General features: G+C 43.5%; 2 protein-coding genes across 2 annotated transcripts; one reads left to right on the forward strand and one right to left on the reverse strand.

The window, feature by feature from the left end:
- The first annotated feature begins 20,692 nt into the window (after positions 1 to 20,692).
- VASH1 (vasohibin 1) lies at positions 20,693 to 35,720 on the forward strand. The gene is made up of 7 exons (XM_058807069.1): positions 20,693 to 20,969; positions 25,806 to 25,894; positions 26,992 to 27,048; positions 28,063 to 28,137; positions 29,108 to 29,489; positions 29,906 to 30,018; positions 30,609 to 35,720. Exons 1-7 carry the CDS (start codon positions 20,709 to 20,711, stop codon positions 30,679 to 30,681), a joined length of 1,050 nt encoding a protein of 349 aa, XP_058663052.1. The 5' UTR covers positions 20,693 to 20,708; the 3' UTR covers positions 30,682 to 35,720.
- A 332-nt stretch (positions 35,721 to 36,052) lies between these two features.
- On the reverse strand, positions 36,053 to 51,941 carry ANGEL1 (angel homolog 1). Its single transcript, XM_058807068.1, has 10 exons — positions 51,860 to 51,941; positions 49,575 to 50,174; positions 48,832 to 49,058; positions 48,194 to 48,263; positions 47,367 to 47,800; positions 46,568 to 46,694; positions 45,606 to 45,716; positions 44,392 to 44,461; positions 43,818 to 43,975; positions 36,053 to 42,980 (listed from the first exon to the last, which is right to left on the reverse strand). The coding sequence occupies exons 1-10, from the start codon at positions 51,921 to 51,923 to the stop codon at positions 42,811 to 42,813; spliced, it is 2,031 nt and encodes a 676-aa protein (XP_058663051.1). The 5' UTR covers positions 51,924 to 51,941; the 3' UTR covers positions 36,053 to 42,810.
- Between the last annotated feature and the right edge of the window lie 19,846 nt (positions 51,942 to 71,787).

Here is a 71,787-nt window from a genome sequence, read left to right on the forward strand (position 1 = left end):
GTTGGATTAATTCACATGACGGTGAAGTGAATAAGTGAGACACAGCTAATAGAAAAATTAGCTCTTTTTCTGTCTTACACAGCTTTGCAAATCATGAATATTTTCAGTAATTGTAAGGTGCTTAAATTAATGCTGTAATAGCAAAAGGAAAATTAAATCTTTAGCTAATAAAATAGTGTATTTTTTCTTTCAAATTTTAAATTTACCCATACATGGCTCTTCATAGGCCTCATTCTGAGAATTGCAGAGATATGTTCCGCTTTGCTAGATCACCTTTCAGCAAAACATAAACAAGTAATTACTGTAGCAACTGAATCAGTTAACAGTTTTATTACTGAGAAAAATCCTTGCCTCAAAGTCAATTGAAATTTCACTGTAAGGGTCTGGAGAACTAACAGGTTTTGCTTTTTCCATTAAAATTTAAGGTTAATGATTTTATGAGATTTTTTTTTTATTGGATACACAGTCACATCATTTGAATATTAAAAGCTGCTCTTTGATCTCCTGAAAGCCATCCTACCATCATTGCAAGCTTGTGCCATGTTTCATGCAGATTTAAAATTTTCAGAGGACTGCTAAAACTATGCCCTATTGTGAAGCACACAGTAAAAGCATGCCTAGGGTGAAATAGATATTCCCAGCAGTCTGAACACCTCTTTGAATGAACTGCCTTTGCAGGGAATAAAAGTCTTGAGTTTTTTTCTGCAACCAGCCTGTCTCTTGTGCACTGGTGTGCTCTACAGAACTCAGCCTTTCATAATCAAAGGTCTGTATGAACTGGCAGCAGAACTGGTGCTTAGTCTCCATTTTGCAGCTCTGACAAATATGAATTTACATAACAGTCTTTCATTTCTATAAACTATAGTTATTCGTGACAAGCATATTTCCAGTCTTCACCACAGAACACAACCTTGTGTTTTTATTGTTCCAGTACTTCCAGCTCTCATTGTGCAAAAAAATTATGCCTTAATTAGTTTTGCTATTGGTAGCTGGAAAGTGGAAAAAGACAATTTTCATCAGATGCATTAACCCAATGACAGTTGAAATTCACCTGGGAATTGAAAAAGAAAGAAACTAATATTCCTGTTTCCAGTCTAAGAACCAGAGAGAAGAGAGTGGCATCTACCACTACCAAAAAATATGGCAAACTAAGTCCTAGCCCTTCCAGTCTATTCCCCTATATATTCCAACACTATTTTCATCTGTTGATGTCCTTCCTTCTTTCATATAAAATTTTCTGTCCTCCACCATGTCACTGTTAATTCTGCTCTTCAGGATTTAGTTATCCAATAAGGAAATGTCCAAATACTAATAAAATGCCTATAAATAAAATTTAATTAAAGAAAAATTAAATTGAAAAATTAAATAAATAAATTAAAATTTAAAAATAAATAATTTTAAAGTTAATGGATGTGCCTAACATATTCCACACACTTTAATAAAATTTTAATGCTTTATTGCCAGCTTTTAATAAATTGCAGTTTTTATCCAAAATCCAGCTTGACAAATTAAAACAAAACAAAAAAAACCAAACCAAACAAACAAACAAACAAAAAACCCAAAAAACAACAAAAAAACAACACAGAAAAACCCCCACCAACCCACCCACATCTTAGTACCTAAGAAATGTGGCACCCAGAAAAATAACCTGACCAGTCCATATAAGTCTGTATAATTAATTTTACAAATGTGAACAGAATTACAGGAAGGCCCCATCCACGACATACAGACCCGCTATGTGTCAGCTGAAGTACCCTGAGTGGTCCTCCACGCCTGTTCTGATCCCATTACCTGTCAGAAATCATGAAGGAATTTAGGCAAATGTATCTGTGTGCCTTGATTACTCACTGCATATGTTGAAAATATCAAATTGAAGCAAGACAAACATCACAACCCATATTTACAAGGACACTTTTTTTTTCAATAAAGCTGTTGTTAATAATAAAATTGAGCTGTTAATTTCAATAACAGATAACTACATGCAATATATTCCCTTCAGAAAGCTCACAACAAAATATTAACTGGTAGTTCCCAGACTGGAGTAACAGCTGGGAGGCCAACATCAGCCATTCCATCAGAAACAGAAAATTGTACTGATACAACAAGGGCTGGCAGGGGTTCAGACAGTGTTTCAGCTGGTATGGAACCTGAAGTTGCTTTCTGCAGAGAACAGCCACCACTGCCTCAGTCACCATGTGAGTTTGGCATCCCACTGTTGATCCTGATGTTTGCTGGAGGCCTGGTGGCCTTCGACACATTTGTCTGCCTCACATGCTAATATATCCATGCTTATGGATGCAACAGCATTACTGACTCTAGAGCTAATCAGGTACTGAGAGACTTTCAGACATGACTCTTAGCATGCTCTTTTGCCCTCTCTGACTCACTCTCTTCGGGTGTCCCTCTCTACCCCCCATACATAAACACCGATGGAATCCATTCACACCCACACAGAAGAGGCCTTTCCAACATTCACACAGGACATCTGACACTTCTGGGAAACAGCAGAGCTGTTAGGTGGTACCATGAACTGTACTTCTATGTGCAGTGGTTCTAGAAGTGATGTCAACAGGCCTCTGAAAGTCAGAGTGAAAGCTACAAATTCACTTGTTTACAGTGAATATAATTTTTCTTTAAAAAAAAACACTAAGAACTATAAAGGTAAAACAAATGTGAAGTTACTCAAGTGGTTTTTTATTTAGCATATTGTTTAAAAAATAGATTAAAACCAAGTTCAAAATCATCTGCTTTGATCAATCATCAAGAGATCATAGTCTATTTTTTCATCAGAATCAGCTTTGTAGCAGCACTGGAAAAAATAATTGCCTGATTTTCTCCCATGGGAAAGAAATATAAAAGGAAACAGAAAAAATCACATAAATTTATGCAAAATCAGAAATGTCAGTGTTTGTGTCATGTGCTATGTCCTACAACCATTTAGCCAGCAGCTTGTTAGTCCTGCACCATGGTGAGCATCCAGCACCAAAGGACAGTAGTGCTGTGTTAGCCTGCACTTACTGGTACAGATCTCAAACCACTGCCCAATACCTTTATCCTCATTTTGCAAAGCAGAAACTGATACACAAAGAAAAATTGTTTGATATTGATGGCAGAATCAGGATACATCTGCTAATGCTTTTTTCTGGAAAAATACTTTTTTTCCTTTAGTATGGAGGGCTACAAAGTTGAGGCTGCTTATCTCTCAGCTCTTCTTTGACAACAAACCTATTAATCTTCCCAAATTCCCTTATTTTCTTCAGTATTGCCCTCTCTGTAACTTTTCACAAACAATTCCTGGTCACAAGTGGTTAGAAGTGATAGAAACCTTCAGTACCAGTAGTTTCAATGAACAATTCCCTCTTTGGCTTCAGACCTGTCATTATAATCTTACCATTTTCTCTTAATCCACTGTTTCCCGTAATGACAACAGTCACAACTCTAATGAAAATAGTTTAGAAAAGAAAATAGGTTTATAATGTAGTTCATAAAGGAATAAAAACATGCAGAAGTCAATTAATAGGCATCCCATCACCCTTATTCACAAGACTACACTAAATTTTTTTTACAGAAGAGAAAATAACTAAAATCAAGCAGACATGAAGATAAATTCCACCTTAGTGAACTATCTCCAAACATTTGATAGCTCACCCCTGTCCTTTGTTACCCAATTATATTCAAATAAAATAACCCACTGAATAATCCATATGAATAGTCTTGATCTGGAACCTATGTAAAATGACTTCCTTACCTGGGTTTTATAACACATAATGTTGCTTCCATTCTCCAGCCAAAAATAATGCAGTTTTGGCATAAATTTCTTGCCAAGAAGTTCCATTTTTGCTTTGTGGGACCATTCCACATTAAATTCACTATTTCTAATGAGATCTTTCAGTCAACCAATTCACAACCACACAGTTTCAGGAATCATAGAATGGTTTGGGTTGGAAGGGACCTTAAAGTCATCTAGTCCACCCTCCTTGCCATGGGCAGAGAATCTTCCACTAGAAAGTGGTTTCAAAGCCAACAAAAGTACACTGAAGAGGCAAGTAGGGTTCAGTTTTTATATTAGTAATCCAGAGCTACTCTCAGTATTTGCCTGCCTTTATGGAGGGGTGAGGTAATCACAAGAATAGATCAGCATCCACTCAAGCACTTCCAATAACTTTTTCATTGTCTTCTCCATTAGTAACAAGCATTGTGTACATAGGCAGGCCCTACATATCCATAGAGAAAGCTGAGATGTGTGGTAAAAGGGAAACTGGGTAGAGGTGCTTAAACCAGTGGATGCTAGAGGTGGTCAGGTCAGAGCCTACTGAAGGGTTGCCAGGCTGAGTTCTGCTTGGGGAGGAACACAGAATTATCCCTGGGAGCAATTGTACTGACTCACAAGACATGTGGAACGTGCTCTAAGCCCAAGCCCAGCCTTGAGTACTGCAAGCACCAGTCTCTAATTGCTGGCTCCTCTACCCAGCCTGGGTGGCAGGAAGAGAGCAAGAAAGGCTGCCTGCAGAGCAGCACCTGGTGGCAGCTGGAACAGCAGCACTGCTTCTGGATTCCTCCTGCCTGTGCACCTCAGCCTGTTGGCAGAGCTCACAATGCAGCTGCTCACTGCAGGTTTTCACAGATCAGGTCCACTAAGTTCTCACTGTATCTGACAGCAACTAATGCCTGAAATCAAATTGGTCTTAAAAACAAAGACTGTCCAGGGTTGCAATATTCAAGCACAGTCCTTTTCCAAAATCAGAATCTCTTAGCATAAGGCTTATCTCAGAGCCAACTGCACTGCATCAGCCTCCTGCAAGAAGTACTTTGAAAGGTTTTGACCTTTCTTTTCCATTTGGGGACAAAAGTGTTTCAATCATATCATCCAACACCTAAACAGGAACAGATTCTCACTCCCAAGTTTGAGAATCAGAAGTAACACTTTAAAATAGCAAGCAGCAATCTTCGTGACAGTGAAAAATTCACTTGGAAAGCACCAAAGTGTGTGGAGACCTCACACAGTTTGGAGGAGCTGGTTTCTTGAGATCTAGCTGTGGCTCAGTTGGATGGGTCCTAGAAACAGCTCTTGATTCCCCCCACACAAGAGATTAGGATATCAAACAAGTGCTCTCAGAAAGGGCACTAATTCTCTTTCTGCTATTATTCTGTACAGAGAGCTCATGCAAAACTCTCTGCCCTCCATGTGATACAGTAATATGAGTTCATTCACATCAGCTCACTCATGATCTGACCTGACAAAAGGACAATTATTGAAAATAAAACTATTTTTAAAGTTGAGGGAAATCCTCACACAGTTGATTTGATTAATATTGTTCACACAGCTTTCTACACGCAATACATATAACTAAATATTTATATAACTGAATTCACACTTTCCCTGAATCATCTATGCAGTGAATAGTGATAAATTCACTCTTTGTAACAAAATTAACCTGACACTGCTCGCAGCCATGAAAAAATAGCAAAGCAGGAGTTGTGAATTTCTCTGTTACTTGAAAATCAAATAAATTCAGCAGAAACACTTTGCTGCTGTCTAGACAATAAAAATGTTATAGATCTTTGAAGAACAGATTCAATTTCCTATTCATACTTGGCAATTGTTAGCTAACTCTGTGAAATTCCTCAGAAGGTGATGAAGCATGGGCTGGATAAATGGGGTGTAAGGTGGAGTGAAAACCTGCTGAACTGTCAAGGGGCTCAAAGGGTTGTGATCAATGGCTGGAGGCCAGTCACTAATAGTGTACATCAGGGGTTGATACTGGGGCCCGTAGTGTTTTACATCTTCATTAATGGCCTGGCTAATGGGACAGAGTGCACCCTCTGCAATTTTGCAGATGGTACAAAATTGGGAGGAGTGGTTGACACACCAGAGATAAGTGCTGCCATCAGAAGAACCCTGGTCAATAGGTCATGAAAATTAACAGAGCAAAATGCCAAATCCTGTATCAAGGGTGAAATAACCCCACACACCAGTGCAAGATGGGGCTGACTAGCTGGAAAGATGCTCTGAAGAAAGGGATCTAGAGATACTGAACATGAGCCAGCAATGTGCCCTTATGGCAAAGGCAAAGAGCCTCCAGGACTGGATAAGCATTGCCAGCAGATTGAGGAAGGTGTTCCTTCCATTCTGCTTAGCACTGCTGAGATCCTACCTGGAGTGCTGTGTCCAGGACTGAGCTTCCCAGAACAAGCGACATTAATATAGTGTAGCAAGCCCAGCATGAGAGCCACAAAGATGATTTAGGGTCTGAAACCCCTATCATACGAGGAGAGGCTGAGAGAGGTGAAATTGTTTAACCTGGAGAAAAGAAGATGCGAGGAGAATTTTAAAAATTTTTTAAAATGCCTATTCAGAAAGAGGAAAGAAGACAGAACCAGATTCTTCTCAGTGGCACCCAGTGACAGGACAGGAGGCAATGAGCACACAGTGAAACACAGGAAGCTCCATTTAAACATAAGAAAAGTTAAGTGTGATGGTGGGCAAACACTCAAACACACTATTTCAACATAACTTTGATCAATGGCTGTGGATTCCATGCATTTGTGTGCTTTGGCTGACACCTCCCCATATATTTTTACATGTATATAACCATTCAGCACTGTTCAGATTCAACTTTTTAAGCCATCACAACCTTGTACTCCCAGAGTGTCAGAATACGAAACATCCAAATAACATTGACATCTAGCTAAGTTTATGTCAGTTCTGAACTTACTGCACTCCTGAAGGTTATTCAGAAACAGAATAAGTAGATACAATAATAAAGGAATTTTTATATCAGACTGTAGTTTGCAAATTGGGTAGAAATATCTCTTCAGCTACTTTAACATTATTTTACCCCTTTAAATCTGAAAGAAAACAACATAGTTTTCACTACCTGATCTTTAAATTTTTCTTCATCTTCATTTTTTACATTTCCAGCAAACACAGCACTATACTAAGCAAAAATGCAGAAAACTCAAGCCACCTACAAGTTAAGTGTCTCCTTGGCCTGATATCACAGGTCTTCTTGCTAATCACTTATTCAAATACAGATATCCTCAGTGCCTGTCTTTGTGAGATAATTTTTTATTATCAGTGGACTCAATTCAGTATTTGTTTAATTTTCAGTCCATAGAATGTAAAAACCCCAGCAATACAACAGGGGAGGTGAATAAAAACAGAGAGTGGATCTTTATTTGTCACAGATACAACCTACCTCTGGGCAAACTTTTCATACCCGTAAAAGCCAGATGCAAAGGCTATGGCCATGTCAATGAAAATAAAGAAGAAAAATGTCTGGTGACTACTAAGAAAATGTTCATTGAGATGGGTCTTGAAATGAAACATTTCTCTTCTTTGGCTATACCTTTGGCTAGCCTTCAGCTGACCTACAAGGTATTTGGCAAAGTTCACCCAACAGAGAAAACAGAGATAGAAGATACAAGAACTGTTCTGGGTCAGACCAAAGGCCAGTCTAGCCTGATAACTTGTCTCCTACACTACCTCACAGTCCTGAATGTGCAATCCCAGAGCAGAATCAACTCTGGAACAGTCAGCCTGAATAGAGGCACGTGAAGAGTTCATCTTGCTGTCCGTGCTACCCTGAACAGAGACCAAAGATGGATACCAAGGGAAAGGCATAAGAATAAGGTTGTCCTACATCCTGTGCATATGAGAGGAGCCTGCTCTAAACCTTTCAAAGTAACCAGCTGTGGCTTGTGGAAGAAGATATTCCAGTGAGGCTGTATTACACTGTGATTTTTAAGGCATTAACTTCAAAGACAAGCATTGCTGTATTTAAAACAAATCAAAAAACAGCACCAATACCCTCTCCCATTCCAGATCCCATTATGATCATAAGCCAAGTAGAACATCATGATAAATATGCTGTGCCTATACAGCTGTGAGGAGTCCCCAGCCTGCAGTGGAAACTGGAAATCTGTCAACAAGAAGACACGTGAGCCCCAGTGGCCTTCTGTGATGAAGGGACAACATCAGTGGACAAGGGAAGAGCTATGGTTGTTATTGGGACATTTGTAAGGCCTTTGACACAGTCCCTCACAACACCCTTCTCTCTAAATTGGAGAGATACGGGTTTGATGGATGGACTGTTTGGCAGATGAAGAATTGGCTGAAGTGGACAATGGCTCAATGTCCAGACAGAGATCAGTGACAAGTGGTGTCCAGATGACTGGGATCAGCACAGTTTTTTATCTTCATCAGTGACACAGACAGTGGCATTGAGTGCACCTTCAGCAAGTTGGAGTGCAAGAACCACGTTTGGTGGTACAGGTGACACGCCAGGGGGACAGACTGCCATCCAGAGGGACCTGGACAAACTCAACAAGTAGGTCCATGGGAACCTCATGAAACCAAGTGCAAGGTGCTACACCTGAGCTGAGGCAACCCCCAGCATTAACACAGACTGGGGGATGAAGGAATTGAGAATGGTGAGAAAGAAAAGGAATTGAGGGTGCTGTGGCTGAGAGGCTGCACATGAACTGACAACACTCACTTGCAGTCCAGAGAGGCAAACACATCCCAGGCAGCATCAAAGGCAGTGTGGCCAGCAGGCTGAAGGGGTTTCTACTATGCACAAGGTACCAGCACCCAGCAACACAACTGTGTCACAGGAAAAGCAAAGTTGAATGACTATTGCAAGTGCAGAGCTTCTGGCAGGAGAATTGCACAGCAGAGGGAGCAATTGCCCTTCATCACAGAAGCAACTGAGTCACTTTTATTCCTTACAGCATTAGCATTGCTGTAGCTGCAAATTATTCTGAGTTTGTTCACCAACATAGTAGCTCTTATTAGATGAAACATGAGAACTGAAAAAAAAAAAACAAAAACAACCCTGCAAGATCAAAAATCCTCTGAGTACAGCTGAGTACAAGAACTCTGCATTGACTTTGACAGGCATTGGTAAAGCATCCAAGAGAAAAAGCAGCTGGTCTCTCTCTGTTCAGGAGAAGAGAGAGATAATTGCTAGTATGAAATAGTGAGAGTTTGTGAGAAGGGAAATTATCATTCATTATAATAACTATGCTGAGTCTACAGTTGATAGTGACAGTTTTATATTCTAAGATATTGAAGGTGTTTTGAGAACAAAAGACATGACATCAGGGGCAAACCAACTGTGAATGTGTTTATTCTTTGCTAGCTTTCTGTGAGAGTTTATTCTGGTATGTAGTCATTTCTTAGCTTGACCTACAAAGCTTCCAGGACACCATTTGGTGGAAAGGCTGAACAAGGTTACATTCTTGGCAGGGAGAATGTAGCGGCTAGAGACATGGGAGATGGACTCTGGGATGTATTATTCATATAAATAAACAGGAAAACACTCCAATTCAGAATACATCTAGAAAATGTGCTGCAGGTTGCACAGCACTGTGCTTACAGAACCTCACAGAGAGGATGTGTCTCATGCCTTACACAATTAGGGTCACTGCAATGCAAGACATTGTAGCTCACACTGTTCACACATGAATATGGCAAAATCAGTGATAACATGAGAGCAGGTGGACACATTCAGTGATTTATATTAAAACCTAAAAACAATACTTGCTCTCATTCCATTCTTTAAATCTTTGCTTTTCTAAAAGCGAAAAAATACAGCAAATTTCCATTTGCAGTTTTCTGTATACCAGACTAGTCACAGTTATACTATTACTAAGTGTTAGCCTTAGCTATCTTTTCTTTTGCACCCTTTGATTCCCACTGATATAATAAAATTTAACATTTTGGCCTTCACTTTGCTATTCAGTCAAATCAGTTACAGGATCTAAAACTGAGAAACCGACCTTTCCTCTGCATGGGTTCCCAAGAAGAGCAACTCAGGAAAGACCACAGAACGAAAGAAAGAACTCATCCATTTATTAAAACTGATGGATTAAAAAATATTTGTGTTGTTTTCAATAAACCAAGACATCTTAATATAAAACAAACTGCTAGAAGTCAAGAATGATAACATATAATAACCAGTTTTATCATAACCACACCACTGGAAGGTTACTTCCACCCTTTCCAGGGACCAGTGAACTGATAGATGCTGCCTGCAGCACCAACTTCCTCCAAAGGTCCACTTCTCAGGACAGGGGGCATCAATGTCCTGGATGAAATCAGTGCAAGTGCCTCCAAGTCTGGCTGCTACATGTATCTGCCCTGCAGCTGACAACATTCTCACTGTGGATATCCCATCACATACAGCAAGCGTACTAAGCACCAAGAAGCAGAAGTTACTTTACTTGTTCAGCACTGAGACCAGCAGGAATCACCACAAAAAGCACAAATGGGTGTCTGGCCAGCACCATAACCCAAATGACCAGAAACTCCACAAGCAACTAGTGAGGATCTGGCCCTTTGTAACAGTTGGTTTCAGGCCAAGGAAAAGCTGAACATCCATAGGGATGGCCGTGAATTGGCCAGGCTCCACTTACAAACAGAGAAAGCTGCTGCTATTAATCCCACAAGTGTTCTTGGAATTTGCTTGCTACAGCTTTAAAAAAGGTCAGATAGAAGGTGCTCAAAAAAGAGTTATGCTATGATCACTCTTGGGGCAGCCAGCTCTGCCTTGTGACAGACAGCTGGGACACGCAGCAACTGAGAGACTGAATTGTATCCACATTTAAGCACTCATGTTTCATCGAGCACATAAATTGTACAGCAGGAATTTAGGGGATGGAGCAACTGCATTATGAGGAGAGATTTCTCTCCCTAATTTGAAGACATGCAGGCTGAGGAGGATACAACTGAGAACTGCAAAATCATGAAGGTAATTGAGGATGTGAGAGCAGATTGTTAGCTATCAAACCTTGTAATACTACAAGTATGGGCACTCACTCAAACCGCATGCACGATAGGTTTCAGACAAGCAAAAAAAATTTATTTTGCACACACAACTGTAGTGAAATTTTGGTCATATGGGACTAGGAGACAAGCAGGCTACAAAAAGAGAATTTTTTATGGATAGCCATTCCAAAATAGGCAAGGGAATGGCCACAGGTGTACCTCCCAGAGATTTTAATCCAGTGACTGTGGATGCTGAGGGAGAACGAGACGAATGCACAAATTAATGGCCAGGATCATGACCTAGCTCCGTGTAGTATTGCCTGCTGGTACTGTCCAAGGCAAAGATACCTGTCTAGGTGGGCTTTAGGTTTGACAAAATAAGGTATTCCTTACACTTTAATGCATGAAGCCATGACTGGAGAAAGTCATTGCCACTTTAGGCCTAAGAGCCCAGACTCACAGCTGGCATGGCTTCCCCTGGAATCTCTGTCAGACCACATGTACTTTAGAAACCTGTGCAGAAGTTATAATGCAATGGGCATACACATTGAAGAACTGCTCCTGCCCAAAGAGCATTGAAGCTAAATTCAAAATTGTTTCTGTTATGTCCTGGTAGCTATAACTACTGAAGTTTTGCAAAAATTCCCTTGTTGTGTTTCCTTACATGCAGCTCCTGTCCATAATATTCCCTGCTCCAGAAGAACTCAGTGATGGCACCAGGCTTTGTCCCTGTTACAGTATGAATTTCTCCCCAAAACTTGCAACCAAACAAGTAAGCTCAAATTACAGCTTCATAAAGGTGGTATCTAATTATGGCATGCCTGTCCCACTCTCACAATATGAGAGCAGAGAATTTTAAAGAAAAAATCTGACGTTTGCTAGCACTCAAACACATGCTGGCTTCCTCTGAGCACAACAGATTTCACCTGCTTCCTTCCTTTTCCTTTCAGCTCCCACAGCTGTGACGGATATGTTACTAACACACACAGCACATGTGCCACGTGTCCTTTATCTTCCTCTCTCCATTTCTACACCCCTGAAGTACTGAGAGGAAATTGAGCTGGCCAGAGTTGTGTGGATGTATGCAAGGCCCAATCAAAGAGTCATGACACCAGATGGATTGGCAATAGCTACTGCTCCTCCTATGTATTAAATGCCACCTCTTTTCCCAGAATTTTCCATAACATATGCAGTGGGCACTAGTCTAAACTTGACTAAACAACTTACCCAGCCTCATACTATAGCAGATGGGTGGGTGGATTTCTGAATATGCTTGTGACTTCCCAGGAAGCCATAAGAAAGATGGATATAATTTTAGTGGAGCCCACTCCTTTCTCAAGTTTGAGGAAAAATCTGTTTCCATTTTCTCTGAAGCCTGCAAGGCAAGTAGGAAGGCACAACATTTTCATCGTTGAAATCTAAAAAATATGATCGTACACTAGCTCATTTCTCAGCATTCCAAATATAACTGGAAAGCATAGTGTTGTATAACACAAGAAGACAAGCACTGCCCTACAGTGATAGAGATTTTATCTAGTTCCCATTTCAACAGCAACTGGCCAGCTGGAATTTGTTCATAAGTATTTATTTGATAGCAAGATGAATTACACTGGTCCAGTTGCCTAGAAAAGAAATTGTTGGAAATTACAAGAGGAAATAAACTATTAAAATCATCCATTTCCTCCACCAGGCATCATAAAGGTATAACCCAATCTGTACCCTTAGACAGAATCAATTTGACAAGGCTGAGATAGCAGAGAACAGGACTAGAATCCTACCCACTGGAAGTGAACAGTGGACAGTGTTAACTCTTCTGAAACTGGGAGTAACAAATAAGACAATTGGGTTCTCAGCAGTACAAAACAGCAGATCTTTACCAAGATCAGCTTCTCACAACTGCACTATTAATGAGATCACTTTTCTCCAATGGCCTAAAAAAATTTAATAATCAGAAAACTGTATTATCCTAAAGTCATTCTGATTGTGGCAAAGGAGGGTCATGTAAAAATATTCCTAAAAGCAAACAAGCAATGAAATGGGAAGGAGACATGAGAAGACACTAGAATGGGTTGAAAGTAACAGGGCCCTGGCACCAGACATCAAAGCCACTCCTTAGCATCAGACAACATGCAGGAAAGTTACTGCTGACAGCGGCAGAAACAAGAAGCTGCATTTATTGGAAATGTTCTCTAAATTTCAGGTTTTCTAGATTCTAAATTAATCCCAATCCAGTTTTAGGAATTGCTTTACTTTTCATGGTCCTGCAGGAAAAACACTTGATGCTACACATTTTCATTCCTAACCACTAGATGTCACTCAACCCATTTCTCTCGCGTGCCTACCACCTCGGTAACTTACTCCCAAGGGAAATACAACGTCAAAAAAAAAAAATTTAAAAAAGGCAAACAAAAAAAAAAAAAAGCTAAAGAATCGCTTCGGAGAAAAACAGAACATGTCCCATAGCGCACAAAGTTTCCCAAACACAGTTTCTTTGTAAGCCTGAAGTAGCTTTCAAATACACATAGGTCAAGACGTTTTGAAGCCGAGACAGATTCAGCACCACTTTCAGGTGGAGAGGGTAAAAAGATCACCACAGTTACGGGCACAGACTTATTAACTGTTCAATTTATTTCCAATTCAAACAGCAACAAAGTGAACAACTTGGGTGGAAAGGATCACCTCTTAGGCTTCTGCAAAGTTCACTATATTCCCAAAGTGTGAGCCTTGACCCCTGCAGTATATTCCTAATGATAGACTCTTGAAATGGTTTGAGCACGAATAGACATTAGAGATCATCCAGTTCCAGCCTCCTGCCATGGGCAGGGACACCTTCCACCAGAACAGGCTGCTCAGAGCCCATTCCAGCCTGGCTTTCTTTAAACACTTTTGTGAAGGGGGCAGCCACAACTCATCATAAAGAATTTCTTCCTAGTGAAGCAGAGTAGAAATAGTATCTAAACCTACCTGCTGTCTCTCTCCACATACCTTATAAGATATTCCCTTGGAAAATATATCTTTTTAGTTTACAGCCAGTTTAAAAAATGAATTCAGCTCTTTGTACTATACCTTAACTTTCATGAAACCCCAGTCCTACCTGCAAAACCTGCAATGATAAATTCTCTCCCCTGGACAAACAGATGTCACTGTGGGCCATTAAGAACATTTCATATGACACCTAAAAAAATGTAATGCAAAACTGAATGTGAAAGTGCAATTATTAAATTAGCAAGTTTCAGCAAACCAGGGAACATAGGAGAAGACTGTGAAACAGGAAGAGGGAAGGAGGGGAAACCAAGAGTCAGGAGATTAACACTGATGAAAACCATGTGCCATTTGTTAATAGTGGCAGACCCTTTTTTTCATGAAACTTTTTATTCATACTCTTCTAATACATTCCTCAATGTATTAGAATATTAACAAATTGCTATCTTCTTTTCAGTTTATGACATAACAGAGCAGACCAGTATAGTTCTACTGATCTATGCATTTCTACTCTAAGATCAATAAAGCATTTCCAACAGTGAAAATAAACTATTTCTTTAGCATGGCTAATCCTTTTGTAATCAGTCCTCTCCAGTTCCCCAAACTTACCATGCTATAGGAATTAACCTACTTCCAAAAAAATATTGAAGTCTTTCCATACGCACAGAATTTTCATTCACTTACAATTTATGTAGCCTAGAAACCAAAATAAAGAAGGTTGGCTTGCTGCTTAGGAGAAAACTCACATTATGTCCCTGGTCTGCCACTGTCTTCCTGCAGGATCATGGACAAGCCATTCAGGACATGTTTACAGTTCACAGCAGAGAACAATGCAGAGTGCTCTGAGCTGCAGATTCCCAAGCCAGGAAACACACAGGAACAGCACTGCTGAACCTGTATGAACCAGTCAGCACTGGTACATTAAGGTGTCAGTGCATGGAGGTGCTTGCCTGGCTCATGACATCAGTGATCACACATCCTGCTCAGGTGTTTTTTCACCAACAATAAAAGCACTTGCTGCTTCTTTATCTCTTTTCTCCATTTGAAGAGTGAGAAGAGTAGCCCTTCCATGTTTTGCAAATATGCTGCAGGCATACAAACAAGAAAACTGGGGAAGTGCAGACAGAACTGAGTACCAGAGAGGAGGGAATGCATGCAGAACTCTAAAACCCATGCAGCACTTGAAAGTTGCTTTCCTGCAATGATTTTATCTTAGGCATCAGGGGGAAAAAAATTAAAAATCTATTACTACTAAATGATAAAGTTAGAACTGGAGACACTAAGGACCAAGCTGTGGAGAGAAAACTGATCAGGATCAATTTGATTTGGAAAATGATAAAAAATGTCAGCACCAATTCTACAATGTACTGGCAATCTGCAGCATTAATGATTAGACAGAAGTTCAAACTGCATGCACGGGACTTGGCATGGGGAATTAAACCTATGGCTCCACATAAGTTCCTGACCTGGCTAGTACAGAAGTGGTGTCTTTTTCATGTGCAACTGAATGGCCACTGTAACCCTTGAAGGAAAGGCTCACATGCTAGACCAAGCTCAGCACATTAGTTTGGAGCTGAGGAATGTTACATTTATATTTCTATTTCACACAAAGCATTGTTGGGATTTGAAAGCAGTTCTTTCAAAAATAAAAAAAAAAAAAAAATACCCTGTCTGTTGGTGTATTCATTATTCTGTTTCCAGTTAAATCTTTCAGAAGTGTCTGTTCTGTACAGTGTAGAGCTGGAAAAATATTTTGTGGGATAGGAGCCCATTTCCTGTCCATCTTTAGAAAATAATATCAGACAGACAAAAAGGAAATTAGGAATTTTATTATAAAATTCTACCTTTATTCAAAAGCTCACTGGAGAAGCTCACTGTACCTGTTTTAATGAACTTTAAAACAGGTACAATTTTTTGTAATTCCACAGTCCCTTCAGAAAAAAAACCCTTTTCCTTCCCAGCTAAGTACAGTACTTTATACCTGTTATATTTATAGCCATATTCCTTTCAGTAAAGTTTAAGGTGCAATCATATCGGTCTGTGGTCTTTCCTGTAGACCCACTTTCAGTATGCAAAGCTGGGGTGACTACAAGAGATCTGGAGAAGACTTTTTTACAAATGCTTGTAGTGACAGGATAAGGGGAATGGTTTCAAACTGATAGGGGGTAGATTTAGATCAGATATTGGGAAAAAACTCTTTCCTGTGAGAGTGGTGAGCCACTGAACAGATTGCCCAGAGAAGTTGTGGACGCCCCATCCGTGTTCAAGGCCAGGCTGGATGGGTCTCTGAACAACCTGATCCAGTGGAAGGTGCCCTGTCCATGGCAGGGAAATTGAACTAAATTATCTTTATGGTCCCTTCCAACCCAAACCATTCTATGATTCTACGACAAATACAGAAGTCTCATAAATATTTGCTGGCATTTTAAAGCTTGACTGGATCTAAGTCTCCTCTTAGGTGTGATCTACGCATGAAAAGAAATCAGAATGACTGCACCTGAAGAGAAAAATGTGTGGAGTCACTATATCAGTCTCTGTTGAAGTCATTCCTAGCTGCCAACAAAACAGGGCTATTCTGGCACTGCTATGCCAGTTGATCTCCCAGACTAAATATTACATGTGCTGTAATCAAAAAACAAAAGCTTTGCTGTTATCTGCATAGGTAGTCCTGATTGGAGCAAGGCAAGAACAACTTCAGGGGCAAAGGTAGAACTCCTGCTCAGGGCAAAGGTCTGTGGCAGCACATGCAAACGGCTCAGCAGCACAGTGATCTCAGCAGGGGCTTCTGCACAGCACAGAACTTCACTGCTCATAAAGACATTCCTGTGAATAGGCTAAAGGGAGTACTGCAAGTTGGAGAAAACTAAACACAGGGGAAGAAAACACATCAATAAACACCATTTAGACAATGAGTTTCAAACCTCTATCTTCAACTGAAAAGGAAGGAAGGAAGGAAGGAAGGAAGGAAGGAAGGAAGGAAGGAAGGAAGGAAGGAAGGAAGGAAGGAAGGAAGGAAGGAAGGAAGGAAGGAAGGAAGGAAGGAAGGAAGGAAGGAAGGAAGGAAGGAAGGAAGGAAGGAAGGAAGGAAGGAAGGAAGGAAGGAAGGAAGGAAGGAAGGAAGGAAGGAAGGAAGGAAGGAAGGAAGGAAGGAAGGAAGGAAGGAAGGAAGGAAGGAAGGAAGGAAGGAAGGAAGGAAGGAAGGAAGGAAGGAAGGAAGGAAGGAAGGAAGGAAAAGGAAGGAAGGAGTCTCAAAACTAAGTACTCTGGGAAATAAATTCAGAAATATGCTGATTTGTCACATGAGGTTTTTCACAGAGCTCTTTCAGGAATACAGAAAAGGGAACCCAGTCTGAAACAGTTACAGAAGGAGGAAGTTAGTGCCACAGAGAACCTTGGATCACAAAAAGTTAGAGCAAGCTGGATAAAGAGAGCACAAGCCCTACTCATGCTCGAAGCAACATTCGGTGTTCCCTTGAATCATGTACTTTGGGAAAAACCCTTAAGATCATTGCAATGTTCCAGTTCACACTAAGAAAATGTAACTAAACAGTGGCCTAAAACTGCCATTAGGAAGAAATCTCTGCTAAGTGTTTTAATTGGTCTTATGCAAGATCACAAAGACACTGTGTTTGAAGACCAAAAAAAAGAAACCAACAAAACTCAAAAAATGATTGTCAGAAGTAAAAAATAATTCAATGTTAACAAAATGTAGGAGATGTTATAAAACAAAGGGAACACTATAATTCACTATCCATATAGTCCATGTTCCCAGAAACTGATATCAGATCTTCTCTAATAGAGACAAAATTCCCACCCCAGAGAAGAACAGAGGTTCTCAAATGGTTTGTATGCCACTTGCATACTTTTATCAAATATTTTATATCTTAAAAAATAACTTATATAGTCCAATAATTTCTGCCTTTATTTCAATCCTTTTTCAATGTTTTTTATTTTTTCACTGACAGCAAAACTTAACTCTGCCTTAACAAAGTTTCACCCATTTAAACAATTCCCAGAGCATTTACACAGTCTTCCTCTACAGAGCACAGGTAAATAAACAATTTATGTTGCTATTAAACAGAAATTGCATGCCTTCTGGTCCCTCATCATCCCAGCCAGTGTGCTGCCAGAAATGAAAGGCAGTGTTTAATGCACATTACACACCCTGCACTGCAGGCAGCAGCCCCCCAAGGCACGGAAGCACAAGCTGTGCAGAAGGGGAAGTGAAGTCTCTGTCCTCTGCTGTCACCTCAGTTGTGTCCAGTTCCCCCTGCAGGGACTGGCTCTCTTGGCATGGCTCTGCTCTATCCTTTTTCAGCTGGGCAAAGCTTAGTGCCATGGTACTACCTTAAAATACAGATCTCCTGCTACAGACCAATTATTTGAGTGATGGCCAGAATGGAGGGATGCTGCCTTATAATTGTCCAATACAAACAAAAATCCCTTGATAAGCTTATTTTGAGGACTGTTGATACTTATCAGCTACATTTCCTCCAGCTGAGATTTGAGAATTTATTTTTAAGACATGAAACATACAAGAATTGTATTTCACTTCTACTACAACTATTTTTACTTTTAAGAAAGAATAGTAGTTAATGTGCAAAAAATGCCAACTAATCTTTACAAAATCTCTGGCTGCAAGTCAGGGTTATTAGCATTTCCCTCTAACAGGTAGAAAAGTTGAGGTACAGAAGGCCATATGAAGTACCAGCCCTGAATTAGCGCTGGAGCTCCAAATCAAAACAAGCATCCTTGCCTCTATGGACAGCTGTGCCTCATTTCAGCCAGGGGAGGCAATACAGCTCTAAAAGAAGCATTCAAACTCCTTGCTCCCTGTCCTTTCCTCTGTGCTGTTACTGGAAATACACCTGCCCCTCAAGCAAAATGCAGATTATGCCCCCAGTGGGGCTCTGCCATTGCATGACTGGCACACTCCCAATCCCGTGTCTCTAGAGGGACTGAGGACATGGGAGGTTCTGAACTGTTCTTGCAAAATGCGTCCATTCAGGGGCTGTGCAGTGATTCCTGTCACAGGCTTTGCTGCTTCTTTAGATATAAGGGGGCAATTTCAACCAACCATCAACTGCTCACAAGTAAAAGGCAAAGGAAATAAAAACAATAAAAACTTTACAGAGGTGAAAAATCTGCAGTGCTTAAGGTGCCCATTCAAAAGAAATCCTTATTCAGTGACTTATATGTTTAAGTATTACAGAAGTTAATGAAGGCTCTATGAAGTGATGCTGGTGATTTGTTTGGAAGGCAGAAGCAGGGATACACATTTAGCCAAATTTTCCTTAAAAAAAAAAATCAACCTTTCAGCATTTTGGGCAATGTTGAGTTCAACAAAAAACTGTGTTCAAGTATTGTGCCTTCAGAAAGGATCTCATGTGAGCAACAGCCTACAGAGCACCACAGAAGAAGTGGAATCTCTCTCTGAAATCCTCTATCCAGCTCTGTAAATGCTATAGCCTGTTCTCAGGGCACATCAAATTCCATGGCAACCGGCGTGTATTTCCCCCACTGATGCTGAACCACAGCCTTTTGTTTGGAGTGCTAAATGCAAGTATTCTGAGATGCCCTTCAGAGGGTACCTCAGCAGCTGACCCGGTAATTTGTACACATTTCTTGTACTCGGTGCTTAAATTACAGAATGCTTTTATGTTAGAGCTTTCAACATGGATTAATACCACAGGGTGGTGAGAAAACACAGCCAGCGATAGAGACACAACCTGGCTCTTATAGACGAGGACACAACCATTGCAGCATGTACACAGTGGAGAACATGCTCAAAAATCTCCCGCAGCATGTGGAGAACCTCCCATGAGAGTTCACACCCCTCAGTACTACAAGAGAGCTCAAACAAAACCAGATGATGAAGCAGAGCAAAACACTCAGTGGTGCATCTCCAGACCTTAGGTACGGTGTATTTTGCCTCTTGCCAGGCAGAAGAGGCCTGATGGGCCCCTCTCTTGAGGGGGACTGGCTATGTGTAGCACACCCTTAGATAAGCGGTGCGGTTCCACAAGAGCCCATCCTTCACCATTGCTTTGTGCTACAGGAGCATCAGAATACGCTCTCCACCCCCCACTGCTCCCTACCTGGAAAACTCATCCCAGCTCTTCCGTTCCTCACAGCTATGTCAACACGGACACCTGCCCCTGGCTCCCAGCAGTGTTTTATGGCCTGCGGGGCCGCCCAGCCCAGCCCAGCCCAGCCCAGCCCCGGCCCGGCTCGGCCCCGCCCGTCCCTCACGCCCCGCAGCACGAGCGCAGACCCCGGCGTGGCCGCCGCTGCCCCTCACGGCGACCCCTCAGCAGCCGCTTCACGGCCACGGCCCCGCCCCAGCTCCCGGGCCCGCTCCCGCCCTCCGCCCCGCCTCCTTATCGCCCGGCCGCAGCCGTCTCCCTTATCGCCCCTATCTGCCTTATCGCCTGCGGGCAGCGACACCGCCGCTCGCCCGGCCGCGCCCCGCCAGCGGCAGCCCGGCCCCGCTACGGCGGTGGGCGCACGCTGAGAGCCGGCCCAGGGCGGAGCAGGGCGGAGGGGAGCGGCGCCCGGCCCCGCCCGGCCCGGCCCCGCCCCGCCCTGCGCGGGGCTTTGTTCCCCCGCATGCAGCCCCCGCCCGGGAGGCGGCCGTGCCTGCCCGCCCCGCGGAGCGCCCGGGAGGCGGCGCGGCGGGGGCGCCCCGGCGGCAGGCCCGCCCCGCGCGGTGCCCGCCGTCACTGCCGCGGGCGCTCGGGCCGCCGGCGCCTCCCCCGCCGCGGCGGCGGCCTGATGCGGCACCCGGCACCGCCCCGCCCGGCTTTTTCTCCCCTTCTCGCGGCGAGCCCTCCGCTCTGATATCTCCGGGGGCGAGGCGGGGGCGGTGACGCCCCGTGCCCGGAGCGCCGGCCATGCGGGGCGCGGCCCCCGGCGGCCCGGCGGCGGGCGGCAGGCGCTGAGTGCGGGCGCGGCGATGCCGATGCCGGGGGACGACGGGGCCGCGGCGGCCAGGCAGCCCCCGTCCGGCGAGGCGGCGGCACCGCGGGACGAGGAGCAGCAGGAGGAAGAAGGCGAGGAGGATCTTCGCGACGGCGGCGTCCCCTTCTTCGTCAACCGCGGCGGGCTGCCCGTGGATGAGCCCACCTGGGAGCGGATGTGGCGGCATGTGGGCAGGATCCACCCCGAGGGGGAGCGGGTGGCGCAGAGGATCCGGGGCGCCGCCGACCTGCCCAAGGTGAGACCCCCCCACCCCACCCGGCGCTGCTGCGGCGCGGGGTCCCAGCGGAAGCGCCCGGAGCGGACCGTCCCCGCCGGGCGGACGGAGGGAAGGGGGAAACGGCGGCATCCCGCTGGGAGGAGGCGCCCGCCTGTGCCCCTAGGAGGCCGGGAGCCCCGGCTCGGGAGCGGGCCCCGGGAAAAACGGGCCCCGGGACTGCTCTTGCTGGAAGCAAAGCCACACTTTAACTTGGAGTGCGAGAGGGCATCTGCGGGGCTCTGCCCTGTCTGGTGCGCCAGCAGCACCCTCTTCTTCTGCGGCCTTGCTGGAAAACGGACTTCAGGTAGCTAATGTGTGAGCAGCCTGCAGGGCAAAGAGGGGGAATGGGCAGTGGCTAAAGAGAAAGACTGGATAAATGATGAAAAGATGAGGAGAGTTAAATTTAGAAGAGCCCAAATACCGGAGGTGGGGGATTGAGACAGACGGGGGTGAGACTTTGCACATGAAGAAATCTGCTTTGGGTACAGTTTCCCACACCAAAAGGCATTCTGGAACAGAACTGTGTCTGTCAGAAAAGACTTTTGATGCCAAGCGTTTTAAGAGGAGTTAGCAAACGCTTGCAGAGCTTATTGTTGGTATAGGGTCAGGTATGATTTCCAAGCATGCTCCTGGCCTTGTTGCAGAGAACTCTATGAAAAGAGGAACCACTGACCATTTCACTGAGCCTTGTACCATACTGAAACATTTCAGTGTGAATTCTTGTGATTGTTGCTATCTGTATTGCGTCTCAGCTGGAGAAAAATCTCTCCCTTTTATTGGCATACTGTGAACAAAAGACACTGCAAACATTTTGTGTGTCACTCCATTGGCGGGTTATAAGAGTATTCCCATCACTCTAATAGGGGAAATTCAGATACAAAAAGATGATGCTTTTTAATCTCAGGCTTTTTTAGCAAAGACTTTCCTCCTTGGGAAGGTAATTTGAAGTATGGAAGAACATGCTATTATATACTACACAGACAATCCATACTGCTTTCCATGAAGAATTCTGGAGATGCATGTGATGCAACATCCTTTGTGCAGTAAAGAGTCAGAGGCATCAGTGGCAGCAGCTGGAACAAATCCTGAGTCCTGATTACAGTCCCTATTCTAACTCCATTAGACTTTTCCTTCCTTTTCAGATTTCCTTCCTTTCCTGTGACTTTGTCCTGAGCCTAGGTGAAGGCTGAAAACATGTTTCAGATCAGTCAGAACACACACTACCTAATTTCCTAACCATAAGGATTGATTTGGTCAAAAATGGTGAAGGAAATGGAAGAAAGAAGGTGACAAACAAGACTCCAGTGAATGATGGGTGGGGAAATACAGTGTTCAGTGTCTTGTTTTGGTCTTATGTGAAGAAGTTCCCCTGTTCTCACTTTAGAGTCTTCATCCATGAGGGTTACAGTTAGGGGACACCAATGGTCTGAAGTCTTGCGGTAAAAGGCAAATTTGGGCTGTTTTGTTTTGAGGATTGTTGGGTTTTGGATGGTTGAGGGGTTTTTTGCATCTGCTAGCACCCCTGGGAAATGGATCTGTAAACTGTATTCAGCACTCTGCCACCTCAGATGCCATTCCCAAGCTCACTCGGCACATACAGCTGGGAGGATACTGGAATTCAGGAAACCACTAGGATGGATGAGCTCTGTTTCCTTAGCTCCTTCTCCCCTGCAGGGATGTGTTTTTTTCTTTGAGGGGTGCTTATGGCTACTTGTCTCCGTGCCATCAAGTTTCTTTGAAAGGCTGGTACAACAGATGAGAATCAGGGCAGTAAGTGTACTCTGCAAGGCTAGTTCCTTTGAAAAGCCAGGTTCTCTCCATGTGCTGGAGGGTGAATAGTCCTTTTTAAGTGTTGGGAATGGCACAGTGACTTACCTACTCCAAAATTTTGGCCATGGATCGTAGCCAGCATTGGTTGTTGGGGGAAACAGCTCTCAAAAAAGCTGTCAATAAACTAAGATACTACCAAATGATAACTGGAGGAGGCTGTGATTAGACACATGTTTACAGATCAGCTTCAGGAGCTGTGTCTCTCACTGGAGTCTGAGAGCTCCTCTAGTCTCTATCTCCTTCCAATAGACTTGGGGTCAATGCCACTCTCCTGTAGGTTATGTTCTTTCCAGCAACAGGGTGGGGTATTGCCTTGCTTCAAGCTGCTGGAACCATCTAATGGGTCCAAGCTGGAAGTACAAAGTGATGTATGCTTGGCTTATAAAGAAATCATGGATTTTAAATTAGATGGTTATGAGGGCAAAGACAGGAAGAGTTGCATCTAATGGATTCAGAACAAGAGAGCCAGAAAAAATAATCTGTTTTTTTTCAGTCAGGCTCTCAACCAAGGCTGATACTGCTCCTGTGTTATTTGCAGAAGGAAGAGTAGGGAGGAGCTTGGATACACATGAGTACCATAAAAGAAACTGTTGCTAAACTAGGCTGGCCTGAAGAGCACCTCTGTGATACTGATAAGGGGGGAGCTTTGCCTGAGCCTTGCTCCCATGTGCCTTTCCTCACATACAGCATGGCACACTTGCATATGAAAATCTTGGTTGTTCTTAGGATCCCCTTTCTAAAAGCAGAGTGCCAGTCCCATGCATATAGACAGCTTACCAGGGTGCATGAATCTAGGAGTGGGGTGATGCAACTACTCCACACAAGTGATGAGGGATCAAGGGTGTGTTCATTTGGTCTGCTAAGCCTGGCAGAGGTTATATACTTTGGGAAATCTGGGCTCTCTTCAGCTTTCATAATAGCTAAAGGGAAGTCAAAATAGATCTGATTGCCTATTTTTTCTGTTATAAATAAATTCTCTCTGTTTTCTGAAGGACTGTGAAAGCTAACTAATATTTATAGCTCTTTGGAGATATGCCCTGGATGATGCTGGGGAAGAAAAAAGTATAAGGATCTCTTTTCCTGTCAGTGTGGAATTGAGGGATGGAGAACTTATTCCTCTACTTCTGCTTCTATTGTCCTATTAAAATGCTATAGACCTGATGCAAAAAGAAACTGTAGCCCAGTCTGGGCTGCAGGCCCAGATCTGAGAGAGAGCACAGTGTACTTTCATCAGTTTAATTACTTGAGGTGCAGGAGGCTCTTCCACATTAACTAGTCCCCTGCTGAACTGATTGCCATTATGCTGTCTCAGTGTTGTGCAATCCTTTGAGGAAAAAGAGATCGGGGGGTCTGTACTAGTAAAGGGAGGAGGAACTACCCAGAATCATTAGTCTCTGCTGTCAACATGCACTTAATGTCTGTCTCCACTGAGAAGCATTAAAGTCTCCATGCTGAAGAAAAAAAAGCAAAATTAAATAGTCAGCCTGCCCTGATTGTTACCTCTTTCGTTGTTTCTGCCTGGAAATTATTTCCTATGACTCAGTGTGTCAGCTCACAGCATCCAAACTGACTCAGCTCATGCACTACCAGAGATGGCTCCATTCCTGTGCCACTCTCTGGAGCCTTCCCTGCTCCTGCTGCAGCTGAACAAACCCAGTTTCACATCTGCTCCCACCGTGCCTGTGCTGCCCCCTGTGAGTGAGGCAGCCGGTGCCTCTGCGATGTGAGAGGCAGCACGTCAAGGTTTAGAGGTCTCTGGTCCTTGTACTGTGGGGGAGCACAAGCAGAGTGCAACCATGTGGCCAGCCAGGAAAAGGAACTGATCTGGCTGAAAACTACCCATGCTTGCTGGCTCAGCTTTCAGCTGGTCCAGGTGCCTGACCTGGTTCACTGGTCACTTGTACCAACACACAGGAAAGAGGTGTATGGAAATGAGTGGATGTGAAGGGTGCACTAAGCAGTACCACTGGCTATGAAACCATGTCCAGCAGAGGCAGTTGTGCACAGCAGCGTGGAAGGCTCAAAGGAAGAACTAGCTCTGACTCACTCTTTCATAGCTGTGGATAGGCCAGCTCTGGGGGAAGTCTGAGGAGGAACTGAAATGTTAAAACTGAGAAAAGATGCAGTCTGATATTAGCAAGGTGCATACAAGGCATGAGCTATCTTTCAGAGAGAAAATATTGGGCTGCTTCTCCAAGCCTATCAGTCATCCCAAACTTGTGTCTTCTTTTTATTTGTCCTGTGGAACAGGTCCCTTCTCTTTCCTTAGAAAGGCTGTGTTCTGGGAATGAGATTTTCTCAGCTGCTGACAAGAATATGGTTATCCCGTGGAGAGCAAATGGTGAAAATGGTGAGGAAAATCTGACTGGACCCATAAGGGTGAGGCCTCAGAATGGGACAGCAGTCTGAAAGGTGAACATCCAGAAGTCATTCTCTGACCATGTAATTCAAAACACCAGACACTGCAGGGCAGGGAGTCATGCTGTTAAGCCTGTGTCCTAGTCAGTGCCAACTCATCTGAATTGCCAGGAAGCAGTGAAGGACCTTTCTACCCTTGCTTGCAGGACTGTTCCACCCTCTGGTGATATTGGAAAACTCATTGTCCGTTTTTGCCTCTTGCTTTTATTTTTATTTTGTGCCTTTCAGTTTCAATACTCAAATGAGGTCGCGCTCCCTCAGATGATTGCTTTCCTGTCTTGTATGCTGCCTTGTCAGTTAATTCTATCTATTTTGTCCAATGTAACATTGCATAAATGCAAGACCTTTTCACATAGTTTCTCTTGCAGCTCTGTGGTGATGCCTCATTCTGAATCCCTTCCCAATTTCCATTGTGGAAATAGAGAAATGTTTCTTGTGTGGTCACTTTGGGCAGCAAAAAGGGTCTGGTTTCAGAGGAACATGCTCCCTATAGCTATGTGCCACTGAGTTCAGCAAGAAGCTGGAGAGGTTTGGAAGAAGTGATCTATGTTCTGCTCCTCATTTCAGATTCCCATACCAAGTGTGCCTGTGTTCCAGCCGTCCACCCCCATCCCTGAGCGCCTGGAAGCTGTGCAGCGCTACATCAGGGAGCTTCAGTATCCTTTGCTGTCACCTTGCTCACTGGTGTGATAACCCAGAAGAAAGAGCAAGAGGACTTTCTTTCCTGGTGACAAACAGAAAAGCTCCTGTTGTAGCTGGAGGATAACTGAAACTTGTTCCCTGAAAACAGGAAGCTGGACTTGGGATAATGTTTTCTTTTGCTGCTCCATTTCTTTTCTTTTTTTGCCCAAGTTACCTTCTGGTTCTGTTCACTGCATGTAACAAATGAGCATGTTGTCAAAGGCCTTTCCCCACTACCCACTCTTCTAGATCAGTGGCTTTACAGTGGTATTTCATTAAAAACACACATATCTGAGATCCTGACAGCCAAGTGTCAGATGTACTGCAAACTGCATCACCTCATTGTTAAGGTGTGGGTGAGTTGCGGTGATGGGCAAACCTTCTCAGGTCATCCTACTCAATCACTCTTCTCTGTCTAAACAACACTCAGCCATCCTGATTTTATGCATCTGTGATATGTTGCCCCTTTATATGCAGAGCTGCCTGTGTGGCTGTGTTCTGGGAATGAGATTTCTCCATTCCTGTGGTGCTGGAGAGCAGGTATATGCCATGCAAACACAGTCTAATCTCACTGATGAGATACAGATCTATCTCTGGCTTCAGCCCTAATTCAAGGTAAGAAGGCTGACCTTTTGGCATCTCTCACCCATCCAGGGTGGTTGTGCTCTGGATTGGATCCCAGTCAGTCTTAGAATAAGGTACCATGAATGTTTCATTGCTCCATGTATTATGTGCAGATTGGAGCAGGAAGAGATTTATCAAACTGTTCTGCCCTGGTAACTGGAAAGCTGAGCAGAGCATGTGCTGTCAGCATAAACCTTTGGGAATTGGAGTGGAAACCCGTGTGTGGGTATGAGGAAGAGAAAAATTGACAAGGAAATACAGTGGAAATAAAGAGGATGTGTAAGTGGGGGAAATGTAGAAAAGTGAGGTAGGGATTTTCTTGTGTGCTGCTACATTTGTGGGATCATGACTCTGTTGTGAGAATAGTAAATAACATGAACGTCTTTCAGACAAGTTTTCTTCAAACTCTACTTTCCGAGCTGCCAAGCCCTTAACTTCTTGCTTCCAGGTACAATCACACTGGGACACAATTCTTTGAGATTAAGAAGAGCAGACCTCTGACTGGGTAAGTGCTGGCAGCCTCTAGAGCATTTAATCCTTTCTTTGTTGTTGGAGCCCTGCTATACACACTGCTTTTTCTCCATCCCCTGCCCAAGGTCTAGTGGCACTTAGGGCTTTCATTCCTGCAGCTGCATCCTGCTTAGGGTAACTTTATTGTCTGTTGCCTGGGGCATAGCTGTGTCTGGTCTTCCTCAAGAGTAGAGTTTTTGTCATGAATCAGTAAATCGAGTAGGCCAAAAATAATGTATTGCAAAAATGTGCATATTCTGCCTGCTTCTAATTGGAATGTAACTATATGAACTTCTGGGGGATTCTGAAATTAGGTCCTGCTCTACAAAAACTTTGTTAAAGCCAAGTATCTTTACAGGTCTGATTTCATAGCTCCTGTGAGTGCTTTTGCAGAATCTAGGCTCACTAAGCTTTTGGTGACTCATACTTGGAATGAGAAAGGGTATTCTCCTCGTTGAAGATTCTGGGAACTGCTGTGCCCCAGAAGTTCCTGGCAATAAGCACCTGATGTTCATTGACTCTCTTGAAGAGCATATGGAGAATCTCCCAAGACTGACTTACTATTGGTCTAGTCCATAGATTTATGTGGGTTTAAATGCCTTGTTTTGTGTAATCAGTACCATGTCTCCTCCATGGTACTCACTGAATAGAGACTAGGGTTAATGCCAGAGAAGAAGGCCTTATTGTCCTTGAGCCTTGTGTGGCAAACACTTTGAGGGTTTTACTTGTGGAGACATTGGTGCTGTGGTCTCCCTGAGAACCCAGGTTGGCCAGTAAGTAGTTTTGCTGCAACTCACTGAAGTGAATTCCTTGGAAGTAACAACAGCATGTGGCAGAGACCTGGTTTGGATTCAATATCTTCTTAAAGAAGATACTTTGTTCTGTTCCCTATCCTCTGTGGACCACCCTCTCTCCTGGAAACCTACCTATAGTACAAAAGGGCTGAACTGGCCACAGTGCATAGCACAAGCCCTAACTGTCCTCATCTTTCCCTTGTCCTACTCTGCAGGCTGATGGACCTGGCCAAAGAAATGACCAAAGAGGCCCTGCCAATAAAATGCCTGGAAGCTGTGATCCTGGGAATGTATCCTTTCCTCTTGGAGTTGTGCATGTCTGCCCATCCTTGTGTTTTTGCCTCTGCTCTCTTGCTTGTGATGCTTTGAGGGTGGTGATAATATTGTCACCAAGCCTCACATTCCTTTTTTTTTTTCCTCCCCAGTTCTCCCACAAAAGACCACCAATGAAATCCAAAACCAAGCAATTCTCTAAAGTATCAGAACAACTTTGGAGTTGCTCCTCCTTCACTAAGAAGGGTGGTGCTGCTCTGGTCAGCCATATAAGATTATAAAAGACAAAAGAGGATCTAAAGAGGAGCAAAAACACTAGCTAGAGATAGGTCAGGAAATCCTTTGTGGATAGCATCGTTCCCTTACTGCCTGTGTGTGTTCTGCATTAAAATAATTTATGGATCCTCCCCAACTTCTAATTATGGTGTATGTCACTTACTAGCTTAGGCAATACCTTTATTAGATCTAGATGTGTATTATCTTTAAGTACACATCTTTCCTAGCTATCTTCCAGATTTAGTTTGTGGTACTTGGGCTGTAGGTTCTTCATGCACCTGGAGGGGCAGAGATGGTGAGAGAATGATTCAAAAGTAGAGGTTGGTGAGTTTTCATCCTGAAGGTGTATGAAACAGTAGCTAGTGAAACAGATTAAAACACACCGAGGAATAATGCTGCAGTGTTAACAGTTTGGGAGCTAGGGAATACAGTACACTTAAGGTGCTAGCATTGCAACTTCTGCATCAAAATTAACTTCTCTTTGTTGACTGTCTCCTTGAAGAGGCCAAGTCTGTTTTCTCCATAACCCAGATGAAAGTAGGGCAGCTTGCAATGAGCTGGGCTCTTGACCTGGAGAACAAATCCTGTCTATGTAATGCCTGAATCAATGGGGAATCTGCTAAGCAGGCTGGGAGGGTCTGGAGCAGGTAGGACGTGTCTTGTCAGGAAACTCTTACCACCAGTTATTTCCTGAATAATGGCTGCTGTCAGTTACCTCACCAACAACATGACCACACTGGACCGTTTCCCCATCAGCTTCAAAACCCACTTCTCAGGGAACTACTTCCGACACATCGTGCTGGGGGTGAACTTTGGCGGCCGCTATGGGGCACTGGGCATCAGCCGCCGCGAGGAGCTGATGTACAAAGCACCTGTCTTCCGCACACTGAGCGAACTCATCTTTGACTTCGAGGAGGCCTATCGCCGCTGCTGGCACACGCTGAAAAAGGTGAAGCTGGGCCACTGTGTGTCCCATGACCCACACAGTGTGGAGCAGATTGAGTGGAAGCGCTCCATCCTGGATCTGGACAAGCTAACACGGGAAGACTTTCGCAAAGAGCTCGAGAGACATGCCCGTGATATGAGGCTGAAGGTAAGCAGCAAGGATGGAGTAACTCACTGCTACACATCCACTGCCTTGCCTGGCTGCTTGGTGTACTGGGGGAATGCAGTGACAGAAAACTTTCTACTTCTAGATGTGTGGAGTAGAAAGTGAATTGGAGGCTGGGGCCTCTTTCTTACTGAACACCACCCACTTTATACAGGCTGGTCCCCTAATGGATGCTTGTGCAGTGCTGCACTTGTGATTAGGTTGGACTGTTTACAGTCCTTGGAGCCATAGCTGTCACTGTAACTTGTTTTTTCTGGCTTTTGCATTTTTGATGCACTTGCCTTGCCTTTTTGTCTTTTTTTTTTTTGCACATATAATAAATCATGGTTAGGTTTTGTAGGTTTTGTTATTACTCACATTAAGAGCTCACACAGCTCTTAATTTTATTTTTCTGGCAGATTGGGAAAGGAACTGGACCGCCATCTCCCACCAAGGACAGAAAGAAAGATGTCTCCTCCCCACAAAGAGGTCAGGCCAGCCCCCATCGGCGAAACAGCCGTGGGGACCGACGGTGAGTGAGGCTGCTGGGCAGGAGACCTATCTAGACCATCTGTTTTACTCAGACTCCACCTTGCCATTTGGTTTTGGATCCTTCTGATGTCCTACTGGGTTTTTTTAGAACAGTGGATAGTTCTCTGACCTGCAGTAGCATTCTTCCCTAGTCAGTACGATTGTGAGTTTATCATTGCTTAGGGATTTAAGGGGACAGCTGGGGTTTTTTGCTTGCTTGTTTTGGCAGGGAGGAGGAGGCAACTCAAACAGACAGTGATGCTGGTAGCTGACTTTTAACCTTATGCATGGGTCTGAGCTCTGGTGTCTCACAGACCTGTGCCTCAAGAGATTCCAAAAATTATTCTGCTGTCAATAAGATTGTTTTCCTGATAATAACCTGGGGTTCCAGAGTGGACCTCCTACTTCCTAACTTGCATTCTGTTCTGTTGAGATCATTGGGAGAATTACTGGAGGCTGCAGAATAATCCTGTCCTCAGTAGTGCAGGATCAGTATGAAGCTCTGTACCTCTTCCTGTGCTGCCATCTCTATGTGCAGAATCACCTGACAGAAAACAGTTTCTGAAGAGCTGTTACCTTCTTTGCTCACAGGCCATCTGGTGAGAAGAAGCCTGCCGATCCCAAAGCCATGCCAGACCTCAATGGGTACCAGATCCGGGTATGAAGAGAGCTGTGCCTTGTGTGCCTGCCTCCATGGACTTCTTGCTGGCCACAGTTGGGACCTGGATCCACCTGCAGTGATTCTGACAAATGGAACAGGGGAGTGGGAGCAAAAGAGACTGCTGATTTTCCCAGGTGCTTACTAGTGGGCCAGTCCCAGAGCTGGATCCCATGGGTCCCAGAGGATTCGCCTGCCTGTTTCTGGGAGAGGTGACCATCTTAATTCACTTAAGTATTTTTAAAAAAAAAATGGAAAAAAAGAAAAAAATATGTACATTAGTGGGAGTTCACTTCAGGAAGAATATTAAGTGAGTGGGGTCAGTGGACTTGCTATCTTTACCTTGACAGCAAGTAGATGGAGCATCTTGTCAACAGTACTTCTTCCCTGTGTGCAGTTTTCAACCCCTGCAAGGCCTGCAGGGCTGAGGGAGAAGTGATGCTGGAATGGGATGGCCCCTGAATCTTGTACAAAAACTCCTGGTTTTATCATTATGAACACTTTATCATTGCTCTTGTGAGAGTAGGTCTGAATTTGCTCAGCCTGATTTATTGACCATACAAAGTCTTCTTATCCAGAAAAAACACATCTTGTATGTTTAGTCCTGCCTATTTCAAAGTATTTCATTGTCTCTGAGGGGGTAGACAGTGGAATGCTAGTGAACTGTTGCTGTAGGCCCTTTGGTGGATGAGTGGATCAGGATATGCCTATACCACTGCTACATGAAAACAGGCATAGAGAGCTCAATTGTTCTAGCAATGGAGATGGGGCAAGTGGGGGCTGGTGGAGAGCCTGAACTTCACATCATCTGTTCATCAGCCTTTTCTCTACTAACTTCTGGTGGCTGCTACTCAGAAAGCTTGTGGCAGGCACTTCAGTCACTGAGGTACGAGTTTTAAGAGTAAAAAGTTAAAGAAGGATGTAATAATGTGAACAGGTTTTACAACCATTTTTTCCTTTCCACAAGGCTCTTGCTCCTTCCTCCCTGTTGTGTTAGTGCCAGAGTTGCATACACCTGTTTGTGAGAAGGTCTACTCAAGGAAATTGCAGCTGCTTTCCTGACAGCTCACCTTGGAGCCTCCTGAAAGCAGTTTCCCACCCCAGTGCCAGAGCTGTGCTTGTGTTCCAGCTCTTTGGATAGCTGCAGTATGTAATAGCACCACTTATACTAACCTTTCCCAAAGGGCTGGGCTGGGCCTTTCTGCCACTTGTGGCCTTTACTTCCTATGCTTCTTTTGGGGGAGTGTTGTACTATTGATTCAGCAGTGTAATGCTTGTCAGAAATCTGGAGTATTGTCAGGATCTCTCTGTCTGAGGCCTAGGCCATGGGAACAGTGGGATTTCCAGAAGTCAGAACAGCATGGTCTTAAAGTGATTTGGATGCATGGATCTGGGGGATGCATAAACTGAGCTTGGGAGTGGGAGTATCCTGGAGAGAAACAGTCTTGTTTTATCACAGCACTGACAAGGAGCTACACTTTCTGAAATACCACATATTTAATTTTGTTAGAACTGAGCTTATTCTTTCCTTTTTTGATTTGTTAGAAACATGATGGAGCTTAGCTCTACTAGTTTTTTGTTACAGTATTCCTGTGCCACATCCTCATAATAAGTAGAGCTATTTTGGTGGCAGAGAATGGGTTCTTAACCCCAAACAAATCAGCTCTTCTGCCTAGTTAAAGCAGTTAATCCTCGAAGCACCACCCACAAGCGATTTAACTCAGACCTTACAGGTTCCTAATTGTCCATCCTTAACTGTGATGTAACTTGCAAGATGTATCCATACCACTGCAGTCAGTCCTTCCAATCTCTCTTTGTAGTCTGTACTTTTCTGCTGTGCTGTACAACCAAGAGGAAAATCTGTAAGAAGGTGGCAGAACTTGCTGCTGAGCCAAGAGAAGGTTAATCCAGAAGAGGATGCCAGTTTCCACACTACAGTGCAACACCTGTCCACTCCCTTATAGTCCAGCTACATGCAACAACTGAAGTTAACTGCAGCAGGAGCCAAGCACCCATTTGAACGTGTCCTCTGGTCATTTTTGTGTGGCTGTAAATTAACATGTTTGGTGTCTGGATGCTAACAATGATGCAGCCTTTACAGCTAACATCATTGTTAGCATCCAGACACTAAATATGTCAAAAGCTACCTGTAAATAATGTGGGCCACTTGGAAGCCACAAACTGCCTTTGCATAATGTTTACTATGCAGCCGACTGAAAGTTCAGATGCCACTGTGAATCATATGATAAATACAAGCAGCAGTCAGCAAGGGGAAACTGACTGTCAGGTTTTATTATAAAGTGGATGAAATCCAGAATTTAAAGACAATTATAAAACATGCCTAGAATGCATCTTAACTATGACTTTTTCTTCAATTGGTTAGTTAATTCAGAGTAACTGGAGAGCTGTTGAGAGTAATTAGTTGTTTAATACAGAGAACATTGAGCTTTTTTAGACAGAAAGGGGAAATGTGGGGGTGAGAGCAAGACTGCAACAGATGAGACAAGTGAGGGGTCAGCTGCAAGTTAATGATGCTTTCTTGAGAGCAGGGCAACGGGTGCTCAGCAGCGTTAGATCACCAAGGCAGAATGGCTTAAAACAAAATGCTTTGTTTGACTTTGTAATTAAGAGCTTTCCTGCAGGATGTAACTGAGGCCAATAGCTTAGAAAAAGCTATTAGCTTAGAAAAAGCAAAGGAAATGGATGTTTAAGATATGAATGACAGGTAGAGTTCAAGGTCTCTTAATCCTCAGCTGCAGCTAGACAAGAACATCCTCTTTCAAGATCTACTTGCACAATTATATATGTTACAAAGTATTTCATTCTTTGCTTGTATCTAATGTTGATTAACTTCTCAAGATGGATACAGCAGCAGACAGGGTTACCATTTCAGGCCTTCTACTGTGTTTCTCTGTGTAGAATTCCTGCTCCTTACTGTTTCTGTATCTCCAGTTCAGGAGATGGTGCAAGAAACTGGAAAAGGACCATAGAGTTCTCCCCTTCTTGCTCTTGCTCCCCCCATCTTTGTAACAGGATGAATCACTTCAATAGAAAGCTTTGCTTCCTTCCTAACAAACAAAACCACATCCTTCCACGACAGAGAGAATTAATGCAATCTAGCTTTATGCTGTAAGAAAGCTGAGGGTACAGTGCAAGACAAAGTTTGGCACTTCAACTTCTTTCCTCCCCCACCTACTTGGTCTGGTTTCTGGTCTGTCTGCCTTTAACCACAAGGAAGAAAGGCTGATGATGAGTCTTTTTCACTTCTGCAGGCTTTAGAGCTACACAGAAGGAATGATAATATAAGTCCTTTAGTGCCTGCAGAACAAGGAAGATGGATCTCAAGGAGTCCTATTAATTTTTTAATGTTAAATATTAATAGGGTCGCTCATGTAGCTCTGTGATCTAAATTTCACTGTTCAGTAGGTTTCACATGGTATCTGTTCTGCAGTACAAGTCCTGTGAACTCTGTGGAAAGGAACTGTGTTTGTACATTAGGAATGGATAGACACTGCCTGCATTGTATGCGAAGCTGAGGTGAGCTTTGAAAGACTTCAACAAATGCTGACCTATTACTGGCAAAACTATTCTAAATGTAATGCAAACCTTGAAATAAGAGCCCCTCTTTATGCTTTTATGTAGACAAGTCCCTTGATACCTGGCCAACTGCCATTTTTTTAATGGACAGATTCGTTAATTGAGCAAAACCTTCTGCTACAGCATCACTCTGATACAAACTTTGTATATTAAAGAGCAGGATTGTGTGTCCATCAGTCTGTGACATACTAACTTTTTTTTTTTACTGGTAGAAGCTAAAGGAGTCTTTAGGAAATTGGTGTGTGTTAGCAAGTGTTTTAGGTGGGAGTGAAGTGCTTTTTTCAGTTACTATTTTACCTGTGGGCCAGGGTATGGGTCAGTACCGTTTCCTTGGATCTATCAGAATAAATGAATCCAGAACTGTAGTTGAAACATAGTTTCTGTTCACATAATAGTTGTGTTGCTGTTTTCAAATCTGCTTAACAGGATGAATTTTCTTTTAAGTATTTCAGGTGAAAGCCTTAATCAGGTGCCTGCCCCCTAAGGCAGATTCATGTGTGGTGTGGTATAGACTGGAATATGACTGTCCTTAAAATTTCAGAGTTTAAGAAACCATAATGAACAGAAGAAAGCTCCTGTTAGCCAAAGGGCAAGAGTCTGGATTAGACTGGCTTGACCTTGCTCCAGTGGCTCTGGCTAGTCACTTCAGGTGGTTGCTTTAGCTACCTGCTTCTTCTGAGTGAAGAATTTCAAGTGGTCCTGATGATCAAACTGTAGGTATAGGCAGGGGGTGTCCCAGGTGTATTGTGTGTGCAAGTCTGGCTGAAATAACACCACACATCCCAGTGGCCTTGCACTGTTGTCCTGACAACATTTAGACCTGCATTATGGATTTATAACTTTACTTAACAAAGCAAGTGCTATTCTGGCTTGATGTTTGCTCTCCCAGAGAAAGGTGGAGATGGCCTCTCTACAGCCAAGCTGAACTCCTTAAGGAATTTAATATTTTTGTGTGTCTTCTGAGCAGGTGTTTACTTGTATCACAGCCACTCTCCTTCAGTGGTGTCCTCGCCCTATCTGCTCCAGAGCAATGCAGTTTAGGCTCAGAAGGCTCCTGAATCCCCCATAATCTCTGCAGAGCAGAGTTTCCCTCCAGGTCAGGGTTGAGAATGGTGCTAGTGGGACCAGAGCTGTCCCCTTCCATGCACACCAGTATTCCACTCCAGCACCGACAAGGTGCTGCAAAACCATTTACATCTTTATCACTGGTACAGCTCAGAACTAAGAAATTGAAAGTTTCTTTCTTTAAGAACAGTATCATGTGTGTCTTTTTGTAATTAATCAGTGTGGTCCTGTGTTCTTATGTAGCCAACACAGAATTTTTATTTAGATTTAGGTTTTTACTGCACTTCCCATGGCCTTCATGTTGATACTTCTTCCAGCTTCCTTTGACACTTGAGACAATAAAATTCCCTCTGTACTGCTCTCAGCTTGTGCAGAGAAAACAAGTTGTCTGTACTGTCCTTCTTTTTGCTTTAAACCTTCCCATTACATGTCAGCAGGAAGTCAAAGCCTTGAGTGATGGTATCAGGCAAATTATGTAAAGATGTCCTTTACTTGGTACACTAGTGGACATGGAAGAATCCTCATCCTCCTTTAATCATCTGAATAGGTGAGTATGTCTGTGCACACAGAGGCAGTTGCCAGAGTAAGTATGTATGTGGCTGTTTAGCAAAGAAATTCAAGTTTTCCCTCTTGAACTGCCATCAGTCAGGCTGGATGGAAAAAAAAATCAGCGCAGGCAGCATGAAAAATTTCACTCTTACAATAGTGTACCAAACAATAGCGTAAGGGTTAATACAAACCTCTTCTTGCACTGCTCAACTTGTCTATGTGCAATTCAGTCTCCCTTCTTGGCCTGAAAAGCAATTCTCCTCAAAGTCTGCTTAGTGACCTTCCAGACTAATGACCTCACCAGGACTGCTCAAGACAAATGCTGGGTTAATAAAGGACAGTCAGCTGCAAGATTCAGTGCAAGGATCCCCAGCAAGGGGATCCAACTTTATTCAGGCTATCATCTTTCAGGCATAACATAGCCCTTCTCTCTAGGGAAATGAGTAAGAGCTGGGACCAGGGCCAGTATGTAGGCAAGCCTACAGTGTGTATACGAAAGGAATAAGCATTCTCTGACCTGTTATTCCAAAGAGAAAGGCACATGCAATAGTCCATCTTAGCCAAGTTAATTATATTAACTGCTTCTGCCCTGAGGGAAAGCAATTGCACAGTTCTAAGCATCTACTTCAGATGCTTGCTTGAAAACACCCTCTGCTCCATGCCTTACAGATTTTGGTTTAAATCAGGTAACTCCTATATCCCCTATGGATGTATAGATCAGGGTGGAGTGAGAACAGTGAAGCAGCCACAGACTTTCTGCTCCCTCTTACATCAGGCTTTTCCCCTGTGACTGGTTGTTCCTGCAGTTTTAGTTTTCAAGTTAGAGATTATGCTGCTTGGACCATAAGTGGAAAATCTTCATTGTGGGAAGGATAAACAATATGTTGAAGCAGAAAACAAATTATAAACCCCAAGAAACAAAAAAACCACACCCTGTCAGTTTTTACACTGAGAGGCCCAAGACTTAAGGTTCTCACATGTCTAAAAGCACACAGAAATTCATTCATGAGAGAGTGAGACTGAGCCTTAAGAGCACCATTCATGCAGCAACTGCAGGATTATGACAGGCAAAGGCATATGACATGCTGTGGATAGCAGGCCATTACAGAATTAAGTTAACCAGGTTTGTTTTCCTGGATTATATTTTTATTTTGGCAAAGAGGGAGTGCTATCTTCTCTCTAACCTCATTTTAAGGGAGGAAAGGAGGAGAGAAATAACTATAGAATAAATACTGCAGTCATCTACTCCCAGTTCAAGAGCAGCTCCAGGCACTGGCCAATAAGTAAATATATAGAATAAATATAAGGCTTTGCATCCAGAAAGAAAATAACAAAAAACTGAATAAAATTGCTAAGGTTTGAAGCCAAGGGTTTTTTGGGGTTTTGGTTTTTGGTGGTTTTTTGGTCTTTGGTTTGGTTGGGGTTTTTTTTGTTCTTTTTCTGATGTATAGAAATTAAAGACTGGATGGAACAAATACATCTTTTGTTGTAGCATAAGCCAGTCTAGCTTAGTCCTCCCATCTGCCAGACTTGGACCTTGAAAGCTGCTGTGTTTGTCTTATCAAAGTTTTAAAAAATATTCCAGCTATTATACAAGAGTACAGAATGTACAGTCTAAATCTGAAAGAAAATAAATAAATTTTTAAATAAATAAAAAGAAAAATATCTTCAAGACTAGAATGACATTTTCAGTGGAAGCAGGAGGTCAACTTGCCTTGACAGGAGATGCCAAACATTTACAGCTGACAAAAGGAGTTAGAAGCATGCCAGCTGTTTAATCTGTCATCCTGGTTATTGTTGTAACAGGTGAGTTCCCTTCAGAAACTCAGTGTCATAGTTAGAAACACAATGGAGAATATTCAATTCAGCTTGTGCATTTCAACATGACAGTGCTACGGGAAGCACTACAGGCCAGGCAGCTACAGTCTGGTAAGAAGCAGGTCACAGCCAGCAATTCAATCAGTCTGCACAACAGCAAGCCTGAAAGGAGATGGTATCCCACTGAGGCTTGTGTGCTCCCCCTTGAGGTAAGCAACAAAAAGGTTCATTTGGATGACCCATGGATATGTCTGCAAATATCTAAACAGTACATCCACTGAATGTTCAATACCGAGGTGGTGGCATTGGGAGCAGTTATTGGACTGCAGCAACACCCTGCTTTGCAGACTGTTTGCCAACACCATCACCAACACATCGTTAGGAGCAGGATCATACCTTGATCCACTGAGATGCTGAACTTAGGACCTCCTGGAGACTCCTCAGAGCAGACAAACTAAGGTCAAGTATATTTCAGAGCTCTGCCTCCACAAAGCAGGTGGCGTACAGAGCACTAACAATAAATCTGAAACTCCGGTTTTGTTGTTTTATATAACAAGTGTTACTCCCATCTATGTGTTGGTTCCAGAACTCCCAATCCTCCCACTTAATTTTTCAGAGGTGAGGAAACCCACTATCTTACATCTTGACACCATGTATATGTTGCATTTATAATAACACTTTGCCCTAGAGAATTGCACCCATGACTTTTAACTGAAGAAATACAGCTGCAGAAAAAATAAACATCAGTAACTCAGAAAGATAACTGGATAGAGTAGTCATGGGAAAACAGCTGCTAGAGATATAGTTCATAAGAAAAAGGCATGGAGAAAGAAGACCTCAAACAGCAGCCAAGTTTCATTTATTACAAAGAGGAAAGAAGATAGAGCAATTATATTGTTTACCACTCCTCCCATCTCATGTAATTGGGAAAACTGATTATGAAGGGCATCCTCCTGGAGCAATGAACTTAAAACTGAGAAAATGAAGGAAGTCCAACTTCTATCTAAATAGAATAACTAAATACAGCCTAGCAGCGGTGGTGCAAATTAAACAGTTTTTTAGTAAAGATACTTAGCCAAATACTTGATTGTCTTAACAGATGCATGCTCCAGCAGCTTAGGAGGCTGCTAAGAGGGAATGTACACACACTGCCAGCAGTCTCTGGCATCACTTCCCCTAAGCACCAGTCTCCCTGAACTCTACATCACTAGTAAGGTCATGTAGCTGGTAATTACCTCTGTGACACCTTCCCTTTCTGAGCATTGCAGATACTGCTGGCTCTACTTTCATAACCCTCTGTAATTCATCAGAAAGTTGTGTTAATGAAAACTCATCATGCATTTAGGTCCAGAAACAGTTTTAAGAGCTACATCTGGAATCTCAGTTCTGCACCCCACTACAATGCTCATTACCACAGGCTCTGATTGTATGTGTGGGTACTATCCTTTAAGCATCACAAAACACATTATTTTTCTCCCAACAACTATATGCTGGTTGCAATTTTACAGTTAGGAGCTTTCTACCAACCCCACTTCCAAACCTCTCCTATAATCCCACATAGTCAAGAGGCACTCACAGGTCTCTAGATCCATTTGATATTAACTCCAAATTGCTCTAGAACACAGGGGTTTTTATTTTCCTGAAACAGACCACCTCCATAAGAGTCCATACCAGAGCTCCTGTGACAGTGGTCAAAATAAACACAGAGATCAAGTTTTCAACTCTGCCTTTTTGTCTCTATACAGTCACTAGCCATGGTCCTGCATTTCTGCCACAGTTTCAGCTATGAGTGCCCAACAAAGCATGAGTAAGCCAGGGCTTTGAGAGCTGCAAGTCACCCTGGGAACACCATAATCTCCAGAAAGAAGAATAAGTGGACTTATAGGCATTGTCCTGGGGTTTCTCTGCACGACTCGATATCCAGTGTTCAAAAACTTAACAATTCCAAGTGCATACCACATTATTTCATGCATGGAAAGAGAAAGCATTAGTTTGACCTGTGCAACATTAGATTTTCCAGCAAAATATAGCTGGAACCTTAAAAGCTCCCTGAGATGCTTCCATGCAATTTGCCCACAAGACAAGGTTTTGGTTTATATAAAATGGAAAGAGCACCTGTGGTACTGGAACACAGGTTCTCCACCTGAGTTGTATCACAGGACTGGCAGGGTGCTTCAGGCAGTGCAGGCACAACCAGTTCATCTGCTGATGTATGGTGTACACCTCATGGGTCTCAAGAGAGCTGGAGCTGAGTCTGGCTCTCTTATGGGCAGCTTTCATACACACACAGACACACCCCTCCTCACCAACTGACCTCAGACTCAGGATAGCTAAAGTTCTAAGTGCCAACACTATGTGTCACAAAATTTTTTGTGGTGCTTTTGTTGGTTGCTGTTAAACCTTTAGTGTCTTCTAAGCTTCCTATTACAATGTTAACAGCAGGAAGGAGTCATGTGCAACCAGGCTGCCTTCTGGCAACCTTTTTGAGCCAGATAGAAAACAAAGCTGTCAGTTCACCCTTTCCTTCCCTCCCTTTATAAATACAACTGCTTACAAAATCAGAGTAAGAGTACTTGCAGAAATCATTCAAACTGTGAGACAAACATAATCATATAAATGTATATCTCTGCATCCATCCCTCCCCCCATGTGCCAGTGCCGTGCCAAATCTATTACCTAAGGGCAAAATTATTCACACCCCCCCAAGACTGCTGTTCACTTACAGAAACTCACAAATGGTAGCAAAAGCCATCCACACATCACCAAATACCACACCATCTGGCGGGGCAAGAGGGGAATATGCAGTCCCTACATGCTCACAAGAGCACAGAACATAACTCCCTACCCCCACACACACCTTGTTTTTGTACTTTACAGAAGTGAGCTGTAAAAGATCAGCTGTTGCAGACATTTTTTCACAGAAATCCTTTCTTTCAGATTTCTGCGTCCTCTGGAAGGCAGAGGCCTCAGAAGATAATGTAAACAATTATTATCAGCTGCTGTGAAATGCAACAGGGGCACCCTGATTGGCTCATGTTCCCATGTTTATAATTGAAGGCCAGTCACGGGTGCGGGCTGGGGACAGAGTCCCTGGACACAACTTTGTTATAGATTCTTTTCTTTCTTTCTATTCTTAGCTTAGCTTAGCAGCTCTGCAACTTCTCTCTTTATTCTATTTAGTATAGTTATAATGTATTATATATCATATATCAATAAATCCAGCCTTATGATCAAGAAACAAGATTCACCATCTCTCTCTCACCAGCAGCGAACCACTCAGGACGCTGTAATAATCAGCTGTATTCCTTTCTTAGGGAGGAGGGCAAGGGATCCTGAATGCAAATCTTTCAGGGGTGGGGGGGAGGAGGTAGGGGATGGAGGGAGCAAGACGAGCCCAATGCCAAAGAAGCCACCTCTGGGATTTAGGGATGTCTTGGGAGATTAAATTAGGCTCATTGCTTCCCTCTCTTCAACCCTCATCACTTTCTTGTGTAGCCAATTTGCCCTATTTCACCTTGCAGCCAGCAAAACCTTGTCCAGAAAGTCTTCAGAGGTTCAGCAGCCAGAAATACAAGGTGCCACAGTTACTTTGTGGTATTTTCTTAGATTACAGTAATTTATTTTTCAATCAGGAAAGTAACATTTAAAATATCAAAGTCCCTCAATATAGAGCATGAAGAACAAACAATGTTTTAAGTCTGCTGTACCTTCCTGCAAAAACCTGAGGTGGGACCGGATTTCCTGCCTTGTTTGTGAACAGAGGATTCATGTTTCTGCCAATATTGGTTTCTGGCAAGACTGGTTTCATCTCTTAGGGAAAAACGGAGCACCAAATGTCAGGTTGAACTGGGGAATTTACTCTAGGAACAGGTACAGCTTTTGTACTGGACAAAAAGCTGGACACCAAAGGTACACTGGGATCCAAGTGACTGCAGTCTGGCTCCAAGTTACACAGCCCTCCCCGTCCTCCCAACACATGTCAAGAGTCAGGAGTTGATCCTAAGGGTTCTATCTACACCTAAACATGGCTGGGTGCAGAAGGATGCAGCATGGACTTCAGTCTGGCACAGGAGATGGATACTGAAGGTTGGCTATTGACCCCTGGGCAGGCTGACTGCAATAGGGAGTGCACAAAGAACAGGGCAAGTGACAAGACCAGCTCTTCCATATGATGGCTCTGCTGACTCTCACATGCTTTCCATCTTCATCTCTCTTTTGGGACAACCAGAGTTATAGCCTTCTGGGGTAATCATGCCTTACAGGGTAATTTTTTCCACAGGACATTCACTGTGAGGGTCCTAAATATTTTTGCTAAAAATGACATATTAGGTACCATTCTGAGACTGCTAGAAAGGAAGGAAGCCTTCCCCAAGGCTTCTAGGCTTTTGCTGCAGCTCTAGAGCTGCTGTGAGTGGCTCTGTAGAACCCCTGGTTCCATTCCTGGCAATCCCATTCCCTGGTCCATTAGTCACAGCAAGCAATTTCTTGTAGAAACTGTTACACCACACAAACCCTTCTATCAGCAAGCCAGCCCTTACAGATTATTAAGTAAAAGACATTTCTAAGCAGTTAGCAGATCCAATCTAAAAGGCAACACAACAACTAGCCCTGAAAGTACTGAACTATTACTGAGAAATTAAAAGAATGAAAAGAACTTGTTTTGGTGTAAAAGAGTATTGGCATATACAGTCCATGCTCCTTGGTAGCAATTAAACTAACCAAAAGCAGATAGCATTGCCCCTCTCTTTTCCAGCTCCTTGAAAATCTTACTCAGGGACAAATAACCATGGGCATTATGTTGGTTCCTGCAGCACAAAAACACCTGCTAACCAAGGCAGTGGAACAAGGACCTCTTAAAGAGATGCCAATGCCTGAATACACCTATCAGCCTAGCTCAGGAACACAGCTCAGGTTTGCAGAGATGCAGAAAATACCAATGCAAAAAGTGCTCCAACTCCCCCATCCCTGCGTTTAGTGAGGGTGTGAGGGGAGAAAAGGACTTTTAGGGCATGACAAGGAAAAGGGTTTTCTTGCAAGCAGGTTGTGCAATCCAGAGTCTCGACCGCTGTATTCAGAACAACTTTTCTTTAGGGAAAGGGAACCAACACTAACTCTCTCTGAGGCTGGAGATCTCCAAGCCAAAGCTAGCCAGCAGGCAGAGATGATCAGATGAACAAAAAGGATTTGGTAAGCCATTTGCCATCAAGAGGACATCTTCAGAGAGAAGAGAAAGACGGCCAAGCAGCTTCAGGGCTCCATCCTTGTACAGCCTGCGACCTGACAAAGAAAATGGGAAGAAACATCAACCAGAGACTGGCACCACAGATTAACTCTACACACTCACAGAGGGATGCTTGTCAATCCTCTCCTGTTCTTTCCCTGATAAATGAAGACTGCCTGCACAAACACTGCATGCACCCTTGAGCCTAGATGTGAAAGCAGGGTGCACCCTACAATACTGCTGTTCATGGTTTCATATACTTGCAGGCATAGGAAGCAAGAATACACTAAATTCACCAGGTAGTTGCTTACACGAGAAGTTCCTTTCTTGATCTGCGGCCTAGCAATAGCTTCAGATTCTCCCCTGAGGAGGAATTAATCTCTTCCTTCCTAATTGGTTCCCCAAACTTGATTTTGACATGACCCAAATCAGCTCTAAGAGAGTTCCTGGATGCATTTACATGCAGTTGTTCATGAACAGAACTCCTGTTTCAGGCAGCAGAGAGAAGGTGCCACTGGAAAAGAACCGAAGTCATCTCCTTCCAAGAACAGCAAGCATGTGGTCTCAGAGTGACCAGAAGTCCAAGCCTTGAACTCAGGACCCAGCACTGCCTGTTATCAGGAGCACATGTAAGATATTTATGCAGAAGAAAAGAATCTATTCTGTTCTAGCTTCCTCAGAAGTCTACATGAACGTAAGCAGCCTCATTTTTTTCACAGCAAAGATAAACAGTGTCTTCTCATGGTACATGAGCAAATGTTACTTCCACCTTGTGTATTATTTCAAAGACAGATCCTGTAGATCCACCAGCTAATGAAATGCACTGCCCATCTGGCCTGTCTTACAGGCCTCTTCCAATGTCACAGGGATAAGCCCTGCACTGCCACACTCACCCGCCTTGTTCTCCACAGGCTCTGCTGAGTAGAAAATGTAATCAACAGTGGCTCCAAGCCCCATGGGCATTGTTGTGACCTCTGGGCGTCCCCTCTGTGGCAAGAAGTGGCTGTAGACAGAGGTCAGGTTGAGGCCATGCTGGATAACACCTGAACACCTGCACACAAACAGCCACCAAGAAAGGAAAGAGAATTATGCCTTTTTGGTACTGCAGTCACAGCTGAATGTTCCCTTGCTGATGCAACTGTCTGAACTACTCCTACTTTATGAGCACATAAAATCTTTCAGAACTATTCGCTCCACTTACACCAAAGCAAGACAGACTCTAAATTTCCTTTGCCTTCAATACCCAGTCCTGTATATGCCTATGCCCTTCATTCTCAATCTCACCAACATAATGCTGACAGAACAGCATCCTGCTGCTGGGACAATCCTGGGCGGACCTAGCTCTTCCAGATAGCCCTCCTTACCCTCTTTCACTCTCACATTTACTTCAGTCTTTCCTTCAGCCAGATTTTCAGGAAAACAAGGCTGAGTTTGAAGACTGTGGCCATTGAAGGTGCACCAAGTTACCTTGGGACGAATGGCTGAGGATCAGGGTCTTTCACCATGGCAGCAGGCTTGGGCCAGTGTGCAGGGCAGTCTGCAAAGGAGCAAAGAGATTCCAGCCAGACCTACACAGATCCCAGAACAGGCTGCTCATCCCAAGTCTGAGAAGCTTCTCCTGAAACCAAATGAATCTTTTTGCCCAAGAAGAGCAGATAGCTTCGAGTCATGAATATCATAAAGAAAAATATCCAAAGAAAACACAAGCTGTAAGACTAACAGGAGCATCTCTAGAGCAGATCAGTGCAAACAACTGGGAACTCATATTCTGTCCTGCTGAGGACATGTCCTTAAAGCATTCAATATTACCAAAGTCCAGGGTATTTCAACATTTGCTCTCAAAAGAAAGTTTGCTTGTCTTAGCCTACAGCTTACTCAAACGGTGTCTAGAAAGGCAGAAAAGAAAAGGAGAAAGCAGAACCAGCCATGCCACAAGGCCCAGAGGTGCAGGAATGTCTACTGGGTACCAGCTTCCCCAGACATCTATATTGGGACCACCATGTACCATTACAGTCTTCAGGTTGTTCTCTGCCACCAAAGTCTTGAAGCAGAAAAAAGAAATATACATATCTGTTTCAGCTTAAAAGAAGTTTAGAGGAAAGAGCTTCAAGAAGCTGAATATCAGTGCATCTCAAACAACACAGTCAGTGTGTATGAGGGAGGAAAGTGTACTTCTCTGAGCTCTCATGAAATCTAATCATGGTCACAGAAGGCACCCTTCTGCCTTTCCCTTTCCTCACAGGCATTACCTCCACCTCATGTTACAGAATGGCCTGGGCTGGAAGAGGTCTTAAAGATCATCTAGTTCCATCCCTCCATCCCATGGACAAGGATGTCACCCACTATATCAGGCTGCCCAGGGCCCCATACAACCTGGCCTTGAACATTTTCCAGGGGTGTGGCATCCACAACTTCTCAGGGCAACCTGGCCCAATGCCTTACTACCCTCTATGTAAAGTATTTTAGGAAGTTTAAAACCATTCCCCTTGTCCCATCACTATATGCTTGCGTAAATAGTCACTCTCCTTCATTTTTTATAAGCACACTTTTAGTACTGGAAGGCCACAATGAGGCCTCAGTGGAGCCTTCTCTTCTCCAGTCCAAACTCTCTCAGTCTGTCCTCAGAAGAGAGGCTCCACTGAGCGAGGAGAGTGGCAAGTTGCAAAGTCTCCCGTCAATACCTGGTTTAGCATCTGTCACACCTTCCAGGAGGACCAGCTGCGGCGGTCGCTCACAGGCAGCATCGCAAAAGCGGAACTGCAGCAGGAAGTCCCGGCTGTATTCACGTCTCCCTGCAGAGAAAAGCACCAATTAAAAGAAGAAAGTAACTGCAGCAAAGTCACACCTCCAGGGTGTGACCACCTGTATTTCAGACCTTTGGGCCTCTTAGAGCTCTTTAGTTTGAGAGAGGCTTTTGTTCCCAAGCACTCTGATACCATGAGACTAGAATGGTATCAAGTTATCACCTGACAACTACATGTAGAAAAGATGTGTAAAAGTAGAAGAACAGAGCACATCTATTCCTATCCCTCAGATGCAACAGTCATTGTCAGCACAAAGTAAGAATGTCCTCTCTGAGACACCAAAAGTTCAAGGGACTTTCAAGCAGATCAATTAGTGCAACTCCAGGAAATGTCTGCTGAGAAAAACATTTCTGGAGATCAGGGTGAATACAAGTTCTACATTCAAGATTTTAACAAAAGTTATTTTGTGTGGGCTCAATTTTTTTAGTCCTCTCAATGGATGCAGAGAAGAGACACGATTGTAACTGGATCTTAGGAATGATTTCTTTACAGTGGTTTGCAAATACTATCCAAAACCACACCCCAAACACCCGGAGATTAAAGCAATGCCTGCTGAACATAGTTTACAACTGCACAGAAGTGTAAGTCTGGGAATATGAAAGAGACATAGAGCAAGTGTTACTGGTAGAGGAACATTCTTCTCCTCACTAGAGAAAGAAAATGGCAGAAATCCAATAGGTTCTGGAAAAAAATGTATTTAACTCATATACAAAGCAGAAGGAGAGAATCTTTGTCAAGTTCCTCATGCAGCACATGCCCAAGCTCCTCAGAGAGACAGCAAGGCCCACAAACTGCCCATCCTCAGCAAACTCATATTGTCAGTGAATACTGGAGCTCACCAGGTTTCTTTGGCTGGCACAGAGTGACATACTGGCACTTGTCTGTTACACCCAGTGAGCTTGGCCACAGTGGGGCCAGCAGCTTCCGTGAATACAATTGCTGGGAAAAGTCTTCCTGACCAGACACCTGCAAGAAGGCCAGGAAAGGAGAGCAATCATCAGGGACAGAGAGCAGATGTGCAAGCTATAGACAATGTACATATATACACTTGCCAGGAGCAAGACAGGAGAATGCCCTCTTAGAAAGGCATGAGCTAAGCTATTCAGAGTATGGTAAAGCTATAGTAAACCTTCAGCTGTAGGGGACAGATATAATTAGCTAAAAGTCACCTGACAAGATACTTTACAGGTATCTTATTGAAGTGGTGATTTAGCTTGAATGACAACCATATATTTGATCACAGACACACAGTAAGACAACCACAAGAGACCCACTTCGAACTTTTTTTAGAACAAACATCCACAAAAAATTTCAGTAAGTCTTGGTGGAGTTGCATTTCCCTACACTTCCAGTCACACAGGCACAAAAATTCCATAGGAAAGGAAAAAAAATATTTGATATTAAGTGATCTATTATCATAAGCGTGCCCCAAGAGAAACCAGAAGAGCAGTGATGGAAACAACATGCACGCACTTGTCTGCTTCTTTCCCCTGCAGTGCTGGAGACACTGGGGAAGACTGCTGAATCATTTTATTCAGTATTAAGACTATTTCCCCACAAGAGGAAGAATGCAGCCATGCATTTCTCTAGCAGCAGACAATAAAGAGCTATCCAATCCCAATTCTGGCTGGCAACTACCTTCCAGGCTGGCATCCCATGGTAGGAAAGTTCACCATTCCGGATGAATTTGTAGAGTGGAGAATCAGGTACAGAGTTCAGGTCTCCGCACAAGATGACAGGATAGTAGCTGCCTTCAGTAGTTCTTGCAATTTTGTCAATCTCTGCTAGCAGCAATGCCACCTGGGCCAGTTTGATATCTCCTCGACGCGGATTGAACAACACATGAGTGTTGGCCACACACAGAGGACTGACTGCATTCAGACCTAGACCTTCTGGGAGCACAGGCTGCAGCAGCAGCACCAAGCCCACATTATCCCGGTTGAGGATGTCCAGGCCAGGCCGGAAGTATTCTATGGGGCTGAGACTGATCAGCTGGAACCTGCTGCGCTTATAGCACACTGCACATCCATCTGTCTTCGTCCCAGTTCTCCGTTTATAGAAGCAAGCAAAGCCTGAAAAGAAACCAGCACCTATTAAAAGGTTTATCCAGTCACTACCTCAGGCTCAGCAAGTCTGTATAGAAAAGGTTCCTACTACATTGGGGTACAGCAATATACCCAATTCTTTTCCAATAACCACCCTTCATTTATTAATTATTGGAGGTATTTCCTCGCTCCTTGTCCTTCTAGGGCCCTCTGTTTTGTTATTCTGATCTTTCAACTCAGAGACATCAATTGCAAAAGAAAGGATAAAGGTCTAGGCAGATAGTTCAGAAGTAGGGCCAGCAGCCACCTGCAAACAGGAAGAGATCTCTTGAAACTGAGCGCTTTGAAGGTGTTAAGCAGGAAGCACTGCTTGGCCAGTCCCATGAGCTGGATGTACAGACTCACAAAAGCAGGACATACCCATCTCCTTGAATGTTGGTTCCAGTTGCTCCCAGTAATGGTTCTCTTGCACCTCCTGGAGACACAGAACCTGGAAGGAAGGCAGAGACCTCACTTGCTCCACAAGTATTTGCTAGTTACCTTGTTTTGGGGAAGGAAGAAAGTGGAAAAGTACATTCACACACCAACCCTCCAAACAGAAATGTCACCACTGCAACTCTGTCCTGTACTTTCCAGATGAAAAGCACTAGCTTTCTGGGTCACAGTAGCACATCATTCAGTTTTCCAGCAATGAGATAAAAGATCCTTCATCCCACAAAGAGGACTCAAAGAATAAGAAATTCATGGAGTCCTCTTCTATGCAGACTTCTCCTCCTGTACTGCCTTAGAAGACAGGTCTTTCTTCCTCTACTTCCGGTGTTTATAAAAGTTAAGCCCTGCTATCAAAGTATGACTAATTTCTACAACCAAAGCAAGACAGACACCAAAAACATGGTCTGTGAAAGTCCACACTCTCAGACCAATCAGTGTCCAGTTACCAAGCAGGCAGTATCTTCCTAGGACTTGCCCCCATCTTTTTCTTTTCATAATACTGTTAGATCAAACAAGGAATTCGAATTCTGGTGACACTGATGTAGAGAGGGCTTAGTCATACTTACATCAGGATCCCAATGCTGGATCTCCTGCAAAAGGTTTGGAAGGCGGTAGTTCCAGTTCAGGATGTCTGGATGACAGTGTACATAGAGATCAAGGCCCTGCTCCACCAGGTCCTGGGCAAGGATGTTGTAAGACATCACTCGAAATTCAAACAGGGGAGTGTTTTTGGAGACCTGCTCTAAGACACAGGGCTGGACAGAAAGATCCTCCCAGTCTCTCCATAAGATCTCTATATGCAAAAGACAAAAAAGCAAAGTTACAGCGGCACTAGGTACCTTGCTGATACTTTGGTTCCCCTGGGACCCAGAGAACAGCCATTCTCATTCCCCAAGCTAGGGCACTCTAGCCTCTGAGCAAACCCACACCCACTCTGGTTTTCAGGTGCTCTTTCTGGATATCTATGGATAGTTGTCTGTAGGGATGGCATAACACATGACCAAAGTCAAGCATACTGAAACACCAGACCCACTTTTCACTGCTTCCTAGAGTACAAAGCCAGCATTTGAGAACAGTAAGTAACATATATTGATATTCAGACCAGACAGTCTCACAGCACAGAAACCACTAGCTGTGACCAGCCCCTCCTCAGCAAAAACTCAACTTTACAGTTTTCACTAGCAGATCCTGTCAACTCTGCAGGGGCAATCAATGTCTTGCTGACAGCAAGCCCAAACACAATAACCTGACCACATTCACTACAAAAGCCAAACCCAAACTAAACATTAGATTCAGAGCCATCACTGACCATGATAGGGCACCTCCGATGAGACAGGATAAAATGGCACCGCTTCCTGAATGGGCTGGGCTGGGAGCACTGGTGGCACTGCCTCTGCATCACATGCTAAACTCCAGGCCAGCACAGCTGGGTCATCATTCAGCACCTCCACGCTGATACCAGCACAGCCAGCTGTCTGGTGATCTGTCTGTGGGACCACAGCTGCCCAAGGGGCACTGCCTGCTACAGTCTCTGTTTCCTCTGATGGTAATCTGGCCAGTTCAGCCACTGCATGATCTTGCAGCTCTGAAGAAGCCAAGGCATTTAGCTCCAAGTGCTGCTGATCAGCACACTGGGTGAGTTCCGGAGACATATTCAGGTCACTGAGGCTGGTCATCAATAGCTCTGAACCTTCTAACCAGTCACTAGTGAGTGTAACTGATACTTTCCTCACTGTTGGAACACTCTCACTGGCTGGCAAATTCCCTGCTCCTTCCTCCAGCCACTGCTGGAGAAGGGCTTCTTGCTCTTCTGGAACTGATCTTCCTCTGGCTGCAGCAAAGACACCTTCTATCTGGGTGGACGGGCTCTTCGCCAGAAGCACATTCTTTCGATAGGTAAAGAAAGCATCTGTCATTTAAAAACAAAATCAAAATCAAACAGCCAGAAATGCTTTCTCACTCATTATTTTCTTATTCCAACGCATTTGCTGTAACTCTGTGCAATACAACCATTCAGTATAGTAACCCAAACAAATTATTTCTCTGAGAGAAAACAGTTACAGTCTAAATAACTTCCCCTGCCTCCTCCAGAATGCTAAGCCACAGTCCAAATCCAGTCATATTAGTCCAAGCCACTGAAACTGCACACAACAGCAATGGCTTTATCAAATCTAGAGAATGTAATTCTAACTCATGCAGCAGCACAGAGAGTCAGCCAAGCTGAAAGGCCTTGTGGAAATATCAGCTCTCAGCAACATATGTAAAGTCTCTAAAAGTTAGTTTATCGTGCATGGGCTAAGAAGCTAAGGTCTTGGAGACCATATTTTGGAGCAAGTTTCTTTCCAGGGACTGAGCAAGAAATAGCAGTCAGCTAAGAGAGTAAAATACATCACAAGAATGCATTGTAGAAGAAAAACCATTCTGTTACTAAGAGATGAAAAATGAAGACACATAGGGACCAACATATGCCTCATTAGAGAGAGTATATGCACAGAAGAAATCCTGATAAGAATTACAGATCACCTGATGACTGACATGTGGCAAAAAAATAAAACCATTTTAAACTGTTTTTAATGTAACATTGAACACAGTAATATTTGTGCGGTAAAGTAGAAAAAGACAGAGATTCTTTTCACTTGCATCTATACAAGAGACGGCATTTACGCTTCGCTATGAATTCTGCACAGACACTTGTCCCTACTGTTAACTAGCAATTACTGTTGATTACAAATCACTTTTTTCTCTGCATCCCTGTCAGTCAGCCAGAGCAGTAACATAGAGGAGTCAGCAACATTCATGTATAGTTTTACTATATCTTTTGTGTCAAAGTTTTCTGTATGTGTCAGAAATGGAGCTTTAAGAACCATACTCCTCTCTGTCGGTTTGTAATTAAGTTCATTAATGTCAGAAACACCAACACACCAAGGTAATGTTCCCACACGCCCCTGACCAGGCACGATGAGTGCCTGCAAAAGCCTGTTAATACACAATAGGAGCTGAATTTGAGAGGAGTCAGCTCGCTGCTCACTATGAAAAAAGACAGCGTGCCAGTCCAGCAGTTGCTACAGGCCCAGGGACAGTTTCAGGCTGGAAGGTGGCTTTACATGAGCTCAGCAATCAGGGACTGTAAAGTAGCAGCAGGATCTAGGGAAACTAAGTGAAACAGCGATGCACACAAAACATAAGTCCATCCACGAAGTCACCCGCAGGTCCTTGGGGGATCACAGATATCTGAGCTGCCCATCTCCAAGTATCTCCCCCAGCCTGGAGAGCAGGTGGGCGGCAGGAGCTGGAGCCCCTGCGCAAAGCGCACTCTGCCTCTGCAGCACAACAGCCGGCAGCTGTTCCCTCCACACACGCCGCTCCCCGCGCTGCCCGGGGCCAGCAGCCCCGGCCCGGCCCGGCCCGGCAGCCCCACGCCCCATCTGCCTAAGGCCGGGGCCTGGGGAGCTCCGGGGCAGCTGCGCCGACCCCGGCCGCCGGGCCGCACCCCCTCAGGCCGGGGCGGGGGACGGCGAGGGACATCCCCGCCCCTCCGGGCCACCCCCGGCAGCTCCCCCTGCCCCCGCCGCCGCCCGCCCGGGGCCGGGTTACCTCGGAGGGCCTGGAGGAGCCGCGCCGCCGGCAGCAGCACGTAGCAGAGCACGGTGCCGATCATGCCGCCCGGCCCGGCCTCCACCGCCCCCAGCCCGGCCCCGCCGCCGCGCCGGCCCCGCCTCAGCTACGGCCTCACGGCGCGGGCTCGCCGGCGCCCGGCGTGCCCGGGCACTCACCGCGTCGGGCCCCCGGGGCTCGCACCGGCCCGGGCCTGGCCCTCCCCGGGCGCCGCTCCAGGGCCGCCCGCTCCCGGGAGGCCGCGGCCCGTGGTGGGACGGCCCCGGCCGGGGTGGGGCAGGATCGCAGCCTGCGGAGGGGCCCGGCAGCCCTGTGCCTGAGGGGTCAGAAGCTGTGACCCTGGGCTGAGTGAAGCTTGCTTTATGGCTCCGCCACCCTGAAATTTGTGGTTTCAAACAAAAATTTTCACCCCCCGTTCTCCAGAAATGCAAACAGGAAAATTTCTATGATTTTTTGTCCCCTGGGAAGCCACCTTTTGCTCCAGATGTTGCACAGGCTTTTCGAACAGCACTGATAATTGCTAAGGTTTTGCAAAGCACAACCTCTAGGCGGCAGTGGCGATGGGGTGGGGGAGACAGCAGAGCAGGAGTGTGCCCTCACTTGGTGCTGCTGAGAGGTCATCAGAGGCTGGCAATATCAGTCCTCACCTGGCTATGAGTACTCTGCCATTTGCAAGTTGAAATCCATCACGTGCTGAAACCAGGCAGTTGTATATGAAAAGCGAAGTCCTGGTTGAAGTCCAGAATTTCAACGTTTGCGCTTCACTCCACAATCACACGTTTTCAACATCTGAAGGCAAACAGATTGAGCTGAGCACACTACAGCTTTTTAACACCAAATATACATTTCTGACTTGCAATCTCAGTAGCCTTCTTCCAAACTCTGAGTACCTGCAATGAAGTCAAGATTCATATTATCCCTGCCTTTTGCACTGATGAGTGCTGCCAATCTGCCCCCTTCATGGTGACCAGCTGCCATCTCATGGGTCACAATTAAATGAAACACTTACTGAGGTGCAGAAAATCACACTGTGAAAAGCCAGTGTCCACAAAAGAGACAGAGGAATCTTGCAACTTTGAGTAAAGGGATGGAGTCCACTTGGCCATACTTCCATGGGGTCTCTCTCAAATTTTTGGAGGACACAGCCTCCTTTTCTCCTAAACTCCTGGCTGCAGGTTGCCCTCTTCCTTTCCCCATTAGCTGAGGCACTAGGAAGGTAAAGACTTCCCAAACCACCTACTACATATTGCCTTAAAGTTTAGAAACTCAAATTATCTAGCTTCTTCAAAAAATGCAGCTTAATATTCATTAAGACATTATGGCCCATTTCAAAGACATTAACATCCATTTCTTGTAAAATCCCCCCAGCCATTCTTCCAGAACTTGATTGGTTCTTTCAGCTGGAGTTCTTTGTGAAGACATTGAGACCCATTTCTCCCATTAGTAATTAGCACAATGAGTGTCCACAGCTAGGATCTGAGATGATGTTATAATGTAAATAAATAATAATCCTAGCACTCTTTTTCAAATCTCCATTTACAGAACACCACAAACCATCGAAGCAGGGACTTGTCTCAAATCCCACAGATGTCTCTGGCAAAGCACTAGACTGTGGTCTCCCATCTCCTGTTGCAGTAACCAATCCATCATTGGTTTCTAGTCAGAGAATGTAGGATGTTCTCCAGAGGAAGGATCTACAACATTAGGAGCTCATGACTGGGTCATTTAAAACCAGCCTGTTCCTTGAAAGGAAAGATCTAAGAAAAGATCTTCAGACCCAACCCACATCAGAATACTCAGACTGAAATCAGAGAAGAATGTTAGCTGGTGCTACAAACCAGCAAGCAGCTGTGGCCAAATAGCCACAGTTGTTTGGCCTACACTAGAAAAATATTTTCAAATTTTGGCAATACAAACAAAGCTGACAATGGTCACCTGCTTCAAGGTCAAGCCTTCCACTGGATTTTGTGGTATTTTGGTTTTGATCCAAATGTAATCCTTCCACGGTCTCTAATGACTGGACAGTTTGAGAGGTCTTTGTAGAACCTAACGGAATAAAGCCACAAAAATTATCCTATTTTTTGGGAAATAAAAATATTTCTAAGTCTATAAATTATTTCTGCTCAAGCTTTATCAGAAAGCCTCTTCTGTTACAGTTTTGGTTTTAGCACCTTAGGAAAAGTCACAAAGTCCTCAGTAAAACGATGTAAAATAATAAGCACTGAACCACTTTTGGCACCAACAGTAGTTGGTGGAATGAGTGAGTACTTGATTCAAGGCCCCATTAACTGCTGACATGTTTACAAGCCACACTTTATTACTGAACATACTGGGAATTTGGCAGTACGGAAGTCTGAATCTGTTCCAGACTAAAAAGGTGAATACATTCCTATCTTCATCTCATTTAACACTATAACTGCCATAGTCTAACTTTATCATGAAATTGTACAAACTGGAACATGAACTTAAAGGAGACAAGAACACTTAGCAATGGCCTCGCGTGACTTTTTCATACATCTAGGGGGAAAGGGGGAAGGTCCACAGCCAAAACCATAGCTATTCTCAGTTATTGTGAGCTGACTGGATCCCAGAATGATGGGATCCCAGCTGACTGGATCCCAGAATGTCACCCTTAGGAGTCAGAAGGTGCAGGTGAGGTCACATAAGGGTGATGTGGCAGCACAGGGCAACCACAGGCTCTGCAGGGCTTTCTCACAACACCGGGACAGCCCCTGCAAACAGCACATAGGATTCTCCTGTTTGTTTATAAGCAACATAAATCAAGAACTCAGGTCTTACAAGTGGCATCATTCCTCCTGGAGATGTTTTAACACGAAGCAGCTGTGCTTTTACTGTGTAGGTGTGAGAAACATACAGAATCTAGGAGCTGGCTGTGAACTCTTCATTTACAGAACAGAAAAAGCCGATGAACCTGTGACTCACTAGTGGTGACACTGAGAATGAGTCTGAGAAGGATGCAGGTGCAGGGCTTACTTACTAGCAAACTCACTCCAGAAATTCTCAGAAATGGCCAAAGGAAAATCAGCAGCAGCTAAGAGGGACTGTGGTTGCACCAGGCTGATCACCAGTTGGGAAGGCTTCTCTCCTGAGGCCAGGCAGCAATGAGAGCAAGGGTGGCAAACAGGGATCCAGAGTACCAGTGGCCAGAGGTGGGAGCTGCCATCTGGGAGCACTTGGAAAAAGCAAAATGAATCATTAGAGGACTTGGCAGTACCAGCTTCCAGGACACTCCACCAAGCTGCCCCTACTGCCTCTAAGAGATGTCAGAGCTCAGCATCTTTTGAGACCAGATCTTGTCTGAGCTCTTCATTGCCCAGAAGGACAGGCAGGGCATGGGGGCAGCAGGGTTATCTGAACCTGCTGCTCTCAGGCTCTGCTTGGACACAGCAGAGTCAGGTGCCAGGGCTGCTCACAGCTCTTTGGCCTGACTTCCTAACTTAGCATTACAGTTCCCCTCAAAGTTCTAAACCTCCTTTGGCCTGTCATTTAGTCATTACATGTTAATTTCTTATTTTCCTTTGTTGTTATGTATGCAATTGTTTCTTAATGCAATTACTGTAAGGCATGGGGGACAACTCTTCTAGGCTTGTTTTTTCTATATTTAAATGGCTCATAATGCAATTTATGAAGTGCCAAAATGATTTCTAAATCTACCTCAGAAGGCTCAATCCACACACTGTGGGACTGGCTAATGTACTGGGCACATGACTTGTCTCATGACTTTTTTACATGGGATTTAAGCCTATTTTTACCCTTCCTTTTGTCTTTCTCACACTAGAGTAATGCAAGTAAACCCATCATCTGACAAATAAAATCTGGCAGAAGGAAAGGGTCTTAATAAAGGAGATGCAGCTGCAGAGCTGGTTGAAGTGTGGTGATGTGGGTGCCAGCTGGCCAGTCTTTTCCCCTTATAGATCTGAATAAATAGCTAAACTGCTCCACATTCCACATCAGTGCTAGGTGACACCCAGGAAGGGTACAAAATTACAGATTAATAGCCTGGAGCTCTAAAGAGCAATAGAGAGTGAGGGGAAAAGGTAGTAAAAGCACTGACAGGGACTGAAAAGGAAGATTCATGGAAGAAAAAAAAATATGTATTAAACTATTAGCCAGAAATTATTTTGGCCAAATAACACTTCATAATTTTTTTTCATGCATTTAGTCCCCTTAAAAGGGAATTTTCCAAATTCTCTTTCTCTATAACTATAAAATAAATTATGAATTGTGGACAAGAGAAGCTGTATCACTTCCAGTGAGTCTGCTTACACTCAATCCCAATATACAGTGGCATTTAAATGCTTTTTCTTCTGCCATGCAGGACAAGTATACTGCAAGGCATTCCCAGAGTCTGATCACAGAGTCAGCCCCTGTGCCTGGGGAGTTGTCAGTCAGTTCAAGAGAGGTAGGAGCAGCTGGTATGGTTTTGGCTTGCATGTTTGTGGGGAAACGGGATGAAGATAAAAAATTGCTTTGCCTGGTGGGCTCAGAAATTGAGAAATGGGAAAAAGGTAGCTTGTGAAGGAATAAGAACCTAATGTGGGAGAACTGTGAGTTCCCTGCACATGGCCTGAAGAACCTGAGGAAAGCTTAGCCCCAGAGTTAGCCCTTCCCCACACTGGGACCAGCACCACAGGCATGTAGTGCACAGGGAGTGCTGGGCACAAAGCAGGGTTGCAGGAGTACATTCACAGCATGTTGAAGAGGGGCTTCAGCCAGAGAAATGGAAGATCTGTCACATCCAGGGAGTCACATCTCTGCTAGGCTTGCATTGACAAACTGAATCTGCTTCATGGCAGACCAGAATGAAATGTCCAAAATGAGTGAGCCTCAGGAGTCTGTCTTGCTGGCTGGTGCCTCAGCAGAGAAGGCAATGCAAGCTCCTGACACTGACCTAGGAGTTGAAACTGAATGGTTTCTGACCATCTGCACTCACTAGCCTTTCCATACTGTCAGAACTGTACCTACCAACTGGTATGTATCAAAAAAGGAGACCAAGGACGTGATCCTGCCAGAATTCTAACAGCCACATGTAATCTGGCTATTGATAAAGGCAGGGGGGGAGAGGGGGAGAATGGGAATTTCCATTTAAGAGCTTTCCCTTTGACATTAAACATCTTTCTTTAACTACTTTCTACACACCAGAGCTATTTATTTGTTCCCTATTGTCTCCTCTAGTTGTTAATAGAGCAGCAGGAGGAGCTAGCTGAAACCAGGAATGGGACTGCATCCCTGTTTGTGCACTCCTGATGAAACACTGTAGCACTTGTGGTCTGCACACCATGGGTTTGCCACAACCCTTCTAGTCTTTCCTGGCGGCTCTCTCTATTTTCTGCCTTGTGAAGTCAGTCATCTGATAAAACAAGCCTTGCAATCATTTTTGTAACAGTAGGATTTATCCATGATTTAGGAAGAGAACTTTCTAACATGTTATAAATGGAAGGAAAGTCAAAAAACATAATAACACAAGAACAAAGACTATCTTGTTGAAGGCTACAGACTGAACTGGAAAATGACTTTGTTGAGAGGGGAATTTGTCTTGAGGTTAGACTGCTGAATGCATATAACAACATGAAGAAATATGATCTCCAAGTATGGAGTCTGATGAAGGAATTCCAAATGACAGGTTTTTGTGGAAATACAGCCTCCAGCTGCATTGATATGTCTCACTGCAGCTGTGTCAACAACACCAAGATCAAAATGCTGGCATTCTTTCTGCTGGTTGTAAGCCAGAATGTTCTGAGCTGCCCTAACTCTGCTGGCAATATAAGCTGCATGCTTAAATTAAGGGAAAAAAAAAGTTTTTACCTGATGTCAAAAGTTCTCAGTTACACAAAAAAAAAAAAAAAATTCAGTCATGTTGCAGACTGGTGAGAAGCTGCAGCAAGTCACTGGATGACAAGTGGATAAGAAAGGAGGATAAATTTACTCCTGAAAGTCTGGGACAAAGGCATGGGGAGAACCAGGGGATGATAATGTATAAGGAGTAAAACTGTGCTATTGTTGCATAGTGTTACTTAATTTTATTAAGTAGTTTAATTCATTTAATAGAGATGGGGACACAATCCACTACTCATCAATATACTTTTTCTCTATAGATCCTGAGAAGGCCTTTGCTGACATTACAGGCACAAAGCCCATATACTTGGAAGCACACAGGCTGATGGAAGTGGTGCCTGCCTCACACTTGATTCAAAATTTGGCTAAGCCTTACATCAATCTGAACCAGCATGTTCTAGGACCTTAAGGTGTCATAGACATTGTTAGTGCTATGGTGGTGAGTAGCCAGTAATGGTGGGGCCAGTGTTCTCAACAGCAATAGGAATTTTAGGCCTCTCTCAGGCCTGGAAGTCATCAATGAGTACATAGTGTGGGAGTAAAAAAAACATAGGAATCCTGGGCATCCCTAATGTTTCTCATCCTCTGCACATGAAAGTTTTGTGTGGCAACTGATGCCCTTTAACGGAGTTACCTCCAAAAGCAACTGATGCTCTTCCATGGAACACAAGCCCTCAGTGCTTCTAACCCCCACAAGGCCACAGACAGGGCTGGAGGGACTCCTGTATGTCTTTGTTTACCTTTCTGTCTCCCCAGTCCAACACAACCATTACACAATTAGAGTTTGAAGACAGCTACATTTTGGTAGAAGGAGCTATATGCATAGGAGAGATGTTGTGAGAGAATTCATCCCTTCAAGAACTGTACCTGATCTGACATAATTTGTAGTCAAAATTATTGCTCATCAAGTTCAATCTTCTGAAAGATAACCAATTTTATCCAAACAACTGTTGTTCCCAGGCAAAAACGTTCAAATTCTGAAAGTCATGATATTTTCTGCTGCAATACTTTTATAATGTACAAGCTTCTGAAAAGCAGAAGTGTGCATGTAGTGGCAGTCTGGTGAGTCTGGAACTGTTATCTTCATTAGCAGATGTGACAGTAATTACCATAACTAAGTCATTCCAGTTTATGCTTGGCCAACAGAAAACATGTATTCGTCAGAAAATTTCATTCTCCAACATGACACAGAGAAACTTTTCTAAATAGATTAAGAGAATAATCCTAAATGTTCAGATATGAACTGGTGGAAATGTTCATTCAGTTTGAAACTGGGATATACAAAATGCATTTTGTTAGGCTATGGGATCTGTGTTACACTGAAAGAAAAGAGTCTTGGCAAAATGCCTCTTGGCTCACTGAAGACAAAGATCTATGTGAAACTGATGACTCTAGGGCTTTATTTGTATTAGGAAAGATACAGGGTTAAATACACCTATAACCTACACATTAATTACTGTCTGGCCAACATTTCTTATGTTGCTCATCTTATATTACTCCCTTGGTATCCTGGGCACTAAGAAGACAGTAAAACCAGTACAGTCTTTGGATCCATCCTTCTTATACTCCCTTCTTTTCTTCCAGAACATCTCTAATAAGCACCTAGACACATCAGGACCTAAAGCCATTGCCAGTTTGCTTTTGGTTAATTTGTCCTATCTCAATGTTTTTCAGCTCTTGGGGGTTGTGTGCACACAAACACTGATGGCAGTAGAAGTGAAGTAACGTGTTTCATTCCAGTCTCTCACCCTGAAAATACTACTCAGACTATGGGTAAAATCAATCTCTCAGCTATGTCTCTGATGGGAACCCAGATTAACAGTGGAAAGCTGGACTTAAATGATTAAATATTTGACCTGCTCAATTTCCAGCATCTCTGAAAACCAGTCCCTCAAGAGGAACTTAGTTAATTTCTGGAGCATCTCCCACATCTTTGGGTAATTCCACTCCACAGAGCAAAGTAGTAAAGTGACAAACTTCCCTGTCAGGTTTGGCTGAGGTGGAGTTAATTATCCCCATAGCAGCCCTCATAGTTCTGTGATTTGCATTGGTAGCTAGAAAGGTGTTGATAAACATAGGAAAATTTTGGCTCCCAAAGCATCAATCAGTGTCTCTCCAACACCCCCCCTCTTCACCACTTGGCTGGTGGTAAGCAAGACCTTAGGAGGGAACATAGCTAGGACAACTGATCCAATCTCACCAAAGGGATATTCCACACCATATGACATCTCCTCAGCAATAAGAGCTAAGAGAAAGGCAGGGAGTAAAGGGAAGGGAGGATGGGAATCTGCAGCACATTTGTTATTATAATGTTTGTCTTCTGGACCACTATATGTATGCACCACTATATAACACCATGTGTACTAAAGCCTGACTTTCTGGGAAGTGATGGGAAATAGAGAATAAATATTTTATTTTCCTTTGCTTTAGTGTGTGACCTTTTCTTTTGCCTAATTAAACTGCCTTTATCTTGATTCAAAATGGCTTTTTCTATCTTACTTTCTCCCCTGTTCTGCAAAGGAGGGGAGTGACAGGCTTGGTGAGCACCTGATGTACAGCCAAGGTCAACCCACCACAACTTCTTACAGCCAGATAGGGACTGTGATGGACTGGAGGTTTTACCTAAAAGCACATCTTCCTGCAGACCCCAGCAAAGCACCAAAGGAGAGATCAGTGCATTGTTAACATACTTTTCTTCCCCAAGAAACAACTTTGGAGAGGAGACTGCACCATACTTTGCTGAGGCATGAATAGTGAGTTACCTGAAATCCAAGGTCATTTGCAGCCCTCACTTGGCATGATTTCACTTGGCAATGCCCACATGATTTCCTGGCATAATTCTGCTAAGTGCTTCGTTCAGAAATAAGAGAGGCTGAGAGGACACAGTGTTGGATGAACTGCATCAACATTTTTTCAGAACAGCTGAAAAACAAACCTTCAGAACCTTCAGTTGTGTAAGAGAACACAACTTCATAAAGTTGTGTTCATAAAGACCCGGTGGATAGTACAAAAAACAGGGCATCCAGATCCAGAGCTTTCTGGCTGGCTCACAGGCTCACCCTCATCCCCACAGGTGACTATAGCAGCTATGAGTCGTGTATGGGAACACACCTGCAGCGTGAGAAACCACAGTAACAGAGCAGTCTGTCAGAGAGGAAGGAGCTGAAAGAGAAGTCCCTCAGGGCTTATAAAGCAGAAAATTACTAAAATCCCAGAGGATTTGAGCCATTGTTTGATTGCAAAGTTCAGGAGCTACTCAGTTTTTCATAAGTAGCCCAAACATAATGGTTTTAGCCATTGCACAGTAAGCAACAAGAGACACAGACTAGAAAGGAATAAAATGAAGCTGCCTAATCTGTCTGTTCAGAGTGAGAACCTGAGTGTGCTAGTAGTCCTTCAGAGGAAAAGCAAAAAACCAATTAGTATTTCAGTAATCTCAGATGCTGTTACTACACTGTGAAAGACTTGCATGAATGTCTGAATGCCCTTCTTCCCTCAGTATGTTCCACACACCTGCTACCATGACGGCCACAAGCATGTGGTGTGAGCATCCAGTGTTCCTTGAGCATCTCAATAATGCAATGCCTTCCATTTCATGAACGCCTTCCTTCTCCTGGCTCAGTATTTCCACTGATATGTTATCTCTTTCTAATAAAAGTCCATATATTTAAAATATGGTACAATTACAATTGAAGCGAGGGCAAGGCAATGTGCTCCTGCCTTGAAAAAGCCTGCAGGCAACACAGAAATTGGTACTAAAACTTTTGACCTTCCTAGTCCAGAAAAATGCCTCTCCAAAATTCAAGGTTTTACATCTCTTCTCTCCTTCAGCTCACTTGAAGCAGGAGCAGCAGACATTACTGCAGAATCTGTTTCTTTCTGTTTTGTTTCTAAAAGGAATATTTTTAAGTCAGCTAAATTCACCATCTGCCTCCATCCAACCTTCCATACATGGAAAATTTGGATGAGAAATTCTCCCTGAGAATGCAAAGCAAGTGTTGGCAGCAAGTCCTATCCCTCCCAGTGTCACAGCAGACATAAATGAATTCACACATACCCTGCTCTAAGTAGAACTTACACCTTGAGGTGTGTGATGCATGTGAATTGGCACTGGCACTCGTACAGCTGGGCACAGCTATCATGTGAAGCTGAATTCTTCTCCTCTGATAATCAAATATAAGTAGAGTGAGTCTTGATATTTTAGATGTGGCAAGGAGAATCTGGACATTTTTCACAAAACCCAGGCAGTGTCTATTAATATAAGAAATCCTCCCTCTCTCTACCTTTCTCCTTCACAATGTAAATGATTTGCTAAGAATTTATTCAAGCACAGGATAAACTGTCTTTGCCACGCAAGGCAATGCCACGGCACTACATAAAATAGAGGAGTATTACCAACCCCTGGCAAAAGAAAGCCAAAACTGTCTTCTAGTAAGACAGGGGTCAATAATCCCTGAAAAGGCAAAACTGAATAACCAGCTAAGATTTCTCCAGAGGTGAGAATTGAGAGCTAGCACACCTTCTCAATCCAAGATCAGACTCTAGGAATTCAGCTCAGAAAAGCCAGCTTGCTTACAGAATGCTTCCAAGCTGCATTCTCAGCTAGATCTAGCATCACCATCCTGAGAGCCCGCAAATGACACTATGGTGGTTGAGAGGCATCTTTAAAGCTGCTAATGTAGGCCTGTCTCTGGACACCCTGCCCTTGTAAATCACTGCAACCGCCCCAGTCTTTGGCCTGCTGTTTCAGATTATGTAAATAAACGTGTCTGTGTGCCTTGCTCTTAACCTGGCTTGAGGTAAAGTCGCTAGCTCACCCAGAGGCATTCCTCTCTCTCTCTGTAGCCATCCAGATTGTCTTAGGAGCTGATAGCACAAAGGACCTAAACAAGAACATGTCTTCTGCTGGCCAACATTAACAAAGAAACTTTTCTTTCTAGTTGTGAGAATGGGGAGGTCCAAGGTGGGGGAGAGATGCTGTTCATGCACTCAGAGAGGCACACAGCAGTGTAATGCCAGACAGCCAGACCTTGTAGCAGGCAGACAACCAGCCTGAGCTCTGATCTGCTGTGCTACCAAGAGGAGCCAAGCAAATGGGAAATGTCCCAGGGGGCACAATCCCATCCAGAGGGGCCCTAAAGCAAGTACCCATTCAAAGGCAGCCCATTGCCTCAGCCTCCTCCCATCACAAGACTGAATATGATGCACATCACATCCCTCTACATGACAGATGGATATATGGACCTGATACATGGAATTTCACATTAGAAGACAGAAAGAAACTAAGAAGGTAACTCCCCTTGACTTGGAAGCTTGCAGACTTTCATGGGACAGAAACAAAATATGATGAGATAACAGAAAAACCCATTCAAAGGGACCACAGTTCTCCACATGCCTGCTGAAGAATGGGAAGAAAGGGTGATCCTTGAGGTTACAGCATGCCTTCTGCTAGACATGATATCTTCATTCTCACCATGTCTAGATCTATGTCTCTTCTTTTACAGATGGCCAGTAATCCCTTGATCACAGAAGATGCCACTGCACTAGTCACAACCATCAGAAAGAACAGATCTCCCTCCAAATTCAAGACTCCAGGACCATACACTAGGCATTTTTAGGAAGTGAGTGGATCACAGAACTGCCCCTTTCAGAGACTGTTTTGCCACTTGCTGTATCTTTTATTTATGCACAGTCATTAATAAAAAAAAGCTAGTATTTGACAACTCTTCCAGAAGCCATGCAGAATCTAGATTTAGTCTAGCTCTGGAGAGGTGCTTGTAGTTTTACCACATTTCACTCACTTCCATTTTCTAACAGCAGAACTAGAACAAAGAGTGAATTACCACTGGAGGACGAATTCTGTTCATCCCCTGAGCTGCCTTTCTCCAGGGCAGCCTAAGATGCTAAATACTGTGAAGTACTTTGATACTCCATCACTATGTCTGGGGAATAGAAGATGGATGCTTCAAGGCATTGAAAGTAAAGCAGTCCTATTTTTAAAAATGCAAATAAAACATTAAAAGGCTGGTAGGAAAGAAAAAGAAACCAAAGAGACCAAATCTTAGTATACTCTGTAGGAAGGTGGGAGCATGACACATATTGTTGTAACTTCATGCGCTGCCTCCTCTGTTGTTTCGAAAATAGGAGACTGAAAAATGCTCCTGAGGTCCTGAGTGAGAGCAGAGGTTATATTGCAGACCAGCACAGGGTAGACACCTTGGGTATATTCTAGTCCAGTCCTGGCCTTCCCATCCATGCACTGGTTCTTCATGGCAGGAGTTACAGAAGGTGTCAGGGCCCTCAGGGCCCTCCATCCACATTTGGGAGCACCGTGATTAAAGGAGAGTTTTCACAAAAATTAGATTTGGGACTTGGAATGTAAACACTTGAAACAAGCTAAAAATAAAACTGATGGGCACTCATGTAATGGGTTGTACCTAAGTTATATTTGCATGTGTTTCTTTGTTACTATGTTAATGAAAGAAACTAAAAATAAGCAGAATAAGTAATATTCATCCATAGTCTTTCCTGAGAGTATCAAGAGCTTTCAGCAGAGATAATCTGAAGAACAAGCATTCCTCTGGGGTAAAGATTTTTTCCTGCATAAATTAAGATCAAAGAGAATTATTTTCCAAGTCTGCAAGAAATCAGGCCTCATTCTGCAAAGGAAAACTAAAACAGGCTGTATGGGTGTAAAGGACTGCATTGCAATAGACATGCTCCTGCTAGTTTTATTACTAATAACCCAAGCAATTAATAAAATTGGAAATAATGATAAATTTTAGCTAAATTCTGAGAAATTAAAAGAGATTATTGAAATGCATTTATTTAAAAGGAAACACTTCAGAAACTTTGAGGCAAGGAATTGATCTTGAACCTACATCTCATTATGAATCTGCTTTTTAGGGTTAACAGTTGTTCTCTTCACCTCACTCTTGCAAAAATCTAAATTACCTGGCATTTTACAAGTGAAAGAGTCAATGGCATAAATTTACAATGACATTTCAGTATCCCAGTCAAATGCTTGTAGGTAAACATCTAATCTACCTGACAGATTTCATTCCACCTTGTGATGTGGGGGGGATACTGTAGGAAGGGAGTCGTGCATTTCAATTCTGAGTAATTGTAAATATACAGTGCCAAAGACCTTGCATTGTCTTAAATCTTTGAGAAATTAGTAAAGGTGTTAGTCCTTTACAGGAAACTTAAGGGAAGACATAAATAAAAGCCTTTTCTGCCCCTTTTCTCAGTGATGCATGCTTATCTTGACTTCCAAAGAATGAATAATTAGTGTGTCAATAAGAGGAATTTGGAATAAGGACATCTAGAAACCTTTGCATGGATTTGACAGTACTAGCAATGGTGCAGCATACAAAGGCACATTTTTAACAACAGTTAAATCCTTCTGACAAGATTTCTAAGCATGACTGTTCCCTACATTCTTTCTATAATCTACTCTTTATAGAGTTCCAACTTGTACATACTGATAATCAAACATTTTCAGGAATCATTAACCAAAGTAGCCAGCACATGCTCATCTTCAGCACCACAGTACACTGGAAACTACTGGTGCCTTTCAGCTGCCTGTGTGTTGTTTTTCTGGACAGGACTGACTGTGTCAAACATGCAGAAATGCCCAAGCTGGCTCCCCCCAGGTGCTGCCTGACCCCAGCACTGTTTGTTAGGCCAGACATGGTGCTTTGGCTATGCTGCTCCTGAGGCTGCACTGGCAGTTCACCAGCTTTGGCATGGGCTTAAGCCATGCCAAATGGCTTCAAAATGGGTTGTCAGCCCCAGAGAGAGCCAGCAGCCTTAAAAGCAGCTCGAGCTTTCCTGCTCTGCATTCCCAGGAGTAGGTCACTCTGCTGCTGTCCATAGTGCCAGGATGTCTGAATGGCTTCATCAGAGAGCCACCCCACATCCATCAAACCCTTGGTGCTGAATGAAAGCTAATAACCAGCTGCACCCTGACTGGTTCAAGACTGGATTTGAGTAGTAACAGTCAAGAGCTTATTGCACAGTAGATGATTAGCTTGTAGATGGATCTGCAGAACAGTGGGTCTTAAGTTTCCAAAAAGAAGTTGAAAGAATGCATTGGCAAACTATAAATAAACTTTAGGGGAAAATACAGTGCTTTAATCTTTCACAATGACAGAAACAAAAGCTTTCATAAATTTCCTGAACTGCCTTGACACTTTCAACAATTAAGCATATAACTAACATAATACATGAACAATTCCCCTGTCATCATGGGTATGAACAAAATCATAGTCATGTCTTTAAGAGCTCAATCAATCCAAAGTAAAATTTAGAGGAATAATTTACAGTGGCATCAATGATATTTGCATTGACAGGTTACTTTCTAACATTCCAAACCCCTGAATCAGGACACTGTGCTACTGCCCATTCAGTATATGTTAAAACATAAAACTTGCAACATGAACTCTGAAATGCTGAGCTGTCACTACCCTGTTTGAAATTCTTAGGAAAAAACAAATGTCAGGCCTTCTTCAGCTGACTAGAACTTCTTAGGATTACACAATGAAGCAAAGAGCTTTCCCAAAGGTTCTGTTCATCTGAAGACACCCGACCCCTTCCCAGAGAGAATCATCTTTCTTGTGGGCTATAAAGCTCCATTGCTGGAGATATTGATCCTTTAAGGTCTTGGGTGATTCTGATTTTTATTTTTCAGAACTCTATAGCACATTGTGGCCATAAACTGTTCAACTTGCAGTCTGTGTCTTAATAGAATGGAGAGGAGACCTGTCTAGGACTGTCTCAGGGATGAACATGAATCACTTGAATGGCCAAAAATAAGAAGTCTTTGGTAAAGACATTTACTAATGAACACCTACCTTGCTCTAAGCTAATTTCTACACAAATTAGTAGATCTTTTTCTGTCTCAAACATGGAAAAAGAGAAAGATGAACACATTTATGGTTGGATCTCCAGGGGTTTCCTGAAAGTGAAGAGCAGAGATAGCAGAAGGCACCATCCTTAGGAGAGGATGGCTAATGTATTTATGAACACAAGATAGGCTTTGTTGTTCTCTGAGTGTCCACACTGACTGCACTTTCCTTGCCCTATGTAGCACAATGAGTTGATGAATGAAACTTTCATCAAGTTGCAGGATTTGATGGGTCAAATGCATCCTGAACTAGATGCCATCTACAGTAAGGTCAAAAGCTGTATCACCAAGATCCCCAACAGCATCCAAATCCCATGGAAGTGATTCAGGCAAGCTATTGAATTGTGTTCTTAGCTCCTGTACACAGTACACATGCTGTGGACACTTGGAGGGATGGAGGTTCAAAGGGGTAAGTTTTCCATCAAGTGAGAAATACAGCCAAATTCCTTCAGAAAAGTAAATACACAAAGAGAATCACAATTTTCACACATACACAGACTGACTAAGCAAAGCCTTTGATCTTCTGGAGAAGGTGTTTCCTCGGGATCTTAGAGCACTGAGGGGGAAAGAAAGAATGTGATACTTGCTTGCTGCGTAAAACAAATTGATTGATTTCAGGTATGATCCAAATGAGTGTCCATCCTCATCACAAGCCCATCCCAGCAGCTGACTTTCATAAAACACTTCCCTGACAGTTTTGCTTTAGCATCAAAATTAATGTGCTTCATAAAAGTAGAATATGGCATTATATGAACAAGGTATTTTCCATCTGAAATAGATATTGCTCAGCTTTTCAAGGTCTGCAGTTTCCATGGATAGCAGGAGATGGTGCTGTCCTCCTTTCTGGAAGCCAACACAAGCAATTGATGCTTGCTGAGCTAAATAACACTTTTGCACTACCAGCTTCACTGTGTTTCTTAACTGCTGTGCAGACTTTCAGCTAATTGGGTGAGAATTAGCTGTGGATAAGGCTTCAGATGAACTTAAGCAAAGGCTTGGGCTGTTAGCTCACATCAAACAATGCTGCTGTGCTTCACAGCTAGTGACACTTGCACTACTATGCTTTGCAGCTTTTAATAGCCATTCAGGTATTCAGGTATCCTCATTCAAACGGAAGCAGAATTCAGAGAAGAGTAACTAAAGTGATCAAAGATCTGGGGGACAGAACTGTCTTGATTAGACAGCCTAGCCAAGCAGTGGCTGCTGGGATGAGGACCAAATAAGCATATGCAATTATAAGGAAAAAAAGCCAGGTTTACTACTGAGTCTTGTTTCAAGGTAGGGGGAGAAGGAGATGTAACTGAGAAGAATGGAATTAACCTGAACAAAAGTCCTTTGTTCTGACAAAAGTCTAACTGCACAAGAAGTTGAGAACTCATATCTCTCAGTGATGGGCTGAATAAAAGCAGGGTGATGGAAGAATAAGAGGAGAGCTGGAGGCAGGTATCAGTGGCTGTTTCATGGTCATGCCCGTGTTTCATCTCTGCTTCCAATAGAACTCTTTGAAAGGGCACAAGCTACAACTCTGAGAACTTCTTTGGGAATATTGATAAGGATGGAAATATAAAGATTCCTGTGGCAGCCTTCTGGAAAGCCATGATGCAAGTGTGCCTCTGAAAGCATGGCCAGAATCTCTTCTGGTAGGGTACTGCTCTAGGGAAATCTCTCTGCTGCAGCACAGCCACCAGCCAGCTTTGCTGGTGACATCAGGACGCTTCTGGGTCCCTTCCAGCTCAGACTATTCTGGGATTGTTAAGGCTAAAAGGCAAAATTCACTCATAGCAAATGCTGAGCCTAGAATGACACCAACAGAAATGCCATGACACCCAATAAATAGTGTAGATAGCATCAATGATAATGGACCAACTTCAGAATATCACAGACAGCCACTGTTTGTAGAGGATACACAGGATATTGATAGATTCTTATGTCTTACTGCTACAGGCAAGTGAAAAATAGGCATCTAAACCCTCAGCTGTACAATGGAGTAGACAGTTGTCTTCCTGCCAAAACCACTGTGGTGCTTGGGATCAGTAGCAATGGTCAGCCAGACATGATGATCTTTTGCAAAAACAACAACAACAACATTAATAATAATAATAACAATGATCTTTTTTTAAATGCTTAAATTGCCTCCCTACCACCTTTCTGCATTTTTTTTCTGTCTCTCTTTCTCCATGCACCAGGCTATCTGCTCACCTATTGGAAGACAGCCAGGCCCCACTCTGATATGGAGAATTTTTCTGCTTAAAATTAGCCAGGTTTCCTAGCACTTCCCCTCTTACCAACAAAGCATCCCACTGAACTGAGTCCAAACTGGTGAACTAGTGCACAATCTAGACTGGAATCAGACAGCAGTTGTGCATTACAGGTGAATGACTCCTGGTTTGTCTTTTTTTCTTTAATTCAGCTTGACACCAAATAAACATAACCTTATTTATCTTAGGATGTGAAGGGACGTATGTTTTTGGCCAGTCCACTACTTATGCAAATAAAAGGTAAATGAAAAAAACACCTTGTTAGCAGTTCTGTTGAATCAAACTACAAGTCTTATTTTCCAATTTGATAAACTTGCCATGAGAAACTTGCAGGAATCTCCGGGCTGAATGGCATTTTCATTCATCCTAAATCTATGATGAGAAGCATCAGCTCAACACTATCCCCCCTGCAGCCAAAGTAAGATTTGCAAAGACAGCATATCTGTGCTGTCAGAACTTTTCTTCCATCCTCAGGGACTCTTGGTTTTTTTCCTTCTCTCTGATTTCTCTTCTTAGGAGACCTACTTTTCCCTGGAAATCCACCTTCACACCACAGAACTTATCATTCTCTTGAACGTGCTCTTCCTTAGTGCCTGTAGCAATCATGTCCAAGTTCTGAGAGCTGAGCATTCAGCAGCAAACTCCTAAGAGGCTGTCAGTTGCTGCAGGCTAAACTGCTTGTCATTGGACCCAAAAGTCCCCCCAGACTTTCAGTCAGTTCTGACACGTGACTCATCAGCTGAAATCCCTGTTAGTCATGCCCAAATATTCCCATCCCTCAGCACATATATGCTGTAGTCTAGTTTTAAAGCTAGAAGCAATGGGTCAGTTTTGCTCTTAGCCTCCTAATGTTTTCAAAGAGAAGCAAATTAATTTGTTGGGTCCAGTCTTTATTCCTTAACAAATAGCAGTACCACACTAAAAGCATCCATGCTCAGATGCTAGATGTGCTTTAGCCTGGTTAACCTTCAGTCAGAGGTTACATAGGATTCCCAGTACTTCAGGCACAACTTACAGAACTGTGGTTAAGCAGATAAAACTGTTGAAACCCAGTGGCCAGAAAAGACTTCACCTGGTGTCCTTAACATGGCAGAGTTGAAATAAGGGGGAAAATAGATATGGATGTATACATATACCCCTTATCTAGCTTCTTGATGCATTTTTAGCACTGTAGCATGTATGAAATTGTAATATTCACCTTGCAGATGAGTCAGAAGAGTTGTGATCTTTGCTGTCCTTACTGTTCCTACCTCAGGCTGTCTCCTCAAGATCCTCTCAGCAGCTTGAAGATATCTGACAGAGAAGGTTCACTTTACTGGAATAATACTCATTCACTTCTTTTCAATCAGTCACTTAAAAGACCAGGAGACAGCATAGAAGCCTGTGGAAGGGGAAATAGAGGAGGAAGAAAGGGAAGAGACATAAAAATGAAGCAAGGAAGCAGGGCAGACAATGCAAGATTGTATGAGAACCACTGAAAGAAAGCTCAGAGTGGCACTGAGCTTGGGGAGGCCCAACATTGAGGATCTATGATAGTCTAAGTTATTGAATGTAAAAATGAAGTCGATGTTCCATTACACTGCAGGTTCCTATACAGTTTGGTCTTTTTCCATTAAGGAAGGATTGGTCCTTTGAACCTGGTTACCAAATCTGTCTTGCTCTGTATGCTGACAGTGATGAACTTACTTACAAAGATAAAGGCAAAAAGTGGGAATTGGGAAATAAAAACACTCATATATTGTTATTATCTTCTTTTGAGGTAAAGCACATGGACAAACACTGAGGTAAGGGCCACCAGTCATCCCCTGCCACCTTAGCAGAACTGACACAGGGACCTTTGCAAGAGAAAAAAAATAAATTCATGAGAAACTACAGCTGATGTTTCTTGAAAAGTTATGGGTGATAGAAATTTTCTTTAATGTCTCCCTGGAAAAAATATGTTAGAAAGATGGGAGACATACAAATTGGCTTAGACACCATACCTTTTTTAAACCAACAATAAAAAAATACATTTTACAGTTCTTAAGAAGTAATTAAAGCCTTGCGTATATTAATATTTATTTTAAAATAGAATCTAGAAAATGTTCATTTGTACAGGAAATACATTTTGCCATGTGGCCAACTGCCAACACAGACTTTACAACAAAAATCTTGACAAACTGGGAAATGTTGGCCATTTGGGAAGATCAGCTTTTGGTGGAAAGGAAAGAAGCTAGTTGCAATCTGATAAGTCTCTCTTTCCCAGTGGAATTCCCATGTAGAAAAAAAAATCTTTTAAATATTTTGAAACCTTTGATAGAGTTTAGGTGGCTCCAGTGCCTAATCAGAGGTCAAGATGACGGTTGGCATGATGGCATTGGTGGTATCTGCTCAGTACTCACCTTCAGAAGGCTTTAGCTCATTACCCCAGCAGGTCTGTGTCCTCTGATGCCTCTTCCTCCTCTGGTGACTCTTCCAGAATTGCCTTGCAATTGCAGTCAGTGCCACCTTCACCTATGGAATATGTGGGGGTTTGAGATGAAGAATCAGAGCAGCATTTGAAATGCTGGCCAGTTTGCACATGCAGGGGTATAAGACTAGGGGGTTTTCTGTTCTTTTCCTAATCATTCCTGAAAAGTCATTATTGATTCTTGACTACTACTAAACACTGAGGTACATTTTCATAGAAGCTGTTGTGGTTAAGGTTGGTATGGACCCCAGCCAGCAATCAAGCCCCAAGCAGCAACGTGCTCACTCCCCCACTAGCGCAGTCAGGGAGAGAACTGGAAGGGTAAAAAGCTAGAAAGCTTAGGGGTTGAAATAAAGACAGTTTAATAGGGAAACCAAATGCCACACATGTAAGCAAAGCAAAACAAGGAATAGATTCACTGCTTCCCATGGCAGGC

This window comes from Ammospiza caudacuta, chromosome 6 (assembly GCF_027887145.1).
Source record: "Ammospiza caudacuta isolate bAmmCau1 chromosome 6, bAmmCau1.pri, whole genome shotgun sequence".
Lineage (NCBI taxonomy): Eukaryota > Metazoa > Chordata > Aves > Passeriformes > Passerellidae > Ammospiza > Ammospiza caudacuta.

What these genes read in the sequence shown, in the direction of transcription:
- ANGEL1 (XM_058807068.1), bottom strand. Translation starts at nt 51,923, where the DNA reads ATGATCGGCACCGTGCTCTGCTACGTGCTGCTGCCGGCGGCGCGGCTC. An exon ending in GTGCCAGCCAAAGAAACCTG is followed by an intron (nt 45,717 to 46,567) that starts GTGAGCTCCAGT and finishes TTTTCTCTGCAG; the next exon opens with GGAGACGTGAATACAGCCGG. An exon ending in CCTCAGCCATTCGTCCCAAG is followed by an intron (nt 43,976 to 44,391) that starts GTAACTTGGTGC and finishes GTTTGTGTGCAG; the next exon opens with GTGTTCAGGTGTTATCCAGC.
- VASH1 (XM_058807069.1), top strand. Translation starts at nt 20,709, where the DNA reads ATGCCGATGCCGGGGGACGACGGGGCCGCGGCGGCCAGGCAGCCCCCG. An exon ending in GAAGCTGTGATCCTGGGAAT is followed by an intron (nt 28,138 to 29,107) that starts GTATCCTTTCCT and finishes GGCTGCTGTCAG; the next exon opens with TTACCTCACCAACAACATGA. An exon ending in CCCGTGATATGAGGCTGAAG is followed by an intron (nt 29,490 to 29,905) that starts GTAAGCAGCAAG and finishes TTTTTCTGGCAG; the next exon opens with ATTGGGAAAGGAACTGGACC.